General features: G+C 46.3%; 1 protein-coding gene, 1 non-coding gene and 1 pseudogene across 2 annotated transcripts; 2 read left to right on the top strand and 1 right to left on the bottom strand.

Moving 5' to 3' along the window:
• The first annotated feature begins 14,853 nt into the window (after positions 1–14,853).
• LOC140219153 (U2 spliceosomal RNA) lies at positions 14,854–15,036 on the top strand. The gene has a single exon (XR_011895365.1). It is a non-coding gene; the product is annotated as a U2 spliceosomal RNA (small nuclear RNA).
• A 4,185-nt stretch (positions 15,037–19,221) lies between these two features.
• Positions 19,222–41,187, top strand: LOC129382788 (uncharacterized). The gene is made up of 3 exons (XM_072289002.1): positions 19,222–19,305; positions 37,429–37,813; positions 40,447–41,187. Exons 1-3 carry the CDS (start codon positions 19,222–19,224, stop codon positions 40,701–40,703), a joined length of 726 nt encoding a protein of 241 aa, XP_072145103.1. The 3' UTR covers positions 40,704–41,187.
• On the bottom strand, positions 21,703–21,909 carry LOC126523773 (U2 spliceosomal RNA; annotated as a pseudogene).
• Positions 41,188–60,948: the final 19,761 nt, after the last annotated feature.

Genomic DNA, 60,948 nt, shown 5'->3' with positions numbered 1-60,948 from the left:
ACTTCGGGCTTGAGTCCCTAATTTCATCCCCTACGCGATCTTCACCCAATGGAAATGGTACTCTTCTTCACCACTCTTTAAGGAATATCACAGCGACGGCACGCGCAGGCGTCATTGATGTACTTATCACTGATCATCTTCCCGTACTTGTGACTTTCGTCGCAAAACTAGCTCACTATAACACGCGCCATCTTACTTCTAGGTTAAATCGGGACAACTTTATCAATACAATTCATGATACTGACTGGGCTTCCATTGGGAATTGCGTGATCCTGAAAACGCACTACAGAATTTCTGCTCCTTTTTCGTGAAGGTGTGTATGCAAACACTAAAACGGTCAAATGCAAGAAAATATAAGTTTCCGCATAATCCTTGGTTAACAAAAGGTTGGTTGACTAGCATGCGAAAGAAAGATAACCTATATAAGAAAACTAAAAAACTGCCATTCCCATGAGGGTCTAAAACTTAGGTATGAAAAATATAGTCATGTGCTAAATAACCTTCTAAAAAATCTAAGCGACTTTATTATGAAAAATAATTTTGTAAGACAAAAAATAACCCCAAGAAAAAATGGAAACTTTTCAATGACTTTTGAATGGACCACAGGTTAGTAGAATAATTCATAAAATAAATTATAAACAACAAATCTAGACTGAGGCATCCGGTATTGCTAACTCGTTTAGTGATGACTTCTATGAGATATACAATAATAGGCCTGTAGCTTCATCGTATCCACTTACACGTTGTAACCATACATTTTTTCTATTTCCTGTCAACCCTGATGAAGTGTGTTCTACAATCCTGAATCTGAAGAACTCTAACGTCGGGCTAGATAATATTTCTGCTTATCACATAAAACTCGTTGCTTCATATATTGCGGAAGTATTAAGCAATTAATCTCATATTTAAATGCTGTACCTTTCCGCGCTCACTTAAGGAGGCCAAGTTAACCCGGTGCACAAAAAAGGGGATATTACAGAGATCCTAAACTATCGGCCTATTTCTATTCTGTCCTCAAGTAGGAAAATTATTGAAAAATTATTTCTGAAACGTATTAACAAGTACCTAGACAAATTTAAGTTCCTAAAGCGTTGCCCATTGGGTTTTTGTGCAGGTAGTTCAACCAACTTAGCTTTACTATCATTAATCGATTTCTTAGCCTTCCATCGACAACGGCGACTTCGTCGGTTCTGTATTTTGACTTTAATAAAACCTTTGACACCGTTAATCATAATATTTCATTTACTAAACTAGAATCATTGGGTATCACTGGTACACCTTTAACATTAAAAAAAAATTACTTGATCACGAACTATCAGTTTGTATAGGTGGTGTTTACTCAAATGTTAAGGTCATTAATCAAGGGCATCGCAGGGCTGAATACTTGGGCCTTTATTGTTTTGTATCTACATTAATGATTTACCTGATTGCATTAATCTTCCTAACGTTGTCCTATATGCTGGTGATACCACCATTTCCATCTCACATAGATTGTTAACAACTGCAATCACTAAAATGAACAACGAATTCAAAGTTATTCAGTGACGTTCTTTAAAAAACCTACTTTTCAACCCGCTTAAAACTCATTTCATTACTTTTAGATCACCTCAAAAAGTTCTCCCTTATCTACCGCAACTATCCATAGGCCATCATTTAATCCCAGCGGCTGATTGTTTAACTTTCCTTGGCATAAAATTAGACACTAAAGTGAAGTTTAATAATCATTTGCTTATTTTAGGCAAACAAACTGCTTTTGGTTTAAGAGCTTTCATTAAATCTCGTCCATATTTTTTCTGTTCACGCCTTATTGTCTTTATAATTTGCCTTCATACATAGTCACTTTTTATATGGCATTACTACGTGGGGAAATGCATGTAACTGTCACCTTTCGTCCATACAGCAGATTCAGAACCAGGCCATTCGCATTATTACCAACAGTTCTTTTTACTCTAATGCTGCTGCGCTCCTTCAGGCTAACTTCATTCTTCCTATATCTGGCTTGTTTAAATTTCACTTACTTATCACTCTATATAAATTACCCAACAAATAGCCCGCGTTTCATTATTAGATTCTAGGTTGCTCACAAATACCAATAGCACTATGTTTGCCCATAATCACAACTTTCTATTACCTAAATGCAAGACGAATTATGGCAAAATGACTTCCTCCTTCTCAGCAATTCAACTGTGGAATGACTTACCCCATGCTCTTAAATCATCATCATCCTTGCATGCATTCAGATATGAACTTAAAAATTTCATATTGTATAACTAGTCGTCTTGATTAACTTACTTTGTATATAAATTGTGTACTTCTATTAAATAGGTTATCACAATTTAGATTGGTAATGTAAGATTTTTTTTTCATGTATGACTCCTTGTATAAAAATCGAATGTATTCCTTTTCACTACATCGTTCACTTTTTATTTACTTATATATTGCGTAATTTTACACTGTTGTCTCAATTAATCATTTTCTACCAGTCTTGTTAACCGAGGGTCCCGCTGCAGTCCTTTGACTTTGGGACCCTCGCCTGTATACTATTAAGAACGAACTATGTATCATGAAATAATAAACTGATACTGAAACAACATACAGAACAGCATGTCAAAAAATGTCATCATCAATGGCTCGTACCCCCGTAATCAAGCAAAATGTGCAACGACTCATAGTCCCGTAAGGTTAATGGCTACTCACTTTGCGTGAATTAGCTCCGATGGCACTACCCCTGTTTTCGTTGTCGGTGATTTCAATATGAATGTGTCGGTACCGAAAAGGGAGCGCCTTACGCGTTCCGTGTTGCAGACATATCCCCTGCGATGCCACACCGCGATCCAGCCCAACCGACCACCAAGCGGCATACGCGCACCGATTTGACATTATCAAAGAATGTGATTGCAGTTGCGAGTGAAATAATGACCACCGATCAAGACAGTAAATGAGTGTGCGTACCTTTCGTCACGATCACCATTTATCAAGACAATAAATGAGTTCGTAACTTTGTTCAAGATTATGTCACCTCCCTGCCATGCGCCAAACAACTTCGCTGGTAAACGACCTTTAAAGAGTGGAATGGCTCAGGATTTCCTTTTATTGCGATAGCAACTATATGGACACTCCAGGCGGATTTCTGCCATCGGCGTCGCCGTCGCCGTCAGTTTCCGTATGAGTGAAAGCGTGTGACAATGAGCCGGCGAACGCGGTTCAATTTCGCGTGCGCGAGTGAGCAACGCGGCCCGGATCCGTGCCCTCTCCTGCGGCGCGTGAGGCAGGAAGAGCAATGAGGCAAAGGAGGAGAGGCGTTCTTCTCCGGTGGTTGCTACGGTGCCTCGATGTCCTCCTCGCCCGTCGCTCCGTACAGAATGGACACAACCGCGGCGTCTACTGCGGCGTTGCCACGAGAATCGCGGACGCCGTAGTAAAAACAGCGATCCAGCCTCATCGATGCCTACGTTTCGCCGACAAAAAAAGTGAGTGCCACATGAAAGCGCCTTATTTGTGATAACTGTCACCTCGAAATATCCCTAGCATGGACATGTCACGCTTGCCACCGCGCTCGAAAGGTATACTGTGAGCTTGCTGTGGTATCCGACCTAACCTTAAGTAAGACATGTAATTTCACAGATAAATGAGTGCTTTTTTTCCACATTGTGAGCGACGATTTCTTGCTCTCTCATGTTTTTCTCCGTGATCCCTACACGCTCGCAAGATGGAGTACTAATAGACAAACTTTGATTCCTAATTGCAGCCATCCATGGTCCGCGCAATGCGTACGGGAGAGTTAGTACTCCTGTATATACAGGGACGCTAGGGAGAGTTAAATATTTATTACAGGCTTTTCACTGCGGGTGCTGTACGCATCCCGAAACTTCAAGGATTCAACCAATGTCGGTCATACCGCGACATAAAACTGCCTCGCTTGCACTTCCACTGGCCCGCTATTCGTGCATTTAGTATCACGTACGCGATCAGGCAAACTCGCATAGCCCAAGTAATTTGTTTGGCACGTTTATTATTCATCAATATCTGGGTGGCGCGGCAGCGCCGTTGAAAAATATTCCCGCCTCTAATGTAATGTTGCTGTTACGGCAACGTGTTTCAACTTGTGCTCATTGCCTGTAAGACACCTGTTTTATTTTGACTGTGTACTGCACATTCGGTCGACCTACAGTCACGCTTCTAATCGCCCCACTGCTTGTCGGCATTACTGAAATATTGCGATCTTCGTGGCTGACTACTTCTCGTGAGGAAGATGAGAGAACGCCACTTTGCGCATGATTTTCTTTAGCGCCACCCACTTGACCCACTCCTTGTGGTTGGCCTACGTTAATCAGGAGGAATTAAACTGGAACACCACATGTAAATCACTTGATTACCGCATTAGCGCGAATAGTTGGTTGTTTTCACAAAACAGGACACTTAATCCTATTAAGGTTAAAACTAAGTATGTGCTGTGCACTCTTTCATTCCAAGGTAACTTATGGGATATTATAGTCTGGGGAACAACATCGCAAAGAAATTACCATAGACTTATTACTATGCAGAAGAAAATATTGCGCTGTTTCGAAAAGTGCAGGGGAAAATTACCAAGACCTGCCAACTTCTCCACTGTTCATAGAACATTCCATGCTCAGGATTGATCAATTGTACAATTTAAAATTCTTCAAGTAATTCAACAAAATAAATTATATGAACAAAGCCGCATCGAAAAACCATACTATTGTTAGGATACGAGCACGAAAAGTAAGAATTATGGAAAACAAAGTGCTGCGTACCAGACACATCATGTTATGAATATCCTTGCAGATAAATTGAACTTTAAAGCTAGTAGTGCTGCATTCAAAAAACAAGCAAAGAACTTAATAATTACAACATGCATACAGTATCAACGTTAACTTGTAGATTTTCATGCGTCGACCAATGCTTAAATTATTCACGAATTCGCATTCGGTGTGTTTCCATGCATAATGTAATTTAATTGCATCCTCATGCATTCTACGTTTCCAATTTTTTGGAATTTATTTTGTGTCTCTGTATATTTTGGCGTGCGCGACCTCTTCTGTACGATAATTTAAATATGTTATGTAAATTTTTTCTCTTATGTGATTTGTTATGTGTACTCTTGCAAGTTGCCACTTGTCAATTTTCGTGAAACTGATGCACTGCAATCCTTTTTTTGACTCTGTTGAGCTCGAAGCGTGTGAGCTGCCACGAACTGTGGAGGGACAGGGACCTTTGTCAGGCTTGACTGCCTTTAGCCCCTGCGCCTGCAGTGAGCTTTGTATATTGCTTACTGTAAATAAAACACTTACTTACAAATTGGCATCGGCGTTCGTACAGCCAGTCATGAATCTCAATCTGCTCAATCTCGCGGGCTCGTGATAACGAGACTTCAGGCGAACTCGTAGTTAATGAAAGTGTGGGGTTTTACCTGCCAGTATCACGATATGATTTTAAGGTACGCATTAGTGGGGGACAGTTTGACCACCTGGAGCTCTCTAACGTGCGCCCAATGCGCAGCGCACGGGTGTTTTTGCGTATCGCCCTCGGCCGAGATTTGATCCTGCGTCTTGTAGGCGACCTTGTTGTAAGATCAGTTGCAGGGATGCTGTTCTGTACTGCGGCTTTTTCTGACGAAATGCGTGTTAATAGTGCCGTGCCGACGTGCGAGCTCTCGTACATAATATACGGCTGTCTTTTTTTTAAATCACATGTGGCATGTAGCACAATTCTGCTTCTTGAGCTCAACTACTCTGTGGCCGACATCATTTGCACGAGAAATCAAAATATCTGACTAATTAACAATTTTAATTACCATTTAAACGACTTACCTTAGGGAACATGTCGCAATTTACAAGTTCTAGCCGGTGTCTTTGAATGCCATCCGCCGTGTTTGGTAAGGTGCTATGGTGTTGGGCTGCTAAGCACGAGGTCGCGGGATCGAATCCGGACCGCGGCTGCCACATTTCGATGGGGGCGAAAACAACCGTGTACTATAGATGTAGGTGCACGTTAAAGAACCTAAGGTGGTCGAAATTTCCGGAGTGCCTCACTACGGCGTGCCTCATAATCTGACCGTAGTTTTTGCCTGGTAAAACATCATAATTCCTTTCTTTTATTTCACTTTGAATGTCATATCCACTGTAAACGAGTTCTGAGGATGACTTCAATTTGCGTTCCCAGTGTATGCGGCGTAATGTATTGGTGTTCCGTAAATTACTTTTCTTCTATATATAAAATGGGTTGTCCTAAAAAGATAAGCGGTACAACAGTGCATTTTTATTTTAAGTGTGACATCGCGTATCTTAGAACTGCTGCTAGCTTCAAAATTTGCTCGAAGTGTATGTGCCTTGCGAAATCACTCGCTTCAATTCCTGTATTGCAATATGTGGGCTAAAGTAGTTAGTTCGAAAGGTGATTATGGAATTTTGTATTAATGAGTTATCCATTTCGATTTTCAGTGTAAGTACCGTCCGCACCTTCGGCTAATCCAGCAGAATAAGTAACTTAGTGCCATATGTCATAAGCAATTTACTTTATCATAAGACATCCGGTATTTTTGTCTATGATTACAGGCTGCTATGGTGTTGGGCTGCTAAGCACGAGGTCGCGGGATCGAATCCCGGCCACGGCGGCCGCATATCGATGGGGGCGAAAAGCGAAAACACCCGTGTGCTTGGATTTAGGTGCACGTGAAAGGACCCCAGGTGGTCCAAATTTCCGGAGTTCCCCATTACGGCATGCCTCATAATCAGATCGTGGTCTTGGCATGTAAAACCCCATAATTTACTTCTTTTTAATTGGTTGACAGGTGTGGTGACACCTATGCACGTGTAAAAAGCGTTTATCGCCCTTTTCAGGAAGGAGCTATCCTTCTTCCGTAGAGATGGGAATTTTTTTGCGGGCGGCGCACACGTGATGTGTCACAGATTATGATATAGATGTGGTCACTTTCTTCAAAATAAACCATTGTTGTGAGTGTGCGCTCGTGTGCCTGAACCTCGTATTTGTTCGCGTCTTGTGCGCAAAAACCTGCATTCATATCCTACCAACATGCCCAGTCATCTTGGCCTTCTATACCGTTGCCGCGACGGTCTATGGCACAAGTCAGGTCTGTGCATGCTCGCTAAGCTGCGCCAGTTGCATGCGTGGCGTGGTTTAGGTAATGCACGTAAACCAGCTGGCGGAAACGGTAGCGCAGTGGTCGAGTGGCGTCTGGTGAATGCTTCTTTGCTCGGGTGGGTAACTGTGAGGCACCTGAATAATTAAGTTGAGGTATGTGTGCCTACTCGCACGTAGCGCCAAGCGTTGAGCAATGTCAGAGGCTTGTAGCGTTGCATCAGCAACCTCAAGCGCTGGTAAACAGAACGATGCGTGAGGGAACTGTTCCCTGTGATGTTGCCATAACGATAGGCCATTCTTATCGAAAAATTATTTGCAAGGCCGAAAAAGTCATTTTTAATACTCTTGTGCCATAGACATGCGGAAAGGTAATTTACAAGTGTCTGCATTTCATCATGCGATATATTTATGTTGACCCGATGTCAGTTTTGTTGCAAAGCGGATTATGTGTTCCGATGTACACGATGCTTTATTTTTAGCTGCACCAGGTTTATAATAATTCGTATTAAAGTGGAAAGTCGGGCGAGTTGGCATACATTCATAATGGGAACAGCGCGAACAAGACGACGACAGAGTGAAAAGACACAGGACGAGCGCTCGTCCTGTATCCTTTCACTCCGTCGTCGTCTTGTTCGCGCTGTTCCCATTATGAATTATAATAATTGCTTTGGCAGGTAGCACATTCTAAATCTTTCCAGGTAATTAAATTTTATAGTGTCCAACGAAATGCATTGCCGTTTAAAGTACTTTGTGCTTCAGTGGATGAAACAGCGTTTCCTGAAAAATTAGGTTAGACAGTGCATTGTTACTGCAAGTGTGACAGCGTCTATCATGAAACCAGTGCCATCCTCAAAATTCGTTCCAAGTCGATATGCTTTGTATACTCACTATCTACAATACGTAGTTTGAAATATGTGCAGTAAAGCAATTGATTAAAAGCTAAATAGCATAATTATGTCAATAATTGAATTAAGCATTTTCATTTTTCGTAAGAATATTACGCCTCCTCAGTGAGTATATTAGTGCAAGGGTTAGGAGTGCGCTACCTGTGCCACAGACAATTTGAAAATATGGTTCAGTTAAGAAAGGGCCATGTAGAATGACAACGCACACTCAATGCTGGGATTCCTGCAACAATTGCTCAAATCTGCTACATTCCGTTAAGGCTTCTCCAGGATGAGCCGCGCCGCACAATCTCTGAGGCCACGATGAAGATGAGTTGTGGTGGGCGTCAGCTGGCGGTCGCTACCACCTAATGCGAAGAGTGCGTGACATCCGCCATTCGTAAGGCTAAGTGAGCTGAAGAGTCTCCGAGCTAATCTAATCCAGTACCACGCGCCAGTACATGCTCGCGCATTATGAAGGAAGGAGCCCCCATGTCGCGCATATCTGTATGACCTCTCCGCCATTAAGGTCTGTGTACCATAATAACGCGTTGTACGTAGTTTAGGATGAAATTCGGTCAGGCCTAGTAGTACGTGCTTGTTTCATTATGCGTTGGTGGTGCGTCGTGCATTCGTACATACTACTGGTGACGTGGCCTTTGGTGGGAGAGGTCATCGTCAACCGACGACCCGCACTTCGCGCGTTCGATCGGCACGGCAGCTGTGTCATGATGCACTCAGCAAACTCAAACTTACTTCCTAGCTTGTTATTAGCTGATTTGCTGTGTTGCATTCATCTGTGTGCGCTCATAACGCAGCAGATTTCTAGCTCGACCATTTTACTAGCTGCAGGACTTTAGTACGAAAGCGAAATTACTCAATTATTTGTTAGCCTTCCACGTGAGTGTATTGCCGTGAGTCTCTTTGTGCCTTTATGCGGCTCACTTTACCGCTCCGGACGAGCAGTATTTTTCCGAATGCGCTGGTTCACCCAGTGTGGCCGCGGATGGTAGTAATTTGTTCGTGAGCGGTTGCGTGTGTCGGTTATATATATCTTCATCGAGAATAATAGCAATTGTGCGCGCCGGTACTCTGGAACCATTTCTGATGCGTAGGAATAGTGTCCGGCCGATAACCATTCAAAATTATTGTTGACTGCTGCAACATCAGCTACAAAGCTCTCGACCATTAATTACCACCAGTGCACATAGAAAGGAGCTTCATAACGTGACGGTTTGAAGTAGCGATATGACTAGAACACGTAGAATGCTAATAGCCAGTTGAGAAATTTCGCTTTCGTGCTAAAGTCGTTCAGATAGTAAAATGGCCGAGCTACAAGTCCGCTGCGTTATGAGTACACACATTTAAATGCAACACAGCAAATGAGCTGATAACAAGCCATTCCATTCCTTTTCCATTCCTTTATTTCAGCATTCAACTTTAAATGTACAAATGCTAGGACAGGAGCAAAAAGCCGCTATTTTAAGCGGCTTGACAAAGGCCCCTGCCCCTACAGTATTTGGCAGCAGACAGTTTGTGAACACTTTTCAAGCAACAATACACCGGTACATAAAATATATCTTGAAAAACATGTCTAAGGGAATGATAACATGCGTTTTTGAAAACACACTATAACCAACATTTTTTTTTACCAGCAATACATGCCTTCTCTTAACAGAAAAATACAGATTTATGTAACGTGGTGAAACAATACATTTCTCCAATTACATAACAATATATAAAAGCACTTTCACATACAAGACTAATACAAAAAGAATTTCATACTTAAGTTACAACCAAGAAAAGGATATGCAAATACAACATACACTAATCACATGCAGTCGCACGACTAATGAAATATTCCTTCAAGATTCGACGTGAAACAGTCCTAAGGTCCATGTTTTCTTTTTCAAGACTGTTCAGTAATACCGATATGCGGCACGGTAGTCGGTCCTTTCCATGATTAGTTCGCGAAAAAGGCACGGCACAAGTTTCTCGCTCCCGAATGTCGTAGTTGAGGTGATGAGGTTTGCTTAGATTGCAAAGACCAGTAAATCCAGTGTGGCCTCGTTTTACGCTTTCTTTATATTTCATAGCAAGATTAAACTGATAATTGTAATGAAATGGAAGAACATGAAACTTAGAAAAGAATGTACTTGTATGACTGCCGTAAGAAATACAAGCAACATGGCGCAATGCTTTTTTTTTTGTAAAAGAGACAATGTCTGAATATTTTTTTGTGACGTTGTCCCCCATACAAGACTACAATAATTTGCATGAGAAATAAATATGGTGTTATACAGCAATAGCCGTAGTTTTAAGGGAAGAACATCTCGAAGCCTACAAAGCGCACCGCATGCTTTTGCCATACTTGTTGCCACGCGTTCTACGTGTTTGTCCCAACTTAAATGCTGATCAAAAATCACTCCCTTCCTGAAACTTCATGAAGCCAGGAAGTTTCAGTTTGCTGAGTGCACCGTGATACATGTGCCGTGCCGAACGTGCGATGTGCGCGTCCCCGGTTAACGAACACCTCTCCCACCAGGGCCACGTCGCCAGTACGAAGCATGAATGCGTAACGAATCACCAACGAATAATGGACTGAGCACGCACAAGTCGTTACTATGGTGCACATAGCTTAATGGAAGAGCGCTTACATGCGCGATATGGAGGTTTCTGAAAGCGTGTGAAGGACATGCTGTAAGATGGTTTTTCGGCGTAGTGTAGGTATGCCGTGCGCGAACTGAGACTACGTTTACCTGAACAAAAGATGCATTTTAGAAAAGTGCTTGAAGCAGCTTGTGTATGATGCGAAAACGAAAAATGTCGCTGGCGACGTACTTGCGGAGGACGTGGCAGCCTCTAACCATGATATTGGCCTTGGATAAAACTTTCGTTATCGCCAAGAATCTGAATTTCACGTCAGTATCCTGTGTGCTTCCTATCACACTACACAAAAGGCTGAATCACAGCAATTGCATTATTCCGTATGCGTACGCAAGATGCCTAGGTCGAATTTCTACAATTTCTTTGTTTGCAAGCAAAGCTTCCATACAAATGAGTGGGAAATCTTATCAGTCACATGCTATCAAATCTCTTGATAACTACTTTGAAGGGTAGCCGAAATTCATTATATTCAATACTGCCGTTCACTGCACTGCATGCGCCATAAAGTACACAAATTTGAACTTCCAAGAAGACGGCCTTGCGGCCAATAGAACCGCTACATGGCCACGTGCGCTGAACAGAAAGCGGCAAAAGAAATTTCGGCGTCCTCAACACACAACTTCTTAGCATCTGACACGATTGCGTTTAGGATAGCTGTCTTCTGTTTCAATGTGATGGTCTTTCGTTTGCGCTTTCAATTGGCTTGTTTCTAGCGTCACGAAATGGCGGCGCGGTTGAATAGGTTGCACGCTGCGACGCCAACAACGTTTGTCGCGTTCAAGCAGCACGGGCCACATAAGGAGGCGTGGTTTCTGAGATTGCATCGGTACAATCTCTGAGGCCACGCCTGCTCGGTGCCGCAGTTGGAGAAATTGCGATGGTGATACTCATCCTCTGCTTATGCGCACCTACGCGCAGGTGAGAAGGAACAGTGTTCGACGGCGCATTCAACGCAATTACCTAAAAAATTTGGCACCGAATGTGTGCCGAACCCCGGGGATTGCGATTGAGTCTGCAAAGGTCGGGCATTTCTTGATTCGGAGACAAATCAAGTTTGTATTTCGGAGACAAACGAAGTTCGGCAAATATATTGGCAGGATAACTTTACTCTGTTGAAAGAAGGTTTTAAAACGTGGATAACTACGGAGATTTCAACAGGGATTTCACTTTCGTTATAACGACGTTTCACGTAACGTGTGTTTGTTAATATCTCATCTTACCTTCTAATTACAGGTGACAAATCTGATCTCAGGCAACATTAGGAACAAGTTACATTGTCTGCGGGTGCATCAGGCTGTGTAACTGTCTAAGCCAGCTCCCTGAATCATGAAGTGACCAACGTGTGATAACGTAATCACAAAGCACATTTCTAGAAGGTGCATTAGAAACATTTTGCTTATGTACTGATGTTATTGATATGATTTATTAAAAATTCTTTGAAACCTTTGGCCACTTCAGTGCTTCATTTGTGTGATTAATCACTATTTATGTTAAGCGTGGCTTTAACATGTGTTGTCACTTTTGTGGCCTTGCCAATATTTCATTGGTGCAATATTTCATTGGTGCTGCATTGAGGCAAAAGCCTCAATGCAGCGATCTGGTAAAGCACTGATCGTCGCCAGTGATAACCCCGTGGGTAGCAATTGCTTTGTGAAGCCAAAATCCACCACGTGAAAGCACGCGCTGTTGTCGGTGACAGTACGGTATGAGGGACGGTGAAATTGTGCGTGAGAACAACGGCAGTAACTCGTGCAGCGATGTAATCGCCATCTGGAACTGGTGGTGAAGGTGGTAGTTCGATGTACGTAAGGATTTGCGGTGGCATATGAACAATATCTGTCGAACTTAGGCGAAACTGGGGTGGAACAGGAGGATTGGGGAGACAGGTCAAGGCGGACGGTACTTGTGGAACAATCGATGAGGACGGAAGGATCAGACAAAAAGTGTAGGCCAAGTATCAGGTCATGGGGGCAGTGGCCAGGCAAGGAGAAAGGGACGATAGTATGGCAACCAGCAATGCCCCTTGCACGGGCAGTACACATTCCTACAACGCCAGTCGTTCTGCCGTCGGTGATGCACACGACGCTATTGTTGGGACGTGTTAGGACTTTCTTTAGATGGCGGCGGTATGGCCTCATAATGGAGATGTGTGCGACGGTATCGGTGAGTGCTGTGAGAGGTGTGCCATCTACTTTAACATCTAAGACGTTGTGCGTAGTTGATAGCCTCAGTGAACGATTTTGTGGCAGATCGGACAGTGCAGCACCGCGTCGACGTGCGGTATCTTCTAGTTTTCCGGCAAGGTGAGTCCTATGTACGTCAGCGAAGTATAACGGCGAAGTTAAGGCGGGCATGGCGGTCGACTCTATGGTGAGGGCGAGTGAGCGTAACGGCGTTCAGCACCACAGGGGCCGGAAGCGGCTGGGTGAGGCGCTTCGGAGCGAAGTGGAGGGATACTTAAAGGTGTTTCGGGGCGGAGGCGTCCAATGACGATGGCGGTGACGGGAAACGTGACCAATTCGGCCGCAGCAGAAACAAATCGAATTGTCGTCCGGTGTGCACTATTTAACTAGATTATGATAACGAGAATGAAAGGGCCGACTGCCGTAGGGGATGGTCATATGAGGGTTCGTGCTTGGGTCAGGGCGATTAACAGCCGGCGGTGGGGAAGCCCAGGTTAGCGACTTCCTGGAGAGCCATGGACTGGATTAAGGATATTCCTGTGGCAGAGTTATCTCAGAGCGTCTGCTGGGGCGAGGCGGGAAACTGAGCTTCGAGTTCGCGACGCACAATGCGAGTCACGTTGTCGCATGAGGGAGGCAGGCAGTCTGGGTCAATGCAAGAGGATGTCGCGGCAGTATTCGGCAAGCGGGAAAATTGTTGAGCGACACGGCGGTTCTTGATAACTTGAAGCGGCGGCATTTATTTATGATTGCATCGACAGTAGAAACGTTAAAAACCAGGAGACTAAATGCATAATCCGCTATACCTTTTATGATGTGTCCTACTTTGTCGGACTCTGCCATGGACAAGTGACTAGCGGAAGAGTTGGCACGGGACACTAAAAAGGCGACAAGGACAAGCGCTTGTCCTTGTTGCCTTTTTAGTGTCCCGTGTCCAGTACTGCGCTTGTCACTTCAGCATGGAATACCAACTAGCCCGGTCTCACACTTTGCCATGGACGTGTCAGTTTTCTGACAAAGGACGCGGACGTCTTTAATATAGAAAATGTATGACTGCGTGGCACTTTGAGCACGGTTATCGAACTGCTTTTTGACGGCTAGCTGTCTACCAGAGGGATTGTCAAAAAGGTTGGAAAGGTTCTTCTTGAACAGCTTCCAGCGAGTAAGTTCCTCTTTGTGTGCCTTGAAATAAAAGCGCGGAGTACCGTCCGGAGAGAAAATGAGATTGGCTAGCATTATGGTCGCGTCCCACGTGTTCCTCTTGCTTAAGCCCGGAATACATGGAGCGAATAACCGGCGTCCGAGCGACGAACTTCCTTGGGCCGCAAACGCCCGACGGCCGGCGTCCAAAAATTTGACGGCCGCCGCCGACCTGCCTGTCCAAATATTTTCGTCGGGCCGCCGGAAGCGTCGAGCGCGCAGCGGCGGACGACAGCCAATCGGGAGGCGCCAGTTCCGGTCGCTAGGCATGCTGGTCGTTCGCGCGCGGGCCTTTTCTCGTCTTCTGCAACCACGTTGGTGTCTGCGCTAGTGTTGGTGTATTTTTCAGTTATAAAAGCGGTATATGCCACCTTAAAAAGCGCTTATGTTTGTTTCATCATTTACCACAACGCGTATGCTAATTTTGATAACACTGGCGCCAACACGGCGAACTCGCGGCGGCGTCCGCCCGCTGTTCGCCTCATGTATTGCTATGCAGCGCATCTTCGACTCTTGCCGCCGCGCCCCTGTTCGCCGCGACAATTCGCTCCATGTAGCCCGCGCTTTACACGTTCGTACATGCAGAGCCATCCTTCTAGGTCCATACCACTGAGACAGAAGAATGTGCTGGGATCATGCGGATGTGGAAGGGCAACGTACTGTGTCCACCAAATGTTACGCGTAGAAAACTCTTTGCAATATATTTACAAACAGCGAACGTTCGCGGAAACGGGAGAACCCAGCCAGGTATTGAACTATCTCCAGGATCGGCCCATGCCGACAAAGAGACGGTGGTGATAACGCAGACCGACGCGAATCAGTGTAGTATCTGTTCTGGTCAGCTTCATATCTGATGCGGGTTCTATTTGACTCTAAGTCTTAAAGTTATTTTTGCATGTTGGCGGAGTGCTTGAAGTGTGCTTCACCTCCACCGCGGGTCGGCCTAGTATTGCAATATCTTCGGGATCGGCCCACAATTTTTGCACACGTGCACAAAAAATGCACGGAAGCCTCACCATAAACATCTTCGCTGTAGAAGTCATAATCGAAAGAGACGGTTCCGCTTAGAAACGGAGAGACTATGAAAATCCAGCTGGACACTGGTGCACAGTGTAGCGTACTACACAAACAAGAGACAAGCGAGGCATGCTTGAAGATGGTACCTTCGATAGTGAAAAACATTGCTTCCTATACTAAGCTCAAGCTTTCTATCTTGGAGGAAGCCCGGCAATTCTGTGAAGTTAGTGGACAGAGAGCAAGAGTGACATTTATTGTTTTGAACGCCCCAGTCACACCTGTTTTTGGGCAGAGAGCATTTGAAACATATTGAAGGGGCAGCGCAAGACGACAAAGACAAAAGGCAGGAAACACACTTGACAGCGCTGAGCTCACACCTAACTTTATTAGGAGGCATACAGAAACCGAAATACTACAGCTATTACCCTTGTGCTCCCCCATCGATGGAGTCATCAGTGCACAGGGAAAACGCAAAATCCTTTAATATAATGCTACAGTATGAGGCGCTATAAAAATTCAAATTCACTGTCATACAAGTTTAATGAAGGCATGCTTACACAACGCGATCCTTTTTTCCTTATATATATAGTAAGCTTCAATAATCTCGCTCGTAGTCTGATTGCTATACTCGGAAAGTATTGTGGTGGCTTCATAGGTCGGAACCCGCCGCGGTTGTTCAGTGGCTATGGTGTTGGGCTGCTGAGCACGAGGTCGCGGGACGGAATTCCGGCCACGGCGGCCACATTTCGATGGGGGCGAAATGCGAAAACACCCGTGTACTTAGATTTAGGTGTGCGTTAAAGATCTCCGGGTGGTCGAAATTTCCGCAGTCCTGCACTACAGCGCACCTCCTAATCAGAAAGTGGTTTTGGCACGTAAAACCTCATAACTTAATTTTTTTCATAGGTTGGAGTACACCCATGCTTTTAGCAATATCGCGGAACATGTGAGTAGGCATTACCCGTTAGCCAGTGCCTATGCTCTAACAGTCTAATGTTCAGGAATCGACCTGTTTGGCCGATATCGACGTGACTGTAGGAAAATGCAAGCACGCAAAGAACTCCCATTCTACAGTGCACAAGCGGGGACGTCTGCTTAACAGTACAGCCTTTCCCAGCATGAGTGGAGGCAGCATGAGTAGAGGCAGCCTGTGCCAACTTCCTATCAATCTTACCGCAAATTTTGATAATCTTTATAGGGGCAGTAAAAAGAACCTTTACATCAAACCTCTCTGCTAAATTCCAGAGGCTGTGTGGTAATTTATGTAAATATGAAATTATTACTTTTTCCTTCTTCTTGTCGGTAGGCTCTGGATTATTCATTCTTGTGGGTGCTCCTAATTTTACACGCTTAACAAGCTTCTGCATGGTCATGATGATGGCATCCTACTGAAAACCGGCTGCTCTCAAACGCTCCAGTTGTTTTAAAAAACTCTCAGAAGTCTGGCGAAAATACGATTTCGAAAGTGGGGAAAATAGAACCGGAAAAGCAATCCCATTTTTTCCCATCTTCGATTGTGCGGAGTTAAAATTTTAAAGTGGTTTTTCTGGCCTTGTGCAATACATTCAGCACACATGCTTACCACTTAATTTAAGCCTCGTATTTAAAATTGTAGCTCGTTCCTATTTGGATGTATTGGTCAAGGTCAGAAAAACCAATTTTAAATTTTAGCTCCGCACATTCGAAGGTGTTAAAAAGTGATGCACAGCACTACGCATTAAAGGTTGTATACAAAAATGGCAAGGTGTTGGTTACTGTAGAGCTTGAGCAGAAATGCAAGCCCGAACAAATAGCAGAGTCGGCAACACAAGACGTGGCAGTGGTGGCCATCATCCCTATGGCTTCCGAAATTCTGAAGGAGTTAAAGAGATACTTGCAACAATATCCACAACTACACGCGGTCATCGAAGCAAGACTCAACGGCTAGAGAGAAAAAAAAAAACAGGTGGGTTGTCAGAAGCAATGAAGCTGTGTTGGCCATTACGGGACGAAGTTGGCGTCTACAAGGACACCCTCTTCTAGGGCAACTGCATAATCATCCCCAAAACCTGGAGAAAATGACTGCTCCAAGAGGTACACGAAGGACCTCTTGGAATTTGAAGTTGCATCAGAAACAGTCTGCTAACCTGGAATGTCATAGCAGGTCAAGGTGTTTGTGGAACGCTGTCCATATATGCCAAGCAAGCCAGAAGAAGCCACCGAAGAAACCAATGCTACAAAACAAATTACCAAGTCTTCCATGGGAACTCATACCCGCCGTTGTTGCTCAGTGACTATGGTGTTGGGCTGCTACGCACGAGGTCGCGGGATCGAATCCCGGCCACGGCGGCCGCATTTCGATGGCGGCGAAATGCGAAAACACCCGTGTACTTAGATTTAGGTGCACGTTAAAGAACCCCAGGTGGTCCAAATTTCCGGAGTCCCCCCCTACGGCGTGCCTCATAATCAGAAATTGGTTTTGGCATGTAAAATCCCATAATTAATTAATGGGAACTCATCGCAGTGGATCTCTTTGACCATGAGGGAAGGACCAATCTTGTTATAGTGCACAGCTACTCGGACTACATCAATTTTAAAGCACTAACAAGTGGAACATCAGCAATTGTCATTAAAAACTGAAGTGTTGGTTTGCAAAACATGTGTGGTATATCAGCGGCGAACTGTGATAAGCGCCCAATACTGCTTTCTTGTATCGGGTTTATCAGCCATCGCCCTTGCCCACAGATGTGTTTATAAGCAGCTGCCACTGCATGGATGCGGATACTTTGTAACCTGGCCTTATATTTGTTCACCTTCAGCCAGGATGCTGCTGGATTACTTTGCCATGCAATGAAGGCATGCCGCTCGGCTGTCTGACTTCTTGGACGCTGTGTGTGACAACCACCACATAAACTGGCGACGAGGATGGGATCTGGCATATGGCTTCAGTCTTCACAAGCGGCAAGGATCCAAGAGCTAACGAACACCCAAGCGAAGAGGAGCCCGCTCAAGACGTCGGCACGGTAGCACCAGAACAACGCCCTTCATATCTGTGCAGCTCGGGCAAGTAGAACATTTTGAAGCCTCTCCCGGTGATGGGCCAAGTTATGAAGAGCGTATTAAGGCTTTCTTGCGAGCTAACAAGGTGAAAGAGAAGCTTAAAGTTGACGTCTTCATTACCGTGATAGGGCCGAAGACTTATGCCTTATTGAGGTATCTAACTGCTCTCGACTCTCAGTCCGATAAACCGTTCGAAGAACTGCTTATGCAGCTGCGCGATCACCTGTCGCCTAAGCCTTCCGTTATCAGAGAAAGAGCGAAATCATTGGCACTCCCAATAAGAGCAAGAAACGATTGCGCAGTATGTTTCTGATTACAGGACGCTAGCGCAAACTGGCGAGCTTGGTACATTTCTGGAGTAGGCTTTAAGGAACCGGTTTGTCTGCGGTCTACTGCGAGTAGACGTTCAACGTCACTTGTTCTCTGACGACAAGAAATTAACCTTTCAGCAAGCAGTCACCCGAGCAATAGCGTTAGAAACCGTGCTAAAAATGCATCGGCCACGCATGGAACTTCGGCAGCAGGGTACGATAGGTACAAGATACATCCATCTAAGGAAACGTCCGTCTTGTGCTTCCGTTGTGGGCCAACAAAGCATGGCGCGTGCTCTTGTCGATATGCTAGATGCTGGTTCTATATGCTTTCATTGTAACAACAGGAGACACGTGCAGCGCACATGCCACAGCTGCCAAGCAAAGAAACATTGGTCCAAACCAAGACTACTAGTGCGAACCTTAGCCGCGCCAAGTCAGCAATTGCGAAGCGTCACGACAATGGAAGTAACTAAAGAGCCAATTATGCTGGATGTCGCAGTGGAAAGAAACCCATTCAGCATCGAGCTTGATACTGGTGCCGTCGTATCGGTGATATCTGAGCTGCTGTTTCGTTCACTATTTCAAAGTGTTGCTCTGCGCAGGACCAGCCTCACATTGCGAACCTACACCAACGAGTCCGTCTGTTTACCGTCTAGTCAGTACCGACGTTTGCTTCTCTACGTGTTTCGGCAGAATGGTCCGCCACTTCTCGAACGAAACTGGTGGCAGCAGATAAAGCTTGACTGAACGGAAGTATGCGTCCTTCGGAATCTGCAGCACGCGCAAACGGCCAGCATGCAGCCTCCCAAGCTACAAAGCCTGCTGATCCGCTACTCGGACGTGTTCAAGGTTGAGCTAGACACCATTCCAGGTGAAAAGGCAAATCCTCTTCTTTTTTTTTTTCAAAAATAACAAGAAGCCATGAGTTTGTAAAGCAAGGAGCGTTCCGTTCGCTTTGAGAGAGTGGTGGAAGATGAGTTGTTCAAGCTAGAAGCGCTAGGGATAATTTCCCCACTTGCCAGTAGCTAATGCGCAGCGCCAATAGTACCTGTCATTAAGCGGGATGGCTCAATGCGAATTTGTGGATATTACTAAGGCACCGTAAATTACATATTGGGCATAGAAAGGTACCCGCTCCCTGTAGCTGATGAGCTATTTTCGGTGCTTGCTGGAGGAAAGAAATTCTCAGATTGACTTAAGTCGAGCATACCAGCAAGTAGAATTGGACGAAGAATCTCGACAGTACTTCACGTTGAACGCTCCTAAGGGTATTTCTGTAGCTAACCATCCACTATTCGGTATTGCATCAGCACCAGCCTTCTTTTAGCGCATCATGGAGAATATGCTAAAAGGGTTCAAATCAGTGACTTGGTACCTTGACAATATCTTGATCACAGGTCGTACGAAGGATTAGCACCTGCGTAATCTTGAATCTCTTCTAAACAGACTGTCTGAACGAAGAATTAGTGTGAAGCCATAAAAATGCGACTTCTTTCAAAATGAGCTGCAGTACCTGGGACACGTAATCACCAAAGACGGCGTCCAACCGACGAATTAAAAGCTGCGCGCTATCGCGAGCGCGCCAGCACCAACTAACAAGGAACAAATTCAGGTCGTTCTGGGCTTTATCAACTACTGTGTCAAGCTTGTTCAAAACTTGTCCAGGATCTTGCATCTTCTGAACAAACTTCTTCGAAAAGATAGTATGGGTTTGGGAAGCGTCTTGCGAAAAAGCTTTTCAGCAAGTTAAGCAGTGTTGTCGACGCAGCCTTAGAGCACCATGCCGATAGCCTGCCCTTGGAGCTATTTTCTGACGCATCAGCTTATGGCGCAGGCGCAGTCCTTTCTCATGTTCTCAAGGACGCGCAGATACACCCAGTAGCGTATGTCTCGCGTACACTGACCAAGGACGAACAAGCCTATAGTCAATTGGAGAAAGAGGCTCTGGCTCTAATTTTGGGGTGCAGCAATTTCATTATTATGTCTGTGCAAGGCAGTTCATTTTACCGACTGACCACAAACCTTTGGAAACCATATTTGGTCCTAAGACAGGCATCGCTGGGCTGTTGAGAAAGTCCTACTATAGATATCTATATTGTAGTATGCTGAGTAATCTCAACAGCTCCACCTTGTTCTTAGGCTCACCAATACTCTCAGTGGCATTCACCTTTCCCTCGTCAATTTGAAGCCCTTCTCCAGTGAGCACGTGACTAAGAAACTTCACTGTACGTGGTCCAACACGCACTTTTCTCGGTTTAGCTTCGCTCTTGCTTCACGAAGTGCTTTCCGGACAGCGTCTGTGTGCTTTCGAAGCTCTTCGATTGCCTAGCTGTGGACTAGGATGTCATCCACGGATTTTACCATGTTTGGAAAGTCTTCAAATCGCTGCTTGATTACTTGTTGGAAAACTTCAGGTATCGTGGCTATTCCAAACGGCACTCTTATAAAGGAGTGCCTTGCTCAGGATGTGCTAATTGCGAGGTAGCTGTGTGTCTTCTCTGAGACTTTCAATTGTCAACACCCTTTTTTGAAGTCCAGCAGCGTGAGTTGAATTGATTACAGGATCTGGGCGACTACTTCCTCAAGTGTTTTGAGATGATGGTGTCAGCTTCGCAACACGTTGTCGCATTCGACTGGGTCTAGGTAGAGTCTAAGTCTTCCGTTTAGTTTAACTACCCCATTTTACTGCAGGACTGCGTTGGTTTCATAATCTTAATTATGCCTTGTCTTTCTAAGCTATCAAGCTCTTTGTTTACTTCTTACATCACGGCGCACGGTTTCTTAATTGGTGGCAATTTTTCCAGCTTTTGCGCTGCGCCTTCTTCGATGTCAGCTTCGTGAACTTAGTCTTTGATGCAGCCTATCCACTGAAAGATGCTGTCATCAGCTTTCGGTGTTTAAAGCAAGCGTACGCGCTTCACCAAGCTCAGAGCTTCACATGCTGTCTGCCCAAGAATAGGTGTGACTGGAGCATCCACAGCAGCAAAAATCACTCTTGCTTTCTGTCCACTAACTTCGCACAATGGTTGGGCTTCCCCCAATATAGAAAGCTTGTGGTTAGTGTAGGAAAAAATGTGTTTTACATTCGAAGGTACCATCCTCAAACCTGCTTCGCTTGTCTCTTGTTTGGTTAGTACGTTACACTGTGCGGCCTTGTCCAGTTTGACAGTGATAGTCTCGCCGTTTCTAAGCGGAACCGTCTCTTTTTCTATTCTGACTTTTACAGCGAAGCTGTTTATGGCGAGGCTTCCATGCATTTTTCGTGTGCGTGTGTAAAAATCGTGGGCCGATCCCGAAGATAGTCCAATACTAGGCCGACTCACGGCGGAGGTTAAGCACACTTCAAGAACTCCGCCAACTTGCAAAAATAACCTTAAGACCTTGGGTCCACATAGAACCCACATCAGATATGCAGCTGATAAGAACAGATACTACACTGACTCTCGTCGGTCTACGTTATCACCGCCGTCTCTTTGTAGGGATCGGCCGAACCCGGAGATAGTGCAATACCTGACTGGGCTCTCCCGTCTCCGCGAACGTTCGCTGTTTGTAAATCTATTGCAAATAGTTTTCTACACGTAACATTCGGTGGACACAGTACGTTGCCCTTCCACATCCGCATGATCCCAGCACATTCTCCGGTTTCAGTGGCTCGTACATGCAGAGCCATCCTAGAAGGATGGCTCTGCATGTACGAACGTGTCAGCAAGAGGGACACGTGGTACGCGACCATAATGCTAGCGAATCTCATTTTCTGTCTCGACGGAACTGCGTGCGTTTGGTTCCAAACACATGAAGAGGCACTTACTCACTGGGAGCTGTTCAAGCAGAAGCTGTCCGACCTTTCTGGCAATGCCTCTGGTCGACAGCTAGCCCTCAAAAAGCAGCTCGCTATTCGCGCCCAAGGTGCTGCGCAGTCATGCATTTCTTATATTAAAGGCGCCCTCGCCCTTTGTCAGAAAATTGACACGTCCGTGGCAGAGTCCGACAATATAGGACACATCCTAAAAGCTATTGTGGATAACGCATTTAATCTCCTGGTTTTTAACAACGTTTATCATGTAGACGCCATCTTAAATAAATGCCACCGCTTAACTCTGCTGACGTACCCAAGACCCACCCTGCCGGAAAACTAGACGATGGCGCCCGTCGAGGTGGTGCTGCACTGTCCGATCTGCAGCAAAATCCTCCACTGACGCTATCAACCGGGCACAAGCTCCTAGATGTTCAAGCAGATGGCGTACCCGTCACAGCGCTCATCGATACCGGCGCACACATCTCTATTATGAGCGCTCACCTTCGCCGTCACTTAATGAAAGTTCTCACACCTGCCATCACACGGGTCGTACGCATCGTCGACGGCAGAGCTGTTGGCGTAGTAGGAACGTGTACTACCCGCGTAAGCATTGCTGGTCGTCATTGTCACCTGCGCCGCCAGTTTCAGATGGTGATTACATCGTTGCACCAGTTATTACCATTGCCCTCATGGACAACATCACTCTCCCTCATGCCGTACTAACTGTCGCCGATAACCACGTGTGCCGTCCCGTGGTGAATTTTGGCTTCACAAAGCAAGTGATACCACTGGAATATCACTGGCCACGATCAGTGTTTTACCAGACCGCTGCGTTGAGACTTTCTACATTGATGACTCCTGTGAGCCTGTCAAGTCTGCCAGTTGTTCTAACGAGGACATTACAAAAATGATTGCGCCGGACCTCTTGCCTGGCGAAGGTGAAGCTCTCCGTCACCTATTGTGTTTTTATGAAGATAGTTTTGACCTAAATGGCCGGCCCTTGCGCCAGCCATTCCTTGTCAGGCACCGTATCCACACTGGAGATGCTCAGCCAATTCATCGACGACCCTACTCAGACTCGGCGTTGGAGCGCCGAGTCAAGACAGAAGTCGACAAGATGCTAGCAAAAGACATCGTTGAGCCATCGTCAAATTTCTGGGCGTCACCTGTCGTGTTAGTAAATAAGAATGACGGCACGTGACGATTCTACGTTGACTATCGGCGCCTTCATCGCATCGCAAAGGATGTCTGTCCACTACGCCATATAGCTGACGCCCTTGATTGTCATTATGGTGGTCAGTTCTTTTCATCCATCCACTTTCGGTCCAGGTATTAGCAAGTTGCTGTGGATGATCTCGATCGTGAAAAGACAGCGTTTATAACACCGGACCTAGTTTATCAATTTAAGGCTTGTGAAGTTCAGTGTTTGACGGAAGCCCGTCTGGTCGGGATGAAACATGGTTAAAAGGTAAACAAAAACCCGGGGCACTTCGCCGACCAAATAAAGATTTAAAAGAAAAGAAGACGTTTCGGCTCCCACACGGGAGCCTTGTTCACAGGTAAAATAAACAAAGGTGCTCGAGCAGCTCGCTTAAATAGCTTACCTTTTAACCAATTTAAGGCTTATGTAATGCTCCGCCCAACTTTGAGCACATGATGGTCAAATTGTCGACTTGTCTTTGCTACCTGGATGACGTTATAATCTCACCTACTATAGGCGTACACTTTGAGTGACTCTCAGCCATTCTTGCTACTTTTTTTTGCAAGCCTGGCCTGCAGCTCAACTCGGGAAAATGCCGTTTTGGTCATCGTCAGATCTCTGGTTGACGCATCTGGAATCGGACCTGACTCGGGAAAAATTCACGCCGTCAAAGACGTTCCTTTGCCACACTCAGAAAAATATGTCCAAAAATTTGTAGCAGTTTGCTTTTACTTTCGCCACGTTGTTAAACATTTTGCCACCATAGCATGGCCTCTGAAAGACCTGCTAAAGAAAGGTGTGCTTTTTTCATGGGGCTTCTTCTAATCTGCCGCTTTCTCTCGTCTCATGACCTTCGCACCACCCCACCTGTCCTCGGCCACTTCGAGGTTTCAACCCCAACACAGATCCGCACCGATCCAAGTGGCCGAATTTACCGCTCAGTTACTAACGGTAATGATCAAATCGCCCTTCAGGAAGACTTAAACAATATTCAAAATTGGTGTCAACGTTGCTTAATAGTCCTAAGCCCTATTAAATGTAAAGCAATGTCGTTCTCCCGCCGTTCTAACCCCTTCGTATTTCAATACGAAATCGCTAACGAACATATTCAGTGTGTAAACAATTATAAGAACCTGGGAGTTACCGTCTCAAATGATCTGGACCGGTGTGTGCATGTGACTAACGTTATCTCTTCAGCTAACAGATCACTTGGGTTCCTACGACGTCACTTAAAAATGCACCGCAGCATGTGAAATTATTAGCTTATAAGACACTAATACGACCCAAACTAGAACACGGATCAGCCATTTGGAGCCCTCGCCAGACTTTCCTCATTACCGCCCTTGAGGCATTTCAGAATCGGGCCATCCGTTTCATTCACTCCGCTTTTTCATACGATGTCAGCGTAACTTCCTTAAAAACAGAATCTGGCATACAAACCCTTTCCCACCGCCATTTAATTGCCAGCTTGTCATTATTTCACAAATTCTACCACAGCATACTCAATCGTGCACCATATATCTTGCCACCATCACGTATATCCCATCATATAGGACATTCCTTAAACGTACCTCGTCCACACGCGCGCGCTATCACTTTTGCATCTTCTTTTTTCTCTCGAACAGCCAAAGACTGGAATGGCCTTGCGCACAACAGCGTTTCTATACCCAGCTCATCTGCCTTCATAGAAGAAATTGCCTCGCATTATGCCTTGTAACATTTTGAGATTCTTTGTTTCTCATATTCTTTGTAACCCACCCCTTATGTAATACCCCAAAGAGGAGTCTTTAAGGAAATGAAGTGAAAGTGAAAGTGAAATCCGTGCTGTCTTGCCGCAAGTTCAACGTCATCATGAGCGTGCGATTGTGACCGCTAGCTGCCTTTTGATATTCGGAGCGAAACAGCTCCTTTTGTGACAACAACGCCTTTTGTGACATTCGGGGCGAAACTACCCAGTTGCGAAATTCCGTCCCTGTCTATATGGTCGTTCATTTTTTATTGCCACCGACCATCAAGCTCTATGTTGGCTTTCGTCCTTAAAACACCTTATGGGCTTCGCGGCAGCAGGAGTATTCCCATTCGGTGGTCTGCAATTGTAGGCGCCAGCACACCGACGCCGGCTGCTTGTGCCATTACGCCGCAGACACGCCAAAGGCGGACGACAGGGACGCTCCCGCCTGCGTTCTCTCCATCTCCCAACTTTTGTACATGGCCAGTGAGCAACCCCGTGACGCCACTTGGCGGACCCTCATTGAACGAGTTGAATCTGCGCCTATGACCCATCCATACGGTGGTTCATCCTGCAGAACGGTGATGTGCACCCACGTAATTCTCACGTCGACGGTCATTCTCTCTGTGTCGTCCCTCGACATCTTCGCTCAGCCGTTCTCGACCAGCTTCATGGCGCTCCAATTGGAGGTCATCTTTGTGTCACTCGCACTTACGACCGTGTCCGCCCTCGCTTCTACTGCCCTGGCCTTGCTCGCTTTGTACCGCGATACGCGGCGGCGTGCGAGCTCTGTCAACACCGAAAAAAAAAATCCAGCGACGCTTCCTGTCGGGTATCCTCAAACCCTCGACAGCCCATCTGAGCCATTCTTTCAATGGTTTGGATCTTCTCGGTCCTTTTCCCGAGTCCAAGTCCGGCAACAGGTGGATCACGGTGAGTAGAGATAACGCGACGCGCTACACCATAACCCCAACGCTTCCGACCAGCTGTGCAAGTGACATCGCGGATTTCCTCCTCCGCGATCTCATTTTAGGGCATGTTGCCCGACAACAGCTACTCACGGACCGTGGTCATACCTTCCTTTCTGAAGTCATTGCCGACATTTTGCAGTCTTGCTCTACCAAGCACAAGCTCGCTACCATACCATCACTCGTACCATACCGCCACTCGTACCATCTTCTGACCAGCGGCCTGACTGAGCGATTGAACTGGACCATTACCGACATGCTGTCTAAGCACGTTTCGCCGGACCATCATGACTGGCACATCGCACAGTCCTACATCACGTTCGCTTAGAATTCATCACCACACGTAAATGCTGGTCATTCGCCGTTTTACCTGTTTGGTCGGGACCCTGCATTGCCCTTCGATGCTTTACTACCCTCTGCTAATGCCTCGAGGAGTAAACATGCCCGCGACGCAACCGCCCATGCTGACCATACGATGCAGCTTGCCCGTACTTGCCTTTACTGGCATCATAAGAAGACCAAAAGCGCATTTAAAATCAGCGGCACCATGAAGTACCCTTTTCATCAGGTTCCCTTGTGCTACTTTGGTCACCTTCCTGTCAAGTGGGGCTTTCGGACCTTGCTACAAGAGTCCTTACCGAGTCATGCGTAAAGTGACCAATGCCACCTATGAGATGGTCCACGTCATCTCTACCATGTCACCTAGCCTCACCTCACATGATGTCGTTCATTTAGCACGGCTAAAACCTTACCATGCTCTTTCTGACGGTCGCGTTTGACGCACCGGGACAGTGCTTTTTCAGTTAGAGGTCGTGTTACCACGAGGCGAAGAAGAGAACGATGACGGTACTGAAGACGACGAATAGTTGACACAGCCTGGCTGGGCTCTCTTCCATCTCTGCGAACGTTCGCTGTTTTAACATATATTGTAAATATATTGTAAATAGCCGCGTTCATGGCCGCTTGCGTGCGGGAGACTCCGAAACCACGATGTTAGAACCACTGAGAAATACTATGCCGTGGAACCTGCCGCGATCAGTGAAACCCTTGTGTCGCGGATAATTTAGACATGTTTTCAGGCATTTGAGATATACTGAATTGATTTACACTCACTCTACCGACATGCCTCGCACTGACTTTCTAAAGAGAGCCCCCCCCCCCCCCCCAAAAAAAAGGAAAAGTTGTAGCGCTAAAGGAAGAGAAAAAAGTGATGAGAAAGTTTGGAGTATCACGCAAACAATAAGAAAAATCACGTAACGATAACAGATGTAAAGTTCAAATGCAGCTTTTCATGAAGTAAAAAATGAAAGGAAAAGGTCGTAGTTTGCGTCCATTTATCTCTTCTACATGTGCACATATTCGTTTTCGCGGGTTTCCGCTTGTACTCACGTAGATCACGATTGGCAACGGTGAAAGGTCGTCGGTAGTCTGTATTGGTTTGCCTAGCAGAGTTCACGGCCGCCTGCACACGTGCGATTCCGGAACTACAAGGCCAGAACCGTTTAGAAATCATTCTATATTGAATTACCTATCTATCGCGGATAAATCAAAGAAGGTTTAGGCATGTAGGGCCCTCTGGGCTGTACTTGTCGGCGATAAGGTAGCCGCACCGCCTATTGGATTATCTGACTGAGCTATGTCGAATGCTCGGTTGCCATAGTAGGAAGTTCGAATCCTTCCAAAAGATTTTTTTTAAATGTGACGTTGGTGAGCTTGAAATTCACCTCCTCCAGTGAACAACATCTGCAGGCTTGGAGTGACGCCTGACACCGGCAAAAGATGCCGAGAGCGAGTGGGGCTATCATAATTCAGGTACAACCAAATTAGGAAGGCCCGCTAAGCTTCAACAAAGACACTCCCTCACCAGAACAGGAAGTAGCCTCCCTGGTGCAGTATTCGGCCACTACCTCCAGAATGATTCCTACAATTAACCCATGGTCCTCAGTCCCCAGCAGCTGTGGAGCACCTGACCAAGGCGGCGGTCAGACCTGTAACGCAGCAGAGGGTGCTGAGAATCTCTGGGTCCGGACAGGCCGCCAATGGAAACTGACCCTGTCAACCTTTAATTGCCGAACTCTGTCGAGTAACGCTAGCTTAGTAGGGCTCTTTGAGGAACTGTCAGACATTGTTTGGGATATCATCTGCCTTAGTGAGATTATAAGGACTGGTGATGCTAATACATTGCTGAATAACGGACATGTCCTCTTCTATAGAGGTCTCCCAGATAAGAAGCAAGACGGGGTAGGATTCCTAATTCATAAGGAGATAGGAGGCAACATTGACGAATTCTACAGCATTAATGAGAGGGTAGCTGTAGTCGTAATCAAACTTCAGAGGTATAGAATAAAGGTAGTAGTACAAGCCTACGCTCCAACACCCAGTCACGATGATGATGAAGTAAATCAGTTTTATGACGATGTTGAATTAGCGATAAGAAAAGTACAAACTCAGTGTACTGTAGTAATGGGCGACTTCAATGCAAAAGTGGGGAAAAGCAGGCTGGTGAACAAGCAATTGACAACTAGGGCGTTGATTTTAGGAACGCTAGAGGAGAGATGCTGGTAGAATTGACAGAAAGGAGTAAGCTTCGAATAATTAACACCTTTTTCAGGAAGCGCAGCGACAGAAAGTGGACCTGGAAAAGCCCTAATGGTGAAAAAAGAAATGAAATTGATTTCGTACTTTCTGCTGATCCCACCATCGCGCAGGATGTAGAAGTGTCAGGTAGGGTAAAGTGCAGTGATGATAGGTTAGTGAGGGCTAGGATTCACCTCAATTTGAAGAAAGAGAGAAAGAGTAAAATTGTTCAAGAAGAGACAGGCCAACCTAGAGGCAGTAAAGGTAAAAGCAGACAAATTCAGGCTGGTACTTGCAAACAAATGTGCAGCATTGGAATAGAGATGAAGATGACATAAGCCGCAGGCGCGTGCTTAGGACGTGGTCTTGGCGGAAAGGCCGCGTGCGTGAAAGTTAGCGCTGTGTGTGTCAGATGTGTCTTTCTGTTGTCCTTGTTCAGCTTGCGCTACAACAAAATAAGATATGCCGTACCAACAAGCCCTTATAGCTATCCTCATGGCATAGAGGTAATGAATGAAACCGTAACTAGCCTGGCTTCAGATGCAGCTATTGAAGTGGGAGGCAAGGCACCAAAGCAACCAGTAGGCAATCTCTCCCAAGTAATTATGAACCTATTAAAGAAACGCTAAAGAATGAAAGTGTTCAACTCAAGAGATAAGATGGAATTCGCGGAACTGTCAAAACTGATCAACATGGCGAAAATAAGTGATATTCGAAACTTTAACGTGTGAAAGACTGAAGAAGCCGTAAAAAATGGACGCAGCCTGAAATCGGTGAGGAGGAAACTTGGCATAGGACAAACCAAGATGTATGCTCCGAAATATAAGCAGAGTAATATCATCCGCGATCTCGAAGGTATAGTAAAAGCAGCGGAAGAATTCTATACTGACCTGTACAGTACCCATAGGAGTCGGGATACCTCAATTAGAAACAGTAACGAACAGGATACAGAAACTCCTCCTATAACTAGCGATGAGGTCAGAAGGGCCTTGCAAGTCACGAAACGAGAAAGAACGGCAGGAGGAGATGGAATAACAGTACATCTATTGAAAGATGGAGGAGACATAATGCTTGGAAAACCAGCGGCTCTTTATACGAAGTGTCTATCGACTGCAAGGGTCCCAGAAAACTGGAAGAATGCAAACATTATACTAATCTACAACAAGGCGACGTTAAGGAATTGAAAAATTATAGGCCCATTAGCTTACTCCCAGTGTTATACAAAATATTTACCAAAATAACCTCCAACAGAATAAGGGCAACACTGGACTTTAGTCAACCAAGAGAACAGGCTGTCTTCAGGAAGGGATACTCTACAATGGATCACATCCATCTCATTAATCAGGCTATCGAGAAATCCGCAGACTACAATAGGCCTTTCTATATGGCTTTCATAGATTACGAAACGGCATTTGATTCAGCAGAGATACCAACAGTCGTAGCGGCATTACGTAATCAAGGAGTAGAGAACGATTGCGTAAATACCTTGTAAAATATCTACGGAGGTTCTACAGCTACCTTAATTCTACACAAGAAAAGCAGGAAGATACCTATTTTAAAGAAAGGGGTCACAGATACCTAAAAAAGATACCTAAAGAAAGGGGTCACACATGGAAACGCAATCTCTCCAATGTTATTCACTGCGTGCTTAGAAGTATTAGAGCTATTAAACTGGGAAGGCTTAGGAGTAAAGATTGACGGCGAATATCTCAGCAACCTTCGGTTTGCCGATGACATTGTTCTATTCAGCAACAGTGCAGACGAGTTACAACAAATGATTGAGGACCTTAACAGAGAGAATGTAAGAGTGGGGTTGAAGATTCATATGCAGAAGACGAATATAATGATAAATAGCCGGGCTAAGGAGCAAGAGTTCAGGATCGCCAGTTGGCCTCTAGAGACGGTGAAGGAGTGCGTTTAGCAATGTCAAATAATCACAGGGAACCATGATCATGAGAAGGAAATTCATAGAAAAATAAAAATCGGTTGAATCGTATACGGCAGACATTGTCATCCCCTGACCGGAAGCTTACCATTATCATTGAAAAGGAAAGTGTACAATCAGTGCATTTTACCAGTGCTGACATATGAGGCAGAGACTTGGAGACTGACAAAGAAGCTTGAGAACAAGTTAAGGACCACGCAAAGAGCGATGGAACGAAGATTGCTAAGGGTAACGTTAAGAGACAGAAAGAGAGCGGTTTGGATCAGAGAGCAAACGGGTATAGCCGATATTCTAATTGACATTACGAGAAAAAAATGGAGCTGTGCAGGTGTTGTGATGAGCCGGTTAGGTAACCGTTGGACAACTAGGGTTACGGAATGGGTACCAACTAGTCGAGGACGCCATAAGACAAGGTGGAGCGATGAAATTAGGAAATTCGCGAGCTCTAGTTGGATTCGGTTGGCGGAGGACAGGGCTAATTGGAGATCGCAGGGATGGGCCTTCGTGGACATAAAACAGGCTGCGGCTGCTGATGATGATATTGATGATGATAGCTTTGTATGCGTAACCATATACTGGGCTCAAATAGAACCCGTATCAGATATCAGGAAGATAAGAACAGATATTACACTTTGACCTGCGTCGGCCATGTCTACGCTCGAACTGCCCTCTATTTGTTGGCGGTACAAGCGCTGCGTATCTGTTTGCCTTTCTTTCTGATCGCCCGTGGTAGCGGACCCGTCGAAACGTCATGTGTGTGTAGTTTCCTCCGGCTCCTCCGGGCGGCGGTCCCGTCATCCACGCCTATATAAGAGGGTGAATCGGAAGGTCTTGGCCCCTATCTTTTATTAGCCAAAATAAGGTACATACATCCAATTACAAATATACGTACTATTCTACGTACCTTACACTATTTTTCCACATAGTCTCCACAGCGGTTCAGAAGTTTGTCCCATCACAGCACTAAATTTGACAAATGCTGTCATCAATCAGTGACGCATGCGGCCTCCCCGAACGCTAATTGTCATGCAAGTCTTCACGGCCTTTTGCGAACTCGCACATCACCACATCACACTTCTGAAAGCGACACACCCTTCCCCGTACGTGGGCTGCACTTCCCTGTGAATTTTGATGGGCGTTCGTCCCTTGCGTCATAGAAAACTAATCACACTTCCTTGCTCGTACGCAGTGGACGTGTGAAGCGCAGCCGCCATCTTTAACAACTGACAGCAGCGCCGTGCCAAGGAGGTACTGACAGATAAGGCCAGGTCATGTGCAAGAAAGGTCCACTGCTGGGAATGGATATGTTGACTTCGCATTTGCAGCCGTAATTTGGGCCAAAAAAAGGAGCAAATAGTTTCTGATTCGCCATCGTAAAAATCACTAAATGATTTCGTACTTTTGTTCAAGATTCTATGTCTTCTCTGTGTCGTGTACTAAACAGCTTCGTTGTTCATCCACCTTCAGAAAGAGAAATGGCTCATAATATTTCTTGGCCGCTGCAGCTCTGAGCTCGAAGATATATATTTCTTGCCTGTCCGAGTCTTGCTTCTCCACAACGCTTACGAATCGCTGGTTCTTCACTTTTCTCGAGTTGCACACTGCAGCGAAATGGCCTACCTTGCAACACAAGGTGCAGGCCTTGCCGTATGCTGGGCACACTTTTCTGTGGTGTGTGAATCCGCAGTAATTGTCATTCTTTTTGCAGTCTGTTCCCTGACTTGTACTCTTCTTTGTTCTGACGTTGACCGCATCCACAGTTTTAGTTTATTTGGCTGTCATTTCTTTCAGCTGCAGTGTCACTCGTTCGCTTGCTCGGGACTAGTGGACCGCTTTCCCCAAGTCTATGGTCGGGCAGTCAAGAAGTTTTTCGCGAACGTAGTCGTTCGAAATGGCTACGATGATTCGGTCTCTCAGGAGTTCGTCGGTCAGGCTTCCGAATTAGTACCTGTTATCCTGCAGTCTCGCTGTAGTAAGGAAGTCTGCAAAGCTCTCGCCTTCTTGTTGAACTTGTACAACTCATAAGCGGGGTTGATTTTAGGCTTGAAGCGTTCTTTCAACTTCGCTTTTGCTACTTCCGCTTCCTTGCTCTCCACCCCGTTCAGTGCGAACGTCTTGTGTATCTTCTGTGCGACGGACCCGACCGTGGTCATGTAGTTGGCGACTTGCACTTCCGGCGGTTTTTTGTTGAGTTCCATCGGAGACGCATACCAATTGTAGCTTCGAGCTGATCTTCCCACTCGTTGCGGCCAAGAGACGCGACATCCAGAGGCTTCGGTGGCCGCAGCCAATTGTCAGCCGCCATTTTCTTTTTCTGCACCGCCGCGACTGTGTTGACTTACTTTTGAGGATGCGGTCTTTGGCCATGTGCGCTCGCATCTTTGCTTCGTTCTTGTTGGCTTCGTCCTCTCGATCCCGCTTCTGCCACCAAGTGATGGTTTAAGAAACTGTTAGCCATATAAGAGAAGCAACGACGAACAGGGCATGCTTAGGCCTGGGAGGCAGGAGGGAAGTTATATCGCTGGCGATTCGGTTTCTGTAACAAATATTTTCTCTGTAGTTAAAAGCAAAACAGACGCCGACCAAGAAGATAAGAAAAGAAACCATGACGTTTCGGCTCCCATACGGGGGCCTTGTTCACCATGTAGATTAGATTGTCATAGATTGTGAACAAGTTCCCTGTATGGGAGCCGAAACGTCTTGGTTTCTTTCCTTTCAAGGTTTTTGGTCGGCGTCTGTTTTACCCTTGACTATGAGCAATCCCCACCAGATGAGTCTTCGTCGAACTCTTGATTTCAAATATTTTCCCTGCTTTTCTTCTCACCAGTACTATAAAGGTACATTGCTTCTCTCGACTGCTTACCTGTTAATGCTTCCATCGAATTTAAATCCCAGCATATGGAAGCTGGACCACGTCTGCGGGTCTAGCTGGGTAAACACCTGGGCACTTCATTAGGATGTGCTGAGTTGTCTCCGGGTTCGATGCGTAATAAAAGACGCAAATATTCGCCCACCGCTAGTGATAAGTGTTTTCAATTTAAGGAATTTCTATATTCAACGCAGTTTTAACATGAGATTAGGTCACAGGAAGATGGAGGGTTGAAAAATTAACCCTTTATTAATGAGTGCTGTGTACTGGTAACATACGAGAAAAATAATTTTTCTTGCGGAGTTTTATACTGAGTGCGAAATTTCAGGATAATGTTTTCGGCCGGCTGAAGCCACAGGTGGTTTGGAGCGAAGCCAATTTCCAGTTTCTTTCCTGGTGTTTTCCACCTATTGCTGAAAACGTTTCCACGGAACATATGTTCTTTTCATTCATTCAGCTTATTCTCGATGTGTATTCGTAGATGTGAAATTAACTTTTTACTCGGCTGTTTATTTGCCATCATACGAGGGTTGAGGGCAGGCACGTACCCAGGATTTTTTTTCGGGGGGGGCCCACCACCACCTCCATCATCATCATCATCATCATCATCATCATCATCATCATCATCATCATCATCATCATCATCATCATCATCATCATCATCATCATCATCATCATCATCATCATCATCATCATCATCATCATCATCATCATCATTCTGTTTTATGTCCACTGCAGGACGAAGGCCTCTCCCTGCGATCTCTAATTACCCCTGTCTTGCGCCAACCGATTCCAACTAGCACCCTCGAATTTCCTAATTTCATCGCTCCACCTAGTGTTTTGTCGTTCTCGATTGCGTTTTCCTTCTCTTGAGGGGCCATCCTAGCACTCGGGCCTGCCAGATAACTGCGCAGAATCTCAATAAACTTGTTACCACCACCTTCTCTTGGTACCCATTCTGTAACCCTAATGGTCCAACGGTTATGTAACCGGCGCATCACATGACCTGCCCAGCTACATTTTTTCCTCTTGATGTCAATTAGAATATCGTCTATACCCGTTCGCTCTCTGATCCAAACCGCTCCCTTTCTCTCTCTTAACGTTATGCCTAGCAATCTTCGTTCGATCGCTCTTTGCACGGTCCTTAACTTGCTCTCAAGTCTCTGCCCCATATGTCAGCACTGGCAAAATGCACTGATTGCACACCTTACTTTTCAGTAATAATGGTATGCTTCCAGTCAGGAGCTGGCAATGTCTGCCGTATGCGATCCAACTTATTTTTATTCTTCTCTGAATTTCCTTCTTATGATCAGTGTTCCCTGTGATTAATTGACCTAGGTAAACGTATACTCCTTCACAGTCTCTAGTGGCCGACTGGCGATCCTGATCTCTTGTTCCTTTGCCCGGCTATTTATCATTATCTTCATCTTCTGCATATTAATATTCAACCCCACTCTTACGCTCTCTCTGTTAAGGTCTCCAATCATTTGTTGTAACTCGTCTGCATTGTTGTTGAATAGAACAATGTCATCGGCAAACCGAAGGTCGCTGAGATATTTGCCGTCGATCATTACTCCTAAGCCTTCCCAGTTTAATAGCTTGAATTCTTCTAAGCACGCAGTGAATAGCTTTGGAGAAATTGTGTCTCCCTGTCTGACCCCTTTCTCTATAGGTATCTCCCTGCTTTTCTTGTGTAGAATTAAGGTAGCTGTAGAACCTCTGTAGATATTCTTACGCGAAGGACGAGTCAGTAAGACGAGAAACTATTTACAGATTATATTTACAACAACTGTTGCAGCGCTGACCGGTTAGATTCACAGCGCGAGCCCAGTTCGTTCTTCCTCCTCTTTTGTTTGAACGAGGTGCGTGGGCGCCTCGTTCAAACAAACAAATACCACAAGCATGTAGCAATATTTTCCAAGCTTTTTACGTAAGCGTTCTGTACTCCTTGATTACGTAGTGCCTCTATGACTGCTGGTATCTTTACTGAATCAAATGCCTTTTCGTAATCTATATAAGCCACATAGAGGCTTATTGTACTCTGCGGATTTCGCGATAACCTGATTGATGACATGGATGTGATCCATTGTAAAGTATCTCTTCCTGAAGCCAGCCTGTTCCCTTGGTTGACAAAATCCAGTGTTGCCCTTATTCTATTGGAGAATATTTTGGTAAATATTTTATATAATACTGGGAGCAAGCTAATGGTCCTATAATTTTTCAAATCTTTAACGTCTCCTTCTTTGCGGATTAGTATAATGTCTGCATTCTTGCAGTTTTCTGGGACCCTTGCACTCGATAGACACTTCGTATAAAGAGCCGCCAGTTTTCCAAGCATTATGTCTCCTCCATCTTTGATTAAATCGACTGTTATTCCACCTTCTCCTCCCGTTCTCCATCGTTTCATGTCCTGCAGGGCCCTTCTGACCTCATCGCTAGTTATAGGAGAGTTTCTGTATCCTGTTCATTATTGTTTCTAAGTGAGCTATCGTGACTCCTCTGGATACTGTATACAGGTCAGCTTAGAATTTTTCCGCTGCTTTTACTGTATCTTCGAGATTGCTGATATTATCCTTCTTATCATTTAGTGCATACATCGTGGTTAGTCCTATGCCAGGTTTCTTTTTTACTGATTTCAGGCAGCGTTAATTTTTTACGGCTTCTTCAGTCTTTCTCATGTTATAGTTTCGAATATCAGCTATTTTCAGCTTGTTGATCAGTTTTGACAGTTCCGCGAATCGCGTAACGCTGTGCGGCCGCCAGTCCCATACAACCGCATAGAGCGCAGGACTCTGCGATTCTAGACGTACTGCGCTCAACGCGAAAAGTTAGAAAAACACCCACATAAGCACAGCAGAGAAGTGGCTACGTGAGGTGGTTCCACCGATAACTGTAGAAGAGTCATTCAAAACAAGTAATTGCTCTCCACTTCCGGCGGCGTTTTCTCTACTTCCTTTTTAAATAAAAAGATGTTGATCCATAAATATTCTCATAAACAACGGTTAACTTTTTTTATTATTCGCTTTTCCTTGCAGTTTGGTTGTTGCCTTGGCTCTCTCCCTTAGTAGATCGCTTAATTTTTCAACTCCTTGCGATTTTTGTTTCCAGTTGCCAATTTTGCACGAAAAGTGCTATACAATCAGTGAAAAACAGACTAGGTAACGGGCGACAGTCATCTTGCTTATGGGTTTAAGGGTTATTGCAGGGTTTCATGATGGACGCTCTTTCACATTATTTTATTTCCCACCTTATCTAACGCATATCACGTGTATATGGTTCCGGGCATCTTCCAGCGTCGTGGCGAGACGTAACTCAAGGAAATAATGAAGCAAAGGGAAAAGTTAAACGCAATTGGCGTTTTCTTCGGCCGCAACTCGTTCCACGAGAGTACAGACCAGCTGAGTAACAGCCGCATCCCTTTCCTGGTCCCAGGATCAGCCTAAACAAAGAAGGTTGAACTAACAAAAGCAACAGCTATGCGCGTGACGGTTGAATAGATGGTGACAACTGAACGCATCTCGAGTTAATCGCGCGGGTGCGGAATCTATGAGAAAACTGCCCTTCACATTACAAGAGATGCCGATAACTACCGCCATCTAAAAGGAGTGAGAAAGGCAGCATAATGCTGACTGATGAATAGCTGCCGAGTCTCAACATTGATCTGGCGGCGCTTTAGGAATGTGTGAGGAGTGGTGGCGTGGGTTAGGAGGGGGGGGTGGGGGTATGCCACTTGACTTCGGGGAGGGCCTGGGCGCCCCCGGCCCCCTCCCCCCCCCCCCCCCCCTGGGTACGTGCCTGGTTGAGGGACTTAGCCGACATCGTTAAATCGAACTGAACGACTCGCACGCAGTGAGTGGCTAACATGAGCAATAACAAGGCCTGCTGACTCGCGATTGCGCGTGTTCTCATCGTGCCAGGCACTGGAGGCCCCCGGGTCGTCTGCCAGCCAGGCCGAGCACAGCGCGCGGCTTTGCGGAGCGGCCCCGACGGTGTTCCTCGCATTCCTGGCGCTCGTGGCACTGATCGTGCTGGTGGCGCAGTACGCGCGGCGCCACGCCTACTCGGCGCCGGACGCGGCGTCGCTGGCGTCCAGGTGCGCGCCGCCGTCCGCCTGCTGGGAAGAGCTGCAGCTGTTTCTGGCCACGCTCAGGTCCAGCGTGGAGCCGTGCCACAGCTTCGAGTCGCACGTGTGCGACGACGTGATCTGGAGCAACGAGATGACGCGGGAAACGCCCGACGACATGCGCTTCCGCTGGTACCTGCAAGGATCTCGCTTCCTGGACCAGTACGAAAAGCCCGCTCGTGAGTGCCGCTCCATCCGCGTTTCGCGTTCGGGTAATCAAGTGCTGCCTTGGTGATCTCTGCACACACAGCACAATGGCACGTGGTTGGCGTGCCGCCAAGAAAAACACTGTGGTTTTCGTTGACGAAGTGTCGAAAGCTATGCAGGACACACGCGCAAACAGTACAGTTTGTCGCCTTAGAAATAAGGCGGAATGGCGGATCCAAAAGGAGAACGCTCTTCCGCAAATGCCTTCCGGCGGCGTCGCCCATGGAGTTTCCTACAATATACTAAAGGGAACTCTGGCGCTGCAGTCGTTGACCCACCATGAGAATCATGAGAAGTACATCGATCTGTCTGATCTTCGTGCTTGTGGATGCAGACAGATAGATAGATAGATAGATAGATAGATAGATAGATAGATAGATAGATAGATAGATAGATAGATAGATAGATAGATAGATAGATAGATAGATAGGTAGATAGGTAGATAGATAGGTAGATAGATAGATAGACAGGTAGATAGATAGGTAGATAGATAGATAGACAGGTAGATAGATAGGTAGATAGATAGGTAGATAGATAGGTAGATATCACTGGAAAGTGTGTGAAAAACCCATAGACTGTTAACGCATTCATATGTAGCAGCGAGCTCTGGCACAAGATGGCGCGTTTTTCTTGAACACCTCATTTGGCCAAAATCAGAGAAAATGCAGCTGTGGCACAACTTTACGCCTATTTTGAGAACGAGAGTGAATGCTGTCGAGCGCATCCACAGGAAAAACTTTGCATCGTCGTCTGCGATATATTAAAAAAGAAGAGGTGCTAACTGTATGATGTGGGTTTAAAGTAAAGGTCAAGGGCATGCACTTAAGTATCCTTTCGTGGATGAAGGCGAAAGCCTTGCGACGTCTTCCCGATAAAATCTCGTTTTACGAAACGCAATGGTATTGTTTTCACGTTGCATTGTATCGTTTCTCACATCACGTGCCTCAACCTCGGTCGCGCACTTGCATGGACGTCCAAATGAGACGGGCGCAGCTAATGACTGAGAAATTCAAGTCGAAGGGTCATCCATACGAGCGCACGACCCAACTCACCGAAATCATCGCACCGACTGGCAGTGAGCCAGTGCCATGAGCGCCTTTGCAGAGGGAGGAGCAATATGGGAGTGCTGGCATGATGAGCGGCGTCGGAACCAGTTGTGGAAGGCGACGGCGAACGTGCGAGCAGTGCGAACGTGCGAGCATGAGCGCGTCTCCGTGATCACGTGACTTTTTGTACCCTTCGCCGGCTATGCCACCGGATTTTCCGCTTCATGAGCCGTATGGTGGTCTCGCATTAAAAAGCAGCTTTTTCCAAGGGTGATCAACAGTTGATGTTAATAGACAGATTTAGCTGGGTGTCCGCAGCAGCTCTGCGTACGCAACAAACCCGCAGAGGCGTCAGTGCGCATGCGCAGTACGCAGGAGCACGCACGGTATCTTGCGTGTGTACGCAGCTTTTCAAAATGTGCGTAGCATCCGCCGCGGGCTCAGCGGGGTTTGCGCGACGTTCTCGCGTTGTCGCGCGTGTTCACGAGAGCGCATTTTTTGATAACTCAACTTGCCGAAGATATAACTCCGGCTTCTGGTTTGACTTCGTGGCGGCTGATATCGGCTACACCGTTTCAGAACGTGGGATATGGCGGCGCTGAGTAACTCACTATTGGTTCCTGCGCGTGCAAGTCAGCAACCCCCTTCTCAGCTTTTGCGTCCGGCCAACTATTGCCGTATCGTGCGCGCGCTACGCTACGCACGCACAACCTCGCGCCCTGAGCACGTGGGTGGTTACGGACGCCCAACTAAAACGGCCTATTATATAAGCCCTCTGCTTTACATGACAAAACAAAATGCCTCAATGATGCGCGAGCCTATTTTCTTAGTGCAGTGTCTTCTATTGTGAAAGTATCTTGAAAGTAAGGAAAAGTATTGTGTGCTCTCACAGCTACTTTCGGAAGCCGGGTACCTACAACATTGAATTGAATAGATTTCTTGGTTTGTGCTTAATATCTTATCTGAGATCGCTTCTGTGGGTATAACTTGTGAATGCTTAGATGAGGCTCGTTGCATATTTCAAGGTATATAATATTGGCCAGGCCGTACACGAATCGCATTTTAGGGAACACCGCAGACGCGACGACAGCAGCGCTGATCGCGACGTCTCGTCGATCGATGTTCGACCACAAAACGTCAGAAATATTTTTATGTCTCGTGCTATTCTCATGGAAGAATCAGAGAGATTACATCAATTATTATTCTGCTGCCAGCGTGTCTGCACCGGCAGCTACCTAACCAGTCACTGCGGTCACTATGTAACGATTCACTGCGGTCGTAAACTTGAGCGCCCGGTGTTTTTCAAAGTTGCGCTCAAATGACTTTGTTCTCTTCCTACTAGTATTTTATGAATTTTTGCTTTTTGTTTCATTCCGTTCGCCCTTGTCGTTTATTGTTGTTGAGCTTGCTTACTGACATGTTTCGCAGACAGCTTTGCCGAGGAATGTGTCGCAGCATCCTTGCAACACGAACTTTTTATAGCGCATAGTCAGACAATCGACTCGAACGTACGTGCAGTATAAGCGGCCTATTGGATGCTCTCTGGTTTGTCGTTGCAGCTGCTGTTGCGCTCTACCGTGCCTGCCTGGACCAATGGGACAGTGACGTAGGCGACGAACAGCGCGTGTTGCAGTTCCTCCGCGATCGTGGTCTACTCTGGCCAGCGAACGCTGCCGGTAGTCATCACGCGCTCTACGTTCTGCTGGACTTGATCATCAATTGGGGCGTGCCGTTCTGGTTCGAGCTGAGCCTGCGCCGTCTTCCCAGGGAGTCAAGGCACGTCGAAGTGTGCGTTTATACGCGCGTCAAGAATTAATGCGAGCCCGAGCTAGTCGGTTGCTCTAAATTAATGTTTGCCTAACGCTGGAAGTGGTGTTTACACGTGGGTACGTGCACTTAATGCGACGCACCGAATCTCCAGACTGTGCGCTGTGCATGTGCTATGCGGCTGTCCTGAGTAGGTGGAGAAGCGACAGAGGTTCCTTGACGACGTTGCGCGTCTCGACAGTGAGCTGTGGCTAGATGACGGAGTAGGGTTGCCCACTACGTGTTTTTCGTGGTATTTCTTTCGTCATCGTCAACTATCATGCTCCTCTTTCTTTGCCTCTTCCTTTTTCCGCAGCGCAGAGCAACTGGTTCGAGAAATGTACCTCTGGCCAACCTCTCTGTCCTTCGTATAACTAAACCTTTCTCTATCTCTAAGAACTGTGGGTGTTAAATAGAGAAAATGGCGACTGGCGTGTCCCCACTCAGAGATATGATATTACAAACGAGAGTGACAATAAAGGACGAAGATCGAGGCTGTCAGTGCGTCGGTCTCGGTTCTTTACATTTGGTGCCGAAACACGGGAGTGCTACTGTAGCTCGCACTGAGACCGACACTGCTAGCCCATGGACTGACGTGGCTGCAGCCGTTGTCTGGAGCTTCGGGAGGCCCGAGCACCTTACGGTTACTTCGGCTTTTTCGCGACCTTGCTTTTCAGCACGACGGCCCGAGGTTCGCGTGGCTGAGATGCCCATAGAGACGCACATACCGCATAGAGCACATACCGTTAGTCCAGTCCTCGGAGCAGACAACGGCATGTTTTCCCACCCACCAAAATTGCACTTCGGCGAGAACTTCGAGGTTCACAAGGTCAGAGCGCAGAATTTCTGCGACGATGCCCGTCCTGTAGCCCTAGCCCTCGAAGCACTGATAGCATCGAATGCGGACATGTCAAACGACCCTAACGACGACGGCTTCGAGGCTCGCAGGACCGGTATGAAGAGTCTTGTTCCGAATAGCGATCCTGTTAGGTCTAGCCCTCGAAGGCGCACAAACAAAAAAGACGTGCCACCGTTCGTTTTTAACCCACAGTGACAGTGGCAGTGGCAGTTTAACCCACGAACAGTGGCAGCATGCCGGCGAAGTTGAAGCTGAGTATCCTGCAGAGAGATTGCGCAAGATGCTCCCAACGGTGACACTGAAACTAATGCACTAAGAAGGGACTTTACAAAGCCTTGGCACATTTAAACAACACCAAGGAATGTAACACTTAACCAAGCCCCTCGATGTCTTCTTGCACAAAGGCGAATGCCCTATCAACCGCGCTCTGCGGCGCCGCGCGTTCGAAGATAGCAAGCCTTGTATGGGATAGAAACGTCAGGATGGTATTTACTGCACTAAAATCATCATGCTTTTGCACTCTTTCTCCGATTGATGGCCCAAAATACCTGATCAAATTTTTTTTTCACTGACCTCTTTCTCTAAGAAAGACAAATATTATAGGCAGAGAAAAAAGCATGACACACATATTTCTTCCTGAGGTAAATCTTTTATTTGTGATATTCATTCCCAGAAAGGATGATACAATGAAACGTTGAGGCTTAAAAACAAAACTTAGTGTTAAAGCGTTTTTAGATTGCTGAGAAAGCGTAAGTGTTTATATAAGCTTGATTTAAATGCGCAACGCAGTGAACAACTCCTTTAATCTTGTTTGCGCCCATGGTATTTCTTTGCTAGTTCTTGGCTTTAAGTTGATTGCGCAAAAATTGGCCATATGCCGCCGGATATGTCACATATCACCTACAATAGAGGCATAGGCACATCACTAGTACCTTTTCTAGGGATGTGTCATCACTGATCTCAGTGTATTCCTGCTCACAGCCGCAGATAAGGAGCCTTGTTTGCCTCAGGCAATGCATGATCTTATAAAGTCCCTTCGCTATATGAAACAAAAAGAAAAATGTCTTAATACCAAAAGTATAACACTTTAGAGGTGAAAACATGTTTCTTTTAGACTAAACGTGGTAACGAAGACGGCTTGCATTTAGACTGCTTTAACACTAATTGCACTTCTGACATTTCTCCTACTTACAGTTTTTAAAATGTTGCGGTTTGGAATGTTTTAGAAGTAGGCAATATGGGGAAGATGGTCATATCACCGCAGTAATGAGAGAATGCATTGCAAGCCTAGGTCGCAAGCACGCTTCTAAAGCGGCGTATGAAGCCTTAAAAAATTTCACTATTTTTGATGAGAGCAGAAGGAGCTTTTTAAATTTTCGTTCATTTTCATGAATCCTACTTCCAAACGTTTATTCGCTTTGAAATGTGATGTGAAAAACAAAATAACAATGTGCATCAAGCATTTAGATAACACACATAGCTGCAACTGATTTTATTCCATCATGCTCTTCATAAAAATAAAGTTTAAAAATTCGAACACAACTGGCAATGCTTTCGATAAAACCTTTTAATACGTAAGCAAAAATGAGCTAGAAAAACTTAATCACGCTTAATCCCAAGCTAATGTCGACGGAAATTTTGACAAGGATGACATTCTCCGCGAACTTGACACACGTGAACTCTCACTGCGTGCATAGACGGGTTTGCAGCTGGAAATCAAGAGGTGCAGCGGGCAGAGTATATTCATGTTAATTGAACAGTCATACTTGCTCTCTTTAAAGAAACAAAATGTAAAATATGTGGAGCTACACTACATAGATATTCTAATTCGGAGTGCAATTGAGGTTGCAAATTAAGTAGCACCTGTGGTTGCAACCTCGCATGCAGCGCTTCGGAGATGCAGGTTTCTCTCAGTCGACAAAGTGCTAACAAAATTATGAATTTTCACTTTATAGGCAGTGGTATACTATGAGCGGCATACGTGGCAACTACATGGCATACACGGCATACCACATTGATGCGCCGCTAACGGAAGTTCTAAATCATGAGAAGCACGGTGCAAAATGCAGAATGGAAACTCTCAGCTCAACACACTTGCCTGAGGCGAAGTGGCAGCGGGTACACAGAGAACGGTGAGCTGGCGAATATAAAATAAAAACAACAGAAATAGTGGGAACTTTGTATTTCAGCACAACAAAATGAACAATTCAGAGAAATTCAACAGCCTGGTGTTAAAATTTCTTAGAAAAGCACGAGGCCGACTGTTCTCTATATCGATCAACGCTACCGCTCCCGTAAAAGGTTCTCGCTTTCCAACAAATGTACCATTAAGGAAAATTTCGCACCACACATCATACAAGCACATGCCCGAAATCGTGGCAAATTGGCAGTTAGCCGCGATTAAAAGAAAGCGAACCATAACTAATGTTCTTACCTCTACATCTGAATCTTTCATGAATAGTAGGTGAGGGACCGCGATATATTCATTGTCCATATGGAAATGCTGCTCTGGAGCCGTCTGCGCGTGGTGGATTCTCTCTCGTAAACTCTGCACAGTGCGCAATGCATGCATACACCACCCGCGTTGTACGCCATGAATGTCTGTAGAAGTGAACATGGCGATACACACCAACTCTGACAATTAGACCGGAAGCTCTGTGCCTGAAATGAATGAACGTCGATCGTGGCAGTCCGCCGGAAAGTCCACACCAAGAATGGCTGAGCGCAGTCTTCATTTGAAAACATCAAAGTCTCCTACAGCCTCTCCAAGAAAAGTTTCGCATTTCCCGCAGGGCAGGGAGTAGACGCAGAGCGTTGTTCTCCCTCGCCCACGCAGCGCGCAGATCACGTCATATATCATGGATACCCTATTCGGATATATATAAGCGTGATGGAAAGTTCCCGCGCGAGCGCTCTGCGGGACGTTAAGCGTGTGATTTGCGTTTTTCACGCGTACGCGGCTCGCTCATGCTCGCACAAGACAGAACCATGGCAGGCCGTCTTGTCCTCATGCTTACGTGAAGGAATGTCACGCTTACTTTCGGCCACGTGGTGCTTGAAACGTCATCCGCGCCTCATTTACATGCGCGTCACGCCTATACTTGAAGTTTAGCGTTAGATTAAGCGTGGAATGTTTTAGAGTGTAGGCGTGGAAGCCGTGCTAAGGCGTCGAGAAGATTCTAATTAAGAAGCGAAAACCCAGGCCAATGCGAAAAAGGATCTTGCACGAGCATATGAAGAGAGCACGTGAATTAAGTAGACACCATACAACACATGTAAGGTCAAGGGGGACGAACACTCCGAAGAAGAAATTAGGGTCACGGAAGAAGTTTTATGACACCGGAAGAAAAATGAATGAGGGATATGTGGACGGAACAGAACACAAGTATCGCGGTCGTGTCGGAAGTAAGGTTAGCATTCGAAAGCCCCACAAGGTCTGGAAACACCGCTGGAACAGGTAAAGGCCTCAGCAACATCAGGACGCACTCGACGATGACAGCTTGGATTGCACGAAGACCCTCGCCAATGTTCGTAGTGGTGCAGTGTGAGAACGCACTGAAGTCAATAATTCTATATTTTCCACTGATGCATGGACTCCGAGTGGTCGACAGGGTTTAACGACAAGTGCATCACAGACCTGTTTGTGCTCACCTGCTTTCTACAAGAACGACATTGCCGAAGACAAGCTTGTAACCGTATTTTTACGTCAGTCACCGCTGCAACTCAGCACTGTAGTCTTGACGCAGGCAGAGTACAGGATGTGCATGCCGGAACTTTCTCGACGCTCTTTTCGACATAAGCGCTGCCACCTGGGTGCGTTCAATAGCAAAAGGGGCATACATTTGACTGCCCAAAGGGAAAATACATATAAACGTCATTGGTCACGAAAAGACACACTGCAAAGAAGCGTTCGATGAATGCCCCCGACGCGGTTGGCTCCGCGAACCTCACGGCAGCGAGCTGACAAAGCGGTGAAACGCGGACGCTGCACGAGTTCGTCTCGTGGAGCGCAGGAATACGATGCAAACAGCAAACGACGATGGCCGCGTGCGGTGCACAGATTCAGATAACCATCCTTCAAAATAGGTTGACAAGAAAGAAAGAACGGGGCAACCCTGGAGTCGGTCTCGGTTCTATACAATGGGTGTGTTTGTGCGTGAAGTAAAATTTTACGGAGAAATCAGAGTGCCCTTAAGATTTGTATTTGGGCAAGAATGTTTTCGCCTGCCGCATGCATGATGGCAAGAAGGTGATATGTCGCATATATTTAGTGGATTTTATGACCTTCTAATTTTGATTCGAAAATTTAGCTGACGAAGTAATGAAAAAGTTGTCGCTCGGCTAGTCGGTGTCATGCCATGACTACGACAGCTCATTTATATAGAACAAGCCCACTGAAAACAAGAAGGGACACAGAGCCGTTATTAGCAGGTGCAAATTTTCTTGCAGCGTAGGCGAGTTTTCTGATTTTTACACAGAGCAATCGTGGGTGGGAAAGTCAATTTGCTGAGTGTGATGGTGAGCATTTCGCATGTAAGAAACAGTGTAAGTTGTCTACTGCACCGAACAAAGACTGTATTAAAAAATAACCGATAACACGGGCATGCATCGTCACCTGCACACAGGTACAGCCTATTCATGGACTACATCCAGACCAGCAAGTATTGGAAGCGTTGGCTGAGCCTCTCACGTGTGCGGGGAGCCAGTTTTAAGTACGCCCGGTCCTTGTACGATGCGTACGGCGCGTACTCGACGCCTTCGCAGCAAATCAATAACCTCTTGCGGCATGAACGGGCGCTGCTTGAGATGTTGTCGCACGCCTACCGCGAAAGGAACGCTGTGGTGCTGCGACTGCCTCTGCGCGACATGGCCCTGCTGACGCCCAACTTGAGTGCCACCACGTGGCTGTCGTACCTGAACGCCCACCTCAGCCCGCACGTGTTGCAGCCGGACGACCGGCTGCTCCTGGTGGACACCGTGCTCGGCCGAACCTTCAACGCTGTCTTCAGCAGGTGAGCGCCGTAATGTGGCCCGTTCACTACGGCAGCAGTATGTGTGCAGCTAATCCGAAACAGTAAATGTGACCATCCGGCTCCCAGCACGGCAAGCGATAGCGTCGAAAACGCGGCTACCACGCCGTATTTCCGTCTCCTGCAATCATTTCCAGCACCTGCAGTACCGAAAGACTTGGCCTTCGAGATTGGCCTCCGTCGTTCTGTGAGAGTCGTTCATTGAGTGTGCAATATGGGCACCATTATACCTCTCATTCTTTCTGTCTCTAGCATATATAGCTCGTTTTACGGCAAATTTTCGGCAAACGGGCGAATAAGGGGGTGGCGGCGCCGTCCCGCTGTCTCCTTTACTGAGGTCTCTGGATAGCTGAAGGAAGTGCCACTTTCCCATTGCTGCTTCTCTTTTTTTTCCGCGACCTCACCACTTGCCGTTACGATTGGTTAAGGTCTTGAAGACAGTTCGAGATTGCGGCATTCGGCACATCGACTCTGCGATCGTATTCGGTCGTTTCGTGCAAATGAAGTTATCTGAAGGCCAGATGGTGTGAAGGATGGTGAAAAACAATATAATGGTGCTATTCCCTTCCCCTGTATTTCTTTCCATGTCTACGTGTTTTTGGAACGTGTTGCTGGCGATTCTGTACTATAATGCCCAGAATAAGCTTTACCTGTGCATGATGGGTAGGTCAACGTTACTAGACTAGTTTCAGTTGTAAAATTCTCCGCCCGCGCGCTTACAGCCGCTGTCGCCACTTCTGTGACAGCCGCCAGATGGCAGGGCCGTTCCATCGAGCTCCACTGCAGACGCCTCGCCGCCGCCTTGAGCTCGTGGGGACGAGCAGTTTGCAGATGTTTCACGCTCTCTGGCGTTCTCCCTTGTCCGAATTAGTGATACCATGAGAAAGCGGTATCCACCTACAGCAATAAGATTTATCGGGCCAGTTGGTTCATACTGAAAGAAGGGTAAACTGTACGAAAGGAAGAAACGCATACAGCGAAACGCAGGAGCTGCGTTTCTAAATGTCGTGTGTTTCTTCCTGTCGTCTTAACGTTTCGCGCAGTTTCTTGAGGTTTCGCGCAGTTTAGGCTCAGGAGCCTGAAGATCTGGCCAAAGTGCGTGATTGTAGGATGATCTTCACCACGCCAAAGAAGCGCTACAAGAAGAAAGATGAGGTCAGTCTTTGAACACACAAGCCACAAGAAAAAGAAAAAGAAGTCGTCGGCTCTTCCACTCCGTGAACATGGTTAACTAGCGAAGCTGGAACGTGCGGCCCCTGTGTTTATCACTGGGTTAATTCCGAGGGTTCATTAAAGTATCCCTCAATAATGAGGTTACACTCACAATCAGCTGCGACGGAGAGAACGACGTCACTGACGGTATGCCCGCAGTCCGCCGTTGTCGCTTACGTTCAATGTATCGAGTTTGCTCGGCAGCGTGGTTAGCAGCCTTCGCCCGCCATCTGCCGCTTGTGATTCTTCGAAATTAAATTTCTTCAAAATTAAATCCGTTAATACGAAAGGCCACGAAGCTCGCCCTAGGACTACCGACAACCGCCTCCACTGACCGATTGCTTCGCATGGGAGTTCACAACTCCTGGGAAGAACTCGCGGAAGCGCACCTCATCAACCAGATCGAGAGACTCAAGCTCACAACCACAGGCCGAGCAGTCCTCCGAAGCACAGGATACGTAACCAACATAGAACACGATGGCGAACGTAAGGAAAAGATCACATCGAAGCTGCGAGAATGTTTACAAGTTCTTCAGATCCCTCGGAAAATGCATCCAGAACACCATCGAGGCAGACGGCTCACCAGGGTAAACGCCATCAGACACAAGCACAGTAACGACGCAGCCAAGTATCCGGGCCGAAACGCCTTCGCCATCAGCGTCACAGACTACAGGGGGACGACACTGCCGTTGGCGACAATTCTCGCCAAACGCGCGGACACAGCTGAGGAGGCCGCTATAGCACTCGCCACCCATACAAGCGAGGATGCCATAGTGGTCTTCACCGACTCTCAAACCGCGGCACGCAACTACATTAAAGGCAGGATCTCCACCAAAGCAAAGCGATCAACTTACTGAAACGTGGCGATACTCCTCCCGCCTACACCTGCATCATGTGGGTTCCGGGACACGAGGCACTCGAGGGGAATGAAGCGGCACACACCGCGGCCCGCGCAAGCATCAACCGGGCTTCCCCGCACGGCATTCTAGACAGGTCCCACCCACACATATCAGCGGAGGAAACGGAAACAATACCGTTAACTTACCAAGCACTACTACAACAGTATCGGCTTAGACGCAGGGTGTACCCTCCACCACATCCCAAACTAACAAGAAACGAAGACACCGACTACAGGCGCCTCCAGAGCAATACCTTTACCCACGGAATCTTGCTGCATCATTTTCACACGACGCTATACAGCTACACCTGTCCACACTGCAACGTGCCTGACACCCTGGCGCACCTCCTTCTGCAATGCAAGAACGCAGTGCAAGCATTGCAAGCATCAACTGCAACTGCAATACAAGCATCACAGTGACACAACTAATAGCAGCAGACGCAGATCCAAACCTCCTTGCTGAAACGTGGGAGGCTGCGATCTCCAAGCCGGACCTGGTCGACCAGCACGAACTAGTCGCCCGGGCCCGGAGGGCGATCCAAGCCAGAGGGTTCCTGGAATAAGGGACCCTCCCACCTCGACTGACAAGTCACGACTTCAAATAAAGGTTTCACTCTCACTCTCTCTCCGTTACGTAAGACAATGAGTGGCTCATACTCCCTTAAGCAATGGCTCATACCCCCGTAAACGCGGCCTCCCCATTACGACGACAGAAGAGAAGTGATATTCTACGCTGGAATGATGAACGGCAGCGCAGCGAGCTGTGGAAGACGACGACGTAAGCGGGAGCACTGGCACGAGCGCGTGCCGTGGATTTCGCAGAGAGTTCCCAGAGTAGCTCGTGCGCATGCTACACACCACGGGTGCTCACAGGACGCCTCTGAAGACCTGATCCCGATTAACCAGAACTACTCTGCAATTCTAAACTATCACAGAGGAAATAGAATGAAACTACCACCCCCAGATAAGAACCTCAGTAGGGAAGAACAGGTTATATGGAGAAATCTGCAAACGTAAACATATAACAACCTGCACATTCTCCATAAAATTCATCCCGAAATATATGCGGACACATGCCCATGCTGCGGAGCCACGCCAACCTTAGACCACATCTCATCGGCATGCACGGCATATACACAAAAGACAAACACAGAAATTACGGATCATACACAATGGGAGGCGGCGCTGTGCAGCTCACAGGAAGAGGCCCAAAGGGCCATCATCATCCGACAAGCAAGACGGCGTGCGGAAGCCAGTGGAGCCCTTGTCTAGGGGCTCCACCCATTGAGCGTTTTATTCTTCAATAAAGTTGTTCTATCTATCTATCCCGGTCGGCACGAGGAATCGCTCTGTTCCACGCCGAGCGAAGCGTTGCATTGCTGGGAGCACAGAAAAAGTGGCGCGCCGAACTGTCGACATCGTTCCGATAGCCGCCTATGCAGCTAGGTACGCAGCGCGTCGGCATCGTCTGCTGATATTCTTAACAAACTCGGCGAAGGCTTAAGTTTCCCGGATGACATGCTTGCTGAAATTCGCCGTCAACAACGAACCACAGAATACACCAGCGCTGCAACGCGTGCTTAGTCCGGCCCGCCCGCGTAGCCGGCTAGTGTGGAAGTGAAGCTGGGCGCGACTGGAGCACCACGAAGGCGCGGCTGGGTGGCGGTTCCGCGCAACGGCGCCGAGTTTGAAAACTGAAGCTAGTCTAGTAACGATGTGGTAGGTATCTTCAGACATGGCCGTATAAGTTATCACCACGGCAGCCTAATGACGTGATTTATGCGGTCGCTGATTTACGCAGACATCTTTAAAGCTAGACATCTTTCTTCAATCTATAAATTCGGCGAATCTTCGGCCTTATCTGCGAAAACCAGTCAATAATTGTAGTCCGGTAAAATGTGCGACCGAAACTTTCAGAAATATCTGCCTGACACGAAGTTATGGCACTTCTTATAACTTGATTAAAACGCGTTGGCGGACTAGTTGGTTTGAATCCATAATGGAAAGTGTAAGCGCGACTGAACGAGAACGTAGAAAGAAACAGATACACAGAGACAGCGCTGTTTGTGTGTATCTGTTTCTTTCGACGTCCTCGTTCAGCCGCGCTTGCGCATTCTATGATGACTTCCTATAAATAGTGAGACTATAAGTTTTAGGGGGACACTGGAAACTCCAGGGACATCTAAGAAGAAAAAATGGCTGTGGCTTAGCTAAGGTTAAGCCCAGGATGCGAAGCATACTAGCCTTTATTTTCGTTCTTGAACCACTGTTTAGCCTGGTGAACTGCTGTTGCTTGGCTATATTTGGTTCGGCTAGACGAAGAAACAACTCATGCGTTACTCTGCTTCGCCTTCAAGAGTGGAACGCGACAGCGTTCCCGTGGACCCGCCAAGGGGTGTAAGACAATGGGCTACGGCGCAGCGACTACGCACCGCGCATTGGACGCGGTGAGCGTCGAGCAACGCAGCGTTCGGCGCGGCAACGAAATGTGCGCCTGAGCAAGCGACGCACGCCTGAGCCTTAGAAACAGCTCGTTTCTAAGGCAACACCGCATTCACTAGAGGCGCTTTTGTACCGCTTTGAAGCATCGTACTCGTGGCTCAGTGGTAGCGTCTCCATCTCACACTCAGGAGACCCTGGTTCGATTCCCACCCAGCCCACCTTGCAAGAGTTGAGCCAAAGCCACCTAGAAACAAGCGCAGCTGCTTATATACCGCCGCGACGCCGCGAGCGGCGGCGCGAGTTGGAGCAACACCCTCTCAATATTCTTCAGGCCTCTCCTGACCCTCCTTTCCACACGCGCTACGTCACACCATGTGTCCGGCTGCTCGACCGGCATGGCCATTCCCGCAAGAGACAGCACAAACGCCAATGCCGACGCCATCCCTGTTCCCGCGTTCGCCACGAACGCGCGTGGAGCGCGCGCAAGTGAACTTGAGCGCAGCCGGCGTCTCATCCAGCGTCTAGTTCAGTTGACTCGCTAGCAGCGTCAGCGGCGTCAGTCAGTCGCTGCCACCTCTTCACTGTGCAACGGTCCTAATGCAATACAACTGTTTTGTTGTGTTTACTTGTATTTACTTAGACAACCTCTGCAACGTCAGCAGTATCTTTTCCGTGTGGCTGTTCCTTTGTGGCCTGTATACGTGTACTATCGTAGGAATGGAAAGTTCACCCGGAGTTCATCGCTGAATGCCTGCCTTGTTGCGGCGAGTGTAACGTTGTGAAATATGGGCCGGTGCTGTGTTCCCGGGTGCCGTGGAAACAATGACAATGGCCCAAAAGTGCGTGTTTACTGCTTTCCAAGAGACGAAGCACTGAAGAAAGCATGGTTGCGAGCCATTCCACGGAAGGATTTCACACCTACAGCGCATTCGAGGGTAAGGCACTGAAGCTTTGCTTCAGGTAATTTTTTTTTATTGATGAGCTTTTGCTATTGTATGGACTGTGACTCCAAGAATGGAAAGTACCCTTCGTAGGCAGTGAGAGCATTTTAAATAAAGTACGGATTGGACAGCAGGCATTTATTTCCGCGGATTAGCGCTAGACTGTGCGTACATCTGTACAGGAATAATAACATCTTTACGGACGCTCTAACGAACTTCATTCTCACATTTTAGCTCGTATACCTAGATTATCGCCCTTAGTATAAATTGCGTCACTTCTGCGTGCTACAATTTTTGTCTGTTTGCGTGGAAAATGTGGAAAATGTCCACGCTCTTAAGATGCTTTTTACTGAGCGTTTTATGCAATAGACAGTTCTGACGAATGGCCTTCCCTCTTTTCATTTTCTCACGCAGGTATGTGAACTGCACTTCCACGCAGATGACTTCATCATGACGTTGTCTCATCAAGATGAACAGACAGGAACAACAACAGAGATGAAGCGTGATAGACTGCAGTTGAAGAAGGATGTTGTGCCTTCTCTGTTCCCAAACTGTCCAAAATATTTTTCCTCAACGCCAGCACGCAGTGAATCGCCAGACACCAAAAAAGCAAGAAGGGAAAATGCTGCGCTGCAGGAGGCTATGAGAAGATCCCTTGAATCTAATGAACTAGAACACAAAAGAAACAAAATTTCATCATACGAGGAACTGAAAGATAAGCTGTCTGGGATTTGCAACACAACGTTTTGGACTATTTCTGTCGATGAAAAGTGCGTTATGTTTCTTCTCATTGAGAACGATCCTTCACCTAATGTGAAATGCGCCTTGCTAGTTCTCCCAGATCTATCACTTTCCGTTTTCCTGAACGGAGTGAAGCTTCAGTCGCTTCCTTGGGGTAGCACTGTGCCATTCAAGTATGTGACACCTCCAGTCTATCCTTGTTGCTAGAGGAGATCGAGAAACACTTCCATGATATACCTGGAGTGACGAAAGAGTCGAAGGAAACTAAAGTATTGCACTTAGTCAGTTCACTTCTTGCAGACGTCATTGAGGACAGTGATACGCCGAAAGAACACTCCGCTTTGTTGAAATTTCTGGGTGAGCAGATAACACTTCTTCTTGCGAAGCAGCGTGTGTATAGTCCAGAACTATTGGTATTCGCAAGTATTATGAATTCAATTTCTCCTCATGCTTATCACTTCACAAGAGCTGCATCAAGAATTATCTTGCCCCATCCTTCCACACTCCGGCGTGTTTGCTCAAATTACAAAGCTGACCCTCTTCTAGAGCAAAAGCAAACGCACTACCTTTCCTACATTCGAGAACGAGTGAAGTCAATGCAAGACCATGAAAAGACCTTCACCCTGATGATTGATGAGATCCACATAAAACCATACTTTGACTACAAAGGGGGCACAATAGTAGGATCATCGGTTCATTCAACAGAACCCGCCACAACAGCTCATGTGTTCATGGTACAGTCGCTCCTTTCTGCAAATAAGGATGTCATTCACATACTGCCTGTGAGCAAAATGAGCGCAGAAATTTTGCACGAGCATGCCAAGAACATAATCTTAAATGTTAAGAAAATGGGCCTTAAAGTTATCGCTGTAGTAACAGACAACAATGCTCTGAACCGCAAGATGATGTCCTTATTTGCTGCAAGCCCTCAACTGAGCATTGTTTATCCCCATCCAGCAGACAACGCTCGTCCTCTTTTCTACGTTGTAGATCCTGTGCATCTGCTGAAGTGTGTCCGGAACAATTGGATCAACCAAAAAAACCACGGAACATGTCTCTATTTCCCTGAAATGGACTTGAATGGAACCATGCCTGAAGGGCCTCCTCGTATGAAAGCTGCTTCTTTTGCAGCTGTGCGGCAGCTTTATTCTGCAGAGAAATCATCGCTTGTGAAGGCTGGCTATAGATTGAACGCAAAAGCCGTGAATCCCACCTCTTTGGAGCGGCAAAATGTGAAACTCGTCCTGGATCTCATGAATGAGTTCGTGTCAAATGCACTTAGAACACATGGTTCCGCATTGAAGATTGCTCAAGCTGAGTCGACCGCTCTTTTCATTGACATTATCCTCACATGGTGGCGAATAGTCAACGTTAAAGACCCTTGCAAAGGCCAGAGGCTTAGATACAGCATGCAATATCCTGTAACGTCTGTTGGCGACACACAGTTAACTTTCCTGAGTGCAGTTGTCGACTGGCTGGACGCTTGGATACGAATTGGCGCCAGCAGTGGCTCGCTGACGAAAGAGACCCACAGTGCTTTGCGACTGACGTGCTATTGCCTGGTTGAACTCTCGCGGTACTGCTTGGAGGAACTTCATTTTAAGTACGTCTTGCTGGGAAAGTTTCAGACGGACGCGCTAGAAGACCGGTTTGGCCGTTACCGCCAACTAGCAGGAGCACAGTACCATATTTCGGTGCGTCAACTCTACGAATGTGAGAAAAAGCTTCGTCTTCAAAAACTTTTGACATTTCCACGCGATGAAACAGAGTGTGAAGGCATCAGTGAAGAACTTGTAGGATGCAACTTTTCCGTGGCTGTCAGTGACGACGATATTGCACGTGCCCACTCCGATATGAATGCCATTGTTTACATTGCAGGATACGCTGCTCATGCTGCTTTAAAGAAGCTTTCATGCTCCATTTGCTTCAGTACACTGGTTATTCAAAACCGTGAGATTGAAGCGGAAAACACAGCCATGATAGTTAACCTATCGAGAGGAGGGCTGAAATTTCCGCAGCCATGCACAGTGCATATAGTACTGATGACTAAATTAGTTGCAGAGAAATTGTCGTTCGGAGCCAACGCGAAATACTTTCTCTCCTGTGGTAATCAGCGTGGTGTTGTGAGTTCGCAGACGATTTCTCTCCTGGAAGAACCAGACATTGAGACATGCGAGAATGGTCATAGTGCACAAACTCTCTTGCGTTTGGTAGTTCGTGTTGCAACCAATGTAGTTTTAAGCAACTTTTGCAAAGTAAGAAATGACACTATAGAAGACAATGCTCAGCAGAAGGCGGCAGCCCGCAAAGCAGCAACGCTGAAGAAAAAGTGAATGCAATAAAATTAGGTGCAAGTTCTTTCTAACGCAATAAAAATACTTTTGCGAACACTTCACTGCTGGCGTCTCGTGGTTTCTTATTACAGTGGTTGGACTAGCTACACTATGCTTCCCTCGTGCACGCGAAGACGACTTATATGGCGTGCCGTAATAGTATTTTGCCCCCATTAACACATATGGTTGAACTCTGACAGCTCAACGTTCCTGTGAGTGCACGCCATTATATCTGAATGTAAAATATTAACAGCGAAGCAGAAGACATTTTATAAACTTCCAGAATGCTCAATATAGTATCGTCGCAGAGTATGTGAAAATGTTTAAATTAATAAGGGAAAAAGCTTGATTAGGAGCTCAAAGCGGGAATATTTTTCAGTATATAAGGTGTCCTATAATAATGAAACCAATTATAAATAAAGCAGATAAAAACCAGTATTAGCATGCACAAACTACTCCGCATCATTTTTTTTGCGCTAACCACGAAAGAAAAAGTACAAATCACTGTATCAGGCAGTTTGGAACTTCTTGGCAGCTAAGCGCGGCAGTACCCTAACTGCAGTGCAAACGGGCGCAACTCTGAGATAGCGAAGCGCAGCGCCGGCACGGTCACTTGGCGTGACGTCATGCGACCGGTGGAGAGGCCTTGAAGAATATTCAGAGGGTGTTGGTTGGAGCCCCGTTTCTCCTCTGTCGTGACGTCACGGTGTCACGTGGTGAGCCTTGAAGACGCCGCGAGCGACGGCGCGAGTTGGAGCCCCGTTTCTCCTCTGTCGTGACGTCACGGTGTCACGTGGTATGGCATGGGGTCAAAGGTCATTGAAGGCGACACCGCCGCGCCTGAGGAGCTGGGTTGAGCTCTAGTAATATGCTTCGCATAATAATTTTGGTTTGAGGTGTCTCGATGTGCACGGCCAAGAGATAGCTCAATTTGTTTAGTAAAAATCGCTATGCTTAGATGTAAAATGTTCTGCCGACGTTCTAGTAACATTTATTCGAGGCTTTGCAAGTTAGTCTAAACATTTAATTTGACGACTACAATAAAACCGCTAAGATAGCCAGAGTGGTTCTATATAGGCAGTAGAAGTCTGCTAAAAACTGATTACTGCTAAGAGAACATTTATGCCATTGAGAAGACCTAAGACTGAAACACTGATATGAATATATACCTTTTTCTCATTTTTTTTTCATTTTTTTTTCGAGTGTTGCCCCGACCACCATCAGCGAACTTCGGTGCGCGTTCGGTTTTCTCTGGCCGAGTGGATTTCCGCCTGGCAGAGTTTTGGACGCTTTCTGGCTAGCAGACCAGAAGAAGAAACAATGGTGGCTCGCCGCCATCACTGTGGAGACTCGACGGATTGCAACGCGTTCGCTTGAGCGCAACCTCTTCGGAAAGTCTTGTCTCGCCGGTGTAGGATACCGAACAGTATGCGTATGGTTCTCGGTGAACCAAGCATCTCACGTTTTCATCGATATTCCTTCGGTAGCCACATTAGGTGCCCAAAGTAGGCATTCGATTGTGGCCAACGTGTTTCCGTTGCGTTTCTTTCATTTCGGTGCCCCCCCCCCCAACACACACACAAAAGGATAAAAAAAATACATTGTTGCGGCGCAGCGAATTGTGGAATGGTGAAAGTCCGATATTGTTACTTCTACTTTTGCGGAAAGTAATGAGCCACGGGAGGCTTCAGTTGCCGGATACTCTTATTATATAATTTATATTATTGCGATAGCAATAATATGGACTCTCTAGGCGCATTCCTGCCGTCGCCGTCGCTCTCATGTTCCGCATAAAGTCCAAGGGCGATAACATCGTGACCACGCGCCGCATGCTGTATCTGCGTGTGAAAGTATAAGGGGCTGGCGGTGGCATGGGTGAGCAGACGATGGTGGCTTGGGCTTGTGTGCTCAAGGGAGTAAAGCGGGGAGGAAGCGCGCCGCCTCCTGTCGCGCGTGATACATCAGGGCGAGGGAAGGGAGGGGGCGCTGTGATCTGTGAATATGTGGTCACGCAACATGTTTATTTGCCTTGTTTGGCGCATTACATACAGTGACGTTTTCTTAGATGCGTAGATTTGTTGGAGACTTATGCGTATACTGAGATATCTTGTTGCGAGGTTTTGTGTATACGTGTAGTGAACTTTGTTTCCATTGACAATTTTTTGCCCTTTATCAAGCTGTATCTTCGCATTTGTATGTGCAATTGTATCTTCGCATAATGTACGAGGGTGAGTAAATTGTAGGTAAGCCAACCCACCCCGCGCAATAATGGTTTGGTTCATTATCTGAGAGGCATGCGCGTAGCACACATGCATCTCTCATTTACAAAAGGGACACGCAGGTGTGAGGGTAAATGTACTTTAATGCTCTCATAAACTGGGTTGAACATGGTTGCGTGGCGTAATGGACGCTCCAGAAGTTGAGCAGCGTGATGCCGTGAGGTTTTTGACAGCTGAAGGTGTTTCCCAAAAAGAAATTATTCGCCGTATGGCTACCGTGTACGTTGAACATTACATTTCATTGGCCACTGCGAAGTGTTTGAGAAAATGCTTCAAAGAAAGACGTAAAAGTTGCGAAGACGATTCAGGCCAAAGCCATCGCGCAATCATCCCCGACAAAATTGCAAAGGCTGATGAGCTGATGAGACAAGAACGGAGGATAAGCATCGATGAACTGGCAGAGCGTGTGAACATCAGTCACGGTTTGGTTCACGCCATAATTCATGAACATCTTGGTTATCGACTCTTGTGTGCGCAATGAATGTCCAAGATTTTGAACCACCGCCAGAAGACAGAGAAGTTCGGCGCTGCCTTGACTCATCTGATCCGGTATCACAATGAGGGTGTCGACATCTTGTCTGCAGTTGTGATCGGGGACGAACCATGGTGCCACTACAACGAGTCTGAAACACGACGGCAAAGCTTACAGTGGAAACATTCGGATTCACAACCTCCAAAGAAAGCAAAGGTCGTCATTTCCGCCATTTTCGATCGTCAGGGGGCCATTACTGATAGAATTTGCTAAATCTTGAATGACTATCAATTGTTTCCGATATTGTGAAACGCCGGATCGGTTGCGTGTCGCAATCAAGAACAAACTACGTGGAAAATTGACAAATGGGGTCATCTTGTCGCATGACAATGCCTGTCCCCACGTCGCTGATGTGGTTAATATAAAACTGGCAAAGTTCAAGTGGGAAACGCTGCAACATCCGTCACACAGCTCAGACCTGTCGCCTTCCGACTTCCGCATTTTGGGGCAACTGAAAGAACAGCTCAAGGGAACCAGATTCGGGTCAGACGTGAAAGGGTCAGTTGCAGAGTTTTGGAGCGGCAACCGAAGGAGGTTTATGAGACGGGAATCACGCCACTCGTTAGTCAATCGGAGAAATGTCTAAATTCTCATGGAGACTACTTTAAATAAAGTACCCCGTTTGTCATATATTCACATTGGCTCACTTTCATTTGACTCGCCCTCGTATATTTTGCAGAACTCCTACTTTTTATCCGTGCTCTCTGTTGCGACTATAATTTTTGTCCAATTACTCACGATACACGCCCAGTGACAGCTGCTCCTGCGTAATAGATTCCAATAAATGGCAGCGTCATTGAGATTTTTCACTGGCCGTTACATATGTACAAGAATGTGAACAAGGTTCTTGAATGACAAAGTTTCATTAATATATGTGTCTCCAACTTGTTCATTTCATGGTCTTTACGTTTTTCATATCAGCGGCATGCACTGCTTTGCTGGTTTCTAACTGATAAGTTTTAAAGTTTGTGTGATATTTTCTTTATTCATTAAATAGACAAAAACATGGAAGTATTGATATCAGGTATTTTGGGCACAACTTTTGGCACATACGAGTACATTATTTTGTGCAAAAATAAATATTTTATTTGTTTTGACAGTGCGTAGTGTTCAAGAATTTGCATCATCTTTTGAAGTAGCGATGCAGCTATTATTTAAGCATTTGATCCCTCGACGAATTGTTTAAGAGGATGATGATAAAGAAACATTTACTGGGCCCAAAATAAATCAGTGGCGCACGCAGGCACCAGACGGGGTGGTTGCCTAGTTACGGGACCCATATGTTCCCAGCAGCTCCTGGCCCCCGTCCGTCAGTGCGAGGATCCTTTAGCTCGGGTCGAACTCCGGCGCGGCCTATTCAAGTACATGTAAAACGCAGAAACGCTTTTCTGAGATAAACCCTAGATTGCTTTTATTGAACTTCGTTGTATTTGGGAGAAGAAGGTAAATTCTAGTGTCCGTTGGAAGCAGAATTTCGATTTAGAGCCTGAATTTTGTTGAAAATATGTTGAAAAATGCGAAAGTACGAAAAAAATATAGAAGCATGACGTTTAATAACTAAGCTCTGCATCAATAACAGGTATCGCGGTTCTGTAAACGGCATCTATTATAAGAGTCAAAGCTGACAAATTTGGTATGTCAATTTGTATCCTACGTGAACTGGTTACGTTATTATGTACAAGGGTTCTGCAAAAGCCGCATTTCCATAATACTAAATTCTTTTGAGATTCCTGTTTAACATATCAGTTTTGTCCGCTGTAGATGTACTATTAGATGCACTTCACAGAATCGTGATATTATTTTCATTGCTGAGTAAGAGGGTTTTAAACTTGATAGTTTCGTTCTCAGAAAATTTGCGGTTTTTCTTGTTTTCAATAAAGAATTCACAACCTAAATTAAATACTCAAAACCAATAGTCACTAGAATTTGTTTTTCTTTTAAATGCAACAAACCTCGTCAAACTTGGTGCTGTGGTTGCCGAGAAAAATGAATTCTCCTTCTACATGTATTTAGATAGGAGCACCAGAGCTGCAATCTTTGTGACCCGTGGTTACCATTTGTTACCCCCTCCCCCCTCCCTTATGTAATACCCCATCAGGGACCCTTAAAAGAAAATAAATAAATGATGATGATGATGATGAAAAAAGCCTGCATATACAGGGTGTACAAGCTAATTTAGTCAGAGTTTAACTATATGCGAATGCCACGTAGCTGGACAGAACCAAGGTAATGTTTCCTGTCGCCTGGAGATACTCAGCTTATTTTTTCATTCTGCCTAATTACATAATTAGTACAAATTAATTAGGTTCCTAAATATTCCATTAGGTAAAAAGTGTCAATGAGCAAATTGTAGATCAACATGACAAACTCCCGATACAGCTTTCCGTTGCTCAATACGTGCTACAGAAAAGTGTTTTTCCGAGCGTGAAAGAAGCCCGCAAATGCACGCAAAATTGCCGTGCGACTGGCCGCTCGAGGCACTTTGCGTGTATTCGCGGGATTCTTTCACGCTCGGAAAAACACTTTTATGTAGCACGTATTGAGCAACAGAAAGCTGTATTGGGAGGTTTCATGTCGCTCTGCAATTTTCTCATTGACACTTTTCATCTAACGATAATATTTGAGAAGTTGGTTAAGTAACTCAAAGGAAATCAAATCAAAATTTTATTTCATCTATCAACAAAAAGAGAAAGGGGGTAGCGGGAAAAAGCTGCATTACTGCAGCTTGACTAAGCCCGGCCCCCTATGGTACAATTCGACAGTACGTTTCTCCAAGCGACGGCAAACAATATTACCTTGGTTCTGCCCAGCTACGTGGCTTTCGCACATGTTTCAACTCTGGCTAAAGTTAGCTGGGACACTCTGTAGAAGAAGGCTGTTTGCTTTTGCAACCTTCACTACGCTAAAAATAGTGACAGCATGTTCTTTTAGCGTATGATGTTCAAATGAAGAAAAACGTCACGCCTGCACTTAATTCTGCATGCAGGA

This window comes from Dermacentor andersoni, chromosome 6 (genome assembly GCF_023375885.2).
Source record: "Dermacentor andersoni chromosome 6, qqDerAnde1_hic_scaffold, whole genome shotgun sequence".
Classification (NCBI taxonomy): Eukaryota; Metazoa; Arthropoda; class Arachnida; order Ixodida; family Ixodidae; genus Dermacentor; species Dermacentor andersoni.
Note: the sequence above shows the minus strand (reverse complement) of the source record. Positions and strands in the feature narration are given on the sequence as shown.

What these genes read in the sequence shown, in the direction of transcription:
- LOC129382788 (XM_072289002.1), top strand. Translation starts at nt 19,222, where the DNA reads ATGCAGCCTCCCAAGCTACAAAGCCTGCTGATCCGCTACTCGGACGTG. An exon ending in ACACCATTCCAGGTGAAAAG is followed by an intron (nt 19,306 to 37,428) that starts GCAAATCCTCTT and finishes TCATCGTGCCAG; the next exon opens with GCACTGGAGGCCCCCGGGTC. An exon ending in CCAGTACGAAAAGCCCGCTC is followed by an intron (nt 37,814 to 40,446) that starts GTGAGTGCCGCT and finishes TTGTCGTTGCAG; the next exon opens with CTGCTGTTGCGCTCTACCGT.